General features: G+C 44.6%; 1 protein-coding gene across 3 annotated transcripts; it reads right to left on the reverse strand.

Moving 5' to 3' along the window:
• Nucleotides 1-615: 615 nt before the first annotated feature.
• Nucleotides 616-60,564, reverse strand: DYNC2I1 (dynein 2 intermediate chain 1). 3 transcript variants are annotated; one of them, XM_040984353.1, is made up of 23 exons: nucleotides 60,145-60,564; nucleotides 56,892-56,983; nucleotides 54,667-54,972; nucleotides 48,293-48,348; nucleotides 46,935-46,989; nucleotides 43,196-43,258; nucleotides 42,054-42,131; nucleotides 41,362-41,578; nucleotides 38,164-38,263; nucleotides 31,374-31,503; nucleotides 30,041-30,152; nucleotides 29,207-29,295; nucleotides 25,155-25,284; nucleotides 23,819-23,991; nucleotides 22,573-22,735; nucleotides 17,963-18,076; nucleotides 17,802-17,863; nucleotides 17,041-17,092; nucleotides 13,787-13,847; nucleotides 11,199-11,298; nucleotides 10,912-11,043; nucleotides 4,713-4,936; nucleotides 616-1,033 (listed from the first exon to the last, which is right to left on the reverse strand). In XM_040984353.1, exons 1-23 carry the CDS (start codon nucleotides 60,503-60,505, stop codon nucleotides 835-837), a joined length of 3,069 nt encoding a protein of 1,022 aa, XP_040840287.1. In that variant the 5' UTR covers nucleotides 60,506-60,564; the 3' UTR covers nucleotides 616-834. The 3 variants fall into 3 exon arrangements, with proteins under 3 accessions (XP_040840287.1, XP_040840289.1, XP_040840288.1); XM_040984355.1 differs by lacking the exons at nucleotides 43,196-43,258; nucleotides 46,935-46,989; nucleotides 48,293-48,348 and adding an exon at nucleotides 39,900-39,902 and having other exon boundaries at nucleotides 56,892-56,974; XM_040984354.1 differs by lacking the exons at nucleotides 43,196-43,258; nucleotides 46,935-46,989; nucleotides 48,293-48,348 and adding an exon at nucleotides 39,900-39,902.
• Nucleotides 60,565-72,089: the final 11,525 nt, after the last annotated feature.

A 72,089-nucleotide genomic window follows, 5' to 3' on the forward strand; every position in this document is an offset into this window, starting at 1 on the left:
CTCCTACCAACAGTCTTAATGTCCTAGTAGAAGCGGGAGGAGTGCTTTACTGCATTGCTGCCCTCCCAGCCTCTGCCTGGCAAACACAGCAACAACGCAGGCTCTCACGCTGATACAGAACTTGCCGGGCTCTGCACCCAGACGCCCAGCTTCTCCAGCTCTGAGAAGCATTTCTGCTCTTTGTACATTACCCAGCCCACGGCTCTTTGTCGTAAAAGCACCGTCTATTTCCATATTTAAGCTACAAGATTCAAGAGGCTTTACTTACTTGTATTGCTTCTTCAGGAACACAATTTTCAATACTAATGTATAATAGCAAATGTGTCTGACTCAACTCCTCGTGACAGTCGGACAATGCTCAAGATGCCCAGCAAGGGGGTTAAGAAAACACAGCTGGCAGAGGTCGCTTCAATGAAGTCACTCCTTTTAATTTAGACATATGCATATATATCATTCCACATATGAGTAAGAAAATAGTTCATTAAAATACGTTTTCATCACGGTGGGCTGGTCAAAATCCAATAATGAATGTGCCAGAATTGTCAATGTATTGTAACTTTTACCAGAGATATTATCAGAAAAGAACATATTGGACATGACTCAGTATTTCCTTTGAAGTTTAGTGTATACTATGATGTTCACTCATTTCTGTTCAAAAATAGTGATTTATTTACCAGGAATATCAAAGTAATATTCTTGTAAAGTAAATTATGTACAGAATATACATGTTCTATGTACAGAAACACAAGGTCACACAGATGTAAGATTATCCACCTTATAATTTCGTCTCTTCAGATTAAGGTCACTACATCAGCACGGCCTGTGGAACGCCTGTCACGTCCGTAACGTTCCCCGTTTCCACAGGGTTTCCTGCAGCAGCAGACGCAGCCTGGCCGGCTCGTCCTCCTCTGGGCTTGTCCACTGCCTCTTCAGGTACTGAATATCAATGGTGCCGGAGGCCCTGGCCAGCACCAGGGCCAAGAAGCTGCTGCTGCCCTTCTCTGGCTCCCCCATGATGGTCATGGCCACGAGCCTGTGGGCGAGAGGGGCAAGCAAAGCGCGTGATGTACTTGTACGAGGCTTCCCGTCACACCTCAATCTCCCCAAAACCTGTCTTGCAAGGGAAGGGTAAAATGGAAGAGAGATTACAAATGTCAACAGTCAAAATAAATCATCAGACCAGGAATAAATAAATATAAGAAAATCTACCCAAAAAGATGTACTTCTGCATCCCAGAGGTCTGCGGGACCAACCCCTTCACAGAGGCGATCAGTGAAGATATGCGACTCTGAGAGGCTGAGAACTCTGGCCCGTCACACAGTCAAGAGTGAACACTTCTCCCAACAAAGCTTTCACGTGAATCCAGACAGGCCCTCCCTGGAGCCTCCGGCAGCAGCGTCCCAGAAGGAGGTTTTTTGGTGCCCTGTCCTCATCCTCCTCTCTCCCCCAGAGCAGAAGGCCAACAGTTAAATGTCACTGCTCAGAAATATGCACAGACAGTCTACACTAACCCCCTGGCCTCTGGACACCTCCTTCAACAGTCTCCTCTGGGTAAAAGGTAACCCCATCCACCCAGCAAGTACCCAAGCGAGAAACACCACTGTTTCCCAGAGGCCATCCCCACAGGGAGATCGTCCCCTCCCCACGGCTGATAGACTCAAAACATACAGCCAGTATTTTTGTTACCCCCACCCCCACTTAAATCCTATCCTTCCAGTAGGAGAGTATCTAGACTTCCAGGTGACCTCAGTAAACCTCCTGTTGACCCTCACACCTCTCCAAACCCACATCTCGCCAGCACCACAGCCTTCTTCCCAGCTTCAGGCACCTGCAGCTCTGGGGTATGCTTTCTCTCCCTGTGCCTCACAAAGATTCCTCCCAGCCCGCTTGTTCTAAAGTACCTCTTCTGCCCACCTCCCCTAACTCCTCCCACTCAGCCAGTGTCCCTGTCCCGCTGGCAACTGCAGCCTGCCCACACCAGCACAGTCAACCCTGGAGCCGGCTTGCTTGCTGTCCTGCCTAGGCAGGCCCTGGTGTTCTCCGCTGACACTACGCCGACATCTTGGCCCCAGTGTCCCCTTCTCATCAGGACCATCCTTCCCAACACCCTACTGTCCACCCTCCCGGCTCCTCACTATTCTAATGCTTCTGAAACCTTCCATGCTGTCTTGTCCCTCACCCATCTTGCCCAACCAAGCAAAGAGCAATTTGACTAGCTCAGTGCTCACTGATTGAATAATGGAGAGGCAGACTTTCTGGACCAACAAATGAGAAATACATTCTGTGTTTATACGTATTCATGGGATGAGCTTTGGGAGTAGTTTAATAATTAGAAAAATGTCAATATGCCCACCACTTGAATAACATAAATGTAACTCTCAGCATAAGTATATTAACATTCTGTCAAACCATGATCTGGTGTTCTGTCTTCTTAAACTTTACACAAGGGATTTCAGTTACATTTGGGAGTTGTTCTGGCCAATGAGAACTTTTAGGAAGAAATGTAAAATCTCAAGAACAAAATACATGTGAATAAACACTTAGCTAGCGAGAACTCATAATGAAATTCTATATAAAATTTCTACTTTGAAATAAAAAAACAAAGATAGAGAATCATTAAAATAAAAAATAAAAGAGTGTAAGGAAAATCTTTCTCTCTGTCTTTCCTCTCTGCAATTCTGCCTTTCCAATAAAAATTTAAAATTCAAAAATAGGATTATTAAAACTAATGCACTCTGCAAATCTGCCTTTCCAATAAAAATTTAAAATAAAAATTATTAAAACTAATGCAATTTGCTCATCTTCTTGTTGCATTCCACGGTTATTTCTTGTTACTTCTTGTTTCTTGTTGCATTCCACGGTTATTTCTTGTTACTTCTTGTTTCTTGTTGCATTCCATGGTTATTTCTTGTTACTTCTTGTTTCTTGTTGCATTCCATGGTTATTTCTTGTTACTTCTTGTTTCTTTTTGCATTCCATGGTTATTTCATTTCAGCGCCTTTTTTTTTTTGCTGTGAATTTTATCATTTCTCCCCTCCTGATCATTTTTTTTTTAATAGGTCCTTATGATGCATCACTAGATCATTTACTGGACACATTCTGATTATTTGTAAGCACCTGATATTATAAATGTCCATCGCAATACTGTTTTTCTTACTTCTCATGGGTTTTGATATTTTTGTTTTTATTTTCATTTATTCAAAAAAGTTTTTGTTATTATTAATTTCTTCAGGGACACACAGGCCATACAGTAGTGTGTTATCTAACTTCCTGTTGCCATAAGTTTTCTCTTCCATTCTCTTTTCAACTTTGTGTTATGATTTTTTCACTTAAAGGGATGTATACAAACTGTGTAACTGAGACTATCCTATCGAGATGTAAAGATATAATGCAGTATGCATCTCTACTTCCAAATCAAAGATAGACTCACAATGAAACTGTTAACTATATCTTGACAACAGGACGCTGGACTCTGCGTTGTCCATACCCACAATGTCAGCATACACTTCAACGGTGGCATGGTGGACTTAGGATTGTTCATGAAGCACTACGCATTATAATAACAGAGGGGAAGTCAGTAGGGGGAGGAGACTTGAGGGGAAGGGAAAATCCCAGAGCCTATGGAACTGCACCATAAAAAAAGAAAAACCTAATGCAAGTGATAATCTTCATGTCTTATATTCCCATCAGTGAATTTCACTTGAATTCATGTGAAGGCCATGGCAAGGGCACTGAAATGACCTGACTGTGAGATGGTTCAACATTAGTGTGAACATGCATGAATTATTTATTGTCACACTATTCCTTCTGTATCTAGCACCTACCGGATGCATAAAACTGACAAGTGAGGAGAAGCAAGAAGCTTACCAACACTTTCCTTCTGTACCAACAGAATCATGACAATGGGGAAACAGCACACATTTTTACTTCGCTAGACTATCTTGGCCTAAATAGAAAACGACCACATTTTAGAGTGGTTTTTACAGTATGCCCTGGCACTTGGAGCAGGAGTGAATCCACAGCCTGCACTGGGGTACCCAGGTTTGAGCTCCAGCCCTGCTCCGATTCCACTGTCCTGCCTCTGTGCTCCCCAGGAGGCAGAGGGGACGAGGGGATGGCTGACATCCTGGGGTCACTGCTGCCTGTGCAGGAGACCTGTACTGCCCACCTCCTGGTCCAGCCCCGCCCAGGCCCAGCTGTCAGGTGCATCTGAAGTGTGAGCCAATGGAGGGCAGCTCTCTCTGTGTCTTCCTCTACTCAAGAGACAGAAACTGAAAAATTTTAAAACTATTTAAGAACATTACGCAAATGTACGATACCAGGAGTGAGCTCTAACGCAGGCTGGATTCTGGGTGATGACTACATCCTGATGTAAGCGCATCAACTGTATTTTCATAACACATATTTGACATTAACTTTCCTGAGAAAAATTCTACAGAGATTTAAAACTTTTCCTATACCCAAATAAACTGATCTTTTCAATTCCACTTTCCATGAACTCATTCGAGTTTACTCTATATTAAATACAGCCACATTTAAAAGTGCAATGACTTAATGCATTAGATAAGTACCCCATTAATATACACACATATCATGTGTCAACTGCATTTTTAAGTTAAAAAGATAACTGTAATCAAAGAAAAGGAAAACCCTTGGTGATGCCTCTGCCTGCCTGCTGTGGTGAGTGGGGCGTTGCAAGCTTGGCTACTTACCTGTCAGGGGAGATGGACTGCCTGGCCACGGGACCCAGATCACTCTCGAGGAGGTCCCAGATGTAAACCCTGGATGCTTCATCCTGGACCAGGAACACAGCCGGCCTGGTTGGGGACCAATGCAGGCTGGTGACAGCACGGCCGTCGGTGCTGCCGTCCCACTGTGCCAAGGGGTGCTCGGAGGTCAGCTGGTGGAGCCTGATGCTGCCATCGGAGCAGCCAGCCTGTGACCAGGGAGATGACACAGCAAAAACAAACCAAAACGTCAAGTCCAGCACGTGTTATCTGTATGTCACCCAGACACACAGTGAATTTCGACACTTGGAAACCGGCCCCAAGGGGTTCACAAAAACCTTTCTCATTTTATTTCAAATGATCACAATGGAGAGATGGTATGTCATCAACTCGTTACTCAACATACTACTTTGGGCTAAGGATAAAATAATCACATTTTAAGGTGGCTTTAAAAATATTTTGTGGAGATAGATTTGGTGAATATCTAAATAAGCATTTTTTAAGATTTATTTATTTTTATTGGAAAGGCAGATGTACAGAAAGGAGGAGAGACAGAGAGGAAGATCTTTCGTCCGATGGTTCACTCCCCAAGCGGCCGCCATGGTCAGAGCTGAGCTGATCCAAAAGCAGGAGCCAGAGGCTTCCTCTAGGTCTCCCATGCAGGTGCAGGGTCCCAATGCTTTGGGCAGTTCTTCATTGCTTTCCCAGGCCACAAGCAGGGAGCTGGATGGGAAGTGGGGCAGCCGGGATTAGAACCAACGCCCTTATGGGATCGATCCTGTCATGTGCAAGGTTAACCAGGCTACTGTGCCAGGCCCCATTTTATTTTAAGTTGAATTGTCACTGATTCAGGCGAGGCCATTAAGATTGGTTCTATGGAAGTAAATAACTCACCATTTGAAATTCACACCTGCATCTATGATATGGGTATATATGCCCCTGGGGCTAAAATCTGCAAAAAACAAAACTTAGCAGGTTTAGTAACAAAAACTATATTATAGCTGATAAAGGGGAGGACTACTCCCAGCTCTCCTGAGCCGCCCACCTAGCCTGGCAGGTGCTCTCTTTCCATTAAACCATGTAATTTTGCTTGGCACAGTCTGAATGGCTGGGCACTCCCATTCTGGGTGGAGAAGTGCCATCTGTTCTGACAGTTGCCTTTCTGCCTGGCTTACCCTTCTGCCTCTCTGCCTCATCTCTCAGTGCTTCCACGCACAGACCAGAACCTGGTCCACTCATCCCACCAATGCATTTGGCAGAGAACCAGTGAACAGCAGCTGTGCACACAGCCCTGAGACAGGGCTCCCAGCCTACGCCACCTGTGGACTTGGCAGGACAACCTTCTCCAAGGCCACTCTCAGATACCACAGCAGAGACAAGAGATGAATGCCCACAGTCACCCCTACAGCCACACGTCAGCTCTGAAGAAAACAGGCAAGACAGAGTAGGAAGGTTATGAGTAACTTCTCTCGAGGGGAAAACACTGCGTGCAGTTAGACGTCAGCCTGTGAGCACATGACGAGCCAGCGAAAACAGGTTTCTGCGTCAGGCAACAGAGTAGCCTTGGAAGCCACTACAAGGTCCTGCCCCACTGGTGCCACCCCTCCCTCGAGAAGGGCACCCCAGGGGCATCACCCTGGTAATGCCAGGTGCACTGGCTAGTAAACCTTGAGAGGAATTCTGCCTATTTCACACCCAGGAAACCCTTTGTCCATCAGAGGGATTGGGGGGAAAGGAGAAACAGCAGAAGACCTGGACCCCATGCCCAGGAGCCCGCGGAGGAGCACAGATTGTGTGTGCAGCTCTCTGCACTTTCCTGAGACACCCACCGGCCTGCTAGGTGCATTCTCCTCATTACATTATGTAACCTGGCTTATCCCGATCTGAGTGGCTAGACACTGTCCCCCAGCTTCTATCCGGAGTGGTACTCAGCCCTTCTGATGAATGCCCTACCCCGTTAAACCTTGTTACTTTGCTTACCAATGAAAAGGGGGGGGGGAGCGGGTTGTTTTCATTCAAGGTATTTATTTAATCCTTCACATTAAAAAATAGCAATAAAATCAACAAAAACAGGAGTAAAATTCTAAGATGAAATAAAAACATATAAATTGGAAAACCTTCATCCTAAATAAAAAAAAACTTGGGCCCAGCGCGGTGGCGCAAGTGGTTAAAGGTCCTCGCCTTGCACGCCCGGGATCCCATATGGGCGCCGGTTCTAATCCTGGCAGCCCCGCTTCCCTTCCAGCTCCCTGCTTGTGGCCTGGGAAAGCAGTCGAGGACGGCCCAAAGCTTTGGGAACCTGCACCCGCGTGGGAGACCCGGAAGAGGCTCCTGGCTTCAGATCAGCATAGTATCGGCCCGTTGCGCTCACTTGGGGAGTGAATCATCGGACGGAAGATCTTCCTCTCTGTCTCTCCTCTCTGTATATCCGCCTTTCCAATGAAAAAATAATAAAAATAAATCTTTAAAAAAAAATTAAAAAAATAAAAAAAAAAACTTAACCTCCAAGGGAGTGGCACAAGAGCTAAGGCAAATGATTTCTGAACAAAATGCAGAAACAGTGCACCTTCTGACGCCACAGAACAACGCGCCCAGCTTAGCAGGTTTGTCACAAAGGCATGGAGGGCTATGTGTATCCCAAGATAGACCAAACAGGCTTATCCTAAATACCACTGCTAAGGGTCAGAGGCAGCCTGTGTGTCAGCATGGAGTTAGCGATGGGAGGGCACTCTGCAACCCTCAGCTGCACGCCAAGGCAGGTACAATGTCCTGCCCCAGCACACGGACCACTCCTTACTGCCCAGATCCTGCCTTCAGGATACTTTTCTCCACTAAAAACAGCCAGAACTCCCTGCAGAAATGGCCAATTCTGTGGTTACTGTACCAGAGAACAACAAAGGGCTTGCAGAACTGTATCGTAAGAATGTAAGTGCCAGCTGAAAGGAAGCCACTGGCCCAACCTGTGCAATTTGAGCAGCAGAATAAACACGGAAAGTGGATCATTACAGTCCTTTGCACGCAACAAAAAGCAACATGCCCAAATTCCTCCAATAAATGCAAAGGGGAAAAGGAGAGTTCTTCCTCATTGCGCAAAGTCAATCAGGAGGTGGGGAATTGATGACGGGGATCAGAAAATCAGCACCTGCCACTCAGCCCAAGAACAGACTCAGGCAGGAAACAGCAGTGGACAACTGAATCACCAGGCGACCATCTGAGTTTCAGAATACTAAGCGTGTTCACTTCTATGCACACGTTCTTTAGAAAGGGATGCCAGGAACCCCGCAGCTGCGGAAGCCACCCCACATGGCAGAGTTCACGTCATGCATGCTTGCACAGGTCAGTATCATCAGTCCCTCCCAAGATGCGTGTCACTTCGGAGCCATTCCAGCGAAAGGAATACAAAACTTGCTTGTCATCAGGCAAGCCCAAACTGAGGCCCAGTCTACAAAATCAGTATCCAATGGCCTGCAACATGCCAACACCATCAGAGGCTGAGAAACCCAATCTTCAAAATCCAGATCCAAAAGGGCCGAAGGCGGGGTTGGGGCAGTGGTGTAGCACACTAATCCTCTCCCTGTGGTACTGGGTCCTGTCCTGGCTTCTCTACTTCTGATCCAGCTCCCTACTAATAGCCTGGGAAAGCAGCAGAGGACAGTCTAGGTGCTCGGGCCCCTGCAGCCACATGGGTGACCTAGAAGAAGATCCTGGGTTTGACTAGGCCTGTGGCTACTGGCAGATATTTGGGGAATGAACCAGTGGATGGAAGATCTCTGTCTCTCCTCTTTCTCTGTAATTCTGACTTTCAAGTAAAATAAATAAATCTTCAAAAGCAAAACATAAACAAACTGAAGGCACACGAAAACTGGGATGCTGGTTTGCTTATGAGGGATGCTGCCGGGATGACGTGAGAGAGCTCTGTGAGAGCCATGTGTTACACACGAAGATCTTTCCCACGCTAACTTCCTGCGACAAGGGCTTGGCAGCTCCGCCACAGCCTTTCTGGGACACCACGGTTCTCCCACGCACGTTCATCACATGGCAGGCCCTCCCGCGATTGTTCCAGAAAGCCTGATGGTGAGTGTGACCGCTGATGACAAAACTCAAAATAAGCAAATGAAAAGAGTTTTAAGATTTTTATTGAAAATATTTTTAAAGTTATTTTTATTCATTCGCAAGAGCTACAGAGAGCGGGAAGAGAGGAGGACAGCGAGAGAGACAGACAGGCAGACAGACAGACACGGGGGGAGAGAATCTTCCATCCGCTGCTTCAGTCCCCAAATGGCTACAACGGCCAGAGCTGGGCCAGTCTGAAGCCAGGAGCCCAGAGCTTCCTCAGGATCTCCTAGGTAGCTAGGGTCCAAGTGCTTAGGTTACCTTCTACTGTCTTCCAGGCACACCAGCAGAGAGCGGAGTGAAAAGTGGGGAAGCTAGGACCAGAGCTGGTGCCCACATGGGATGCCAGCACCACAGGCAGCACTTTTACCTGCCATGACACAGTGCCAGCCCCTGACAGATTTATTTAATCTAAGTATGTCTCAATGATATAATTTCAGCATATAATTAACAGAAGTTTGAATAAGATATGTCACATTCTTTTGCTCATATCAATTTTTCAGAGTTTGGCAAGCATTTTATAATAACTCTAATAGCCACTTTCCAAGTGCCTAATAGCCAGCCACATGTAGTCTAAGTGCCAAACAGTTTAAGCACAATCTTGTGAAATATAAAGATGAATAAAATACCAACTCTGCCTTTAATAACATTAAAGTTGGTACAGATGCTGACACATAGTCTATAATATGCTTTAATTGCTATAATGTCGGACAAAGAACAATCTTTACCCTCAATCTCAAGTATGGATAAGTTGTAAAGATGAAATAAAAAAAAAAGGATAAGTAGGATAAATTAATGCCTTCATCTTGGCAGAACACTTAATTATTACTGTGACATTCAATCATTTTAATCAGTTTTAAGATGATTTTGTCTTCCCACCTAACCCTTATACTGACTGACCTTCAAGTCAGTTAAATTGGGGGGAGATAGGCCCAGTGTGACAGCTCAGTGGCTAAATCCTTGCCTTGCATATGCCACAATCACATACGGGCACCAGTTCACATCTTGGCTGCTCTGCTTCCCTTCCGGCTCCCTGCCTGTGGCCTGGGAAAGCAGTCGAAGACTGCTAAAAGCCTTGGGACCCCACACTTGCATGGGAGACCCGGAAGAGGCTCCTGGCTCCTGGCTCTGGAGCAGCTCAGGGCAAGCTGTGGCAGCCACTTGGGGAGTGAACCAGCAGACAGAAGATCTTTCTCTCTCTGTCTCCCCTTTTCTCTGTAAATCTGCCTTTCCAATAAAAATAAATAAATCTTAAAAAAAAAATAGGATGAGTTGTGTTGACACCAGGCCTTGGAGAAGAGGGGGTTAAAGGCTGCATGCCGCCACACACATACCCTGCAGTATATGTGTGCAGGGTGTAGACTGGCATTCTGCTTCAAAGCTCCCTCTACAACTCCCCTGTGGGTCACACACACTAAACCTTGACTGGGACTGTGTGGTTAAATAATAAAAGAACATTAAAAATTCTTTACACTAAGAATTTCTTCAACATTTTTGGTTGCAATGTTTTGATATTTCATAATTTGCTAAATTCTAAATAGTTTGCGATTAAACAAAGTACTTCTTAAGCAAGTTAAATTTTTAGGCACACTACATTTTTTTTAAATTTCTATTATTAATGTTGTATTTCTTCTTTGTAGATCACCAAGGCCTAATAAATCAACAACTTTATATTTTACCAACTAAAGTGTCTGCTCAGTAGGAAATAGTACCACTAAATTGTTTGCTTTACAAAATTGACTTTTTTGGGCCGAGCACAATAGCCCAGTGACTACATCCCCTGGGATTCCATATGGGCACCACTTTGTATCCCTGCTGCTCCACTTCCCATCCAGCTCCCTGCTTGCAGCCTGGGAAAGCAGTCGAAGATGACCCAAAGCCTTGGGACCCTGCACCTGCATGGGAGACCCTGAAGAAGCTCCTGGCTCCCGGTTTTGGATTGGCTCAGTTCCTGCCATTGCAGCCACTTAGGGAGTGAACCAGTGGATGGAAGAGCTTTCCCTCTATGTCTCTTTCTCTCTTTCTTTCTACCTTTCCAATTAAAAAAAAAAATAAGCATAGACTTTCTTACCAGGAATATTGGTTCTCCAAATGGTGAGAAATCAATCACATTAACTTTTACTGGTCTTATTCCATTTTGCTGAGATTTGAACAACTTGGGGGATACTTTCAAATCTTGTCTTGTTCCATGGCTTACAAGACCCTAGTAATAAGAAGATGACCAAGGGTGAATAAAAACAAATATTAAACATAAAGTTGAATAAAGCTATTATTACTAAATCATTTAATTATGATTATTTATCAGATAATTCTAGAAAAAAGAATGAGTAATAGAATGAAATTTAAAGTGTCACTCACCAAGTCTGTGCCAACAATAAAGTGATTTGGATCAGAAGGCAAGAATTTAATATTCAAAGTTTGTGTGGTTCCCCAGAAGTCACTGCCTCTATGGGAAAGACTGAAATAAACAAAAGCAAAAGCACATTGTTTCATGACCTTGGGAATAATGATGATATTAATACTTACTTAATACTATGTACAACAGGCCAGGTCACACTTTCTTATGCAATTTTAACCACTCTTTGCTGTTCTAGTATTGCATCTTGTTCATTTTTTTTCAACTATTGTCCTATTCTCTAATTCTTTCTTCAGCTATATCTAATTTACTATTTAAACATTTATTAAATTTAAAATTTCAGAGATAGGGCCCGGCGGCATGTCCTAGCAGCTAAAGTCCTCGCCTTGAACGTCCCGGGATCCCATATGGGCGCCAGTTCTAATCCCAGCAGCTCCACTTCCCATCCAGCTCCCTGCTTGTGGCCTGGGAAAGCAGTGGAGGACGGCCTAAAGCTTTGGGACCCTGCACCCACATGGGAGACCCGGAAGAAGTTCCTGGATCCTGGCTTCGGATCGGCATAGCATCAGCCGTTGTACTCACTTGGGGAGTGAATCATCGGACGGAAGATCTTCCTCTCTGTCTCTCCTCTCTGTATATCCGACTTTCCAATAAATAAATAAATCTTTTAAAAAAAAATTTTTTTTTCATAGAATAGTTTCATTTTGGGGAATGTTGCGTTTCCTTGTCTACCTCCTTATCAGAGCTTGCTATCTGTCCCTTTGTGCTGCAAAGCCTGACAAGCAGAACATACTCAACGAGGCTGGATAAAGTATAATGATCATGCGTGAATCTCAAGGAGGCTTCTGGGGGAAAACATGACATCAGATGCACTAAAGATGTTCCTTAAAAGAGTATGCAGTTAAGTAGAGGAGAAATCTATAATAAAAATATATACCTACGACACACAGCGTAAAGTGAGAAAAGCTACCGGGCTCAGTGCTCAGTGCAGTAGCCTAGTGGCTAAAGGCCTTGCCTTGCACATGCTGGGATCCTACATGGGCACCTGTTCGCATCCCAGAGGCCCTGCTTCCCATCCAGCTCCTTGGGAAAACAGCTGAGGATGGCCCAAAGCCTTGGGACCCTGCACTCATGTGGGAGACCCGGAAGAGGTTCCCGGCTCAGCTCTGACTGTTGCAGCCACTTGGGGAGTGATTGGCAGAAGAATTTCGTCTCTGTATATCTGAGCTTGCAATAAAAATAAATAAATCTTAAAAAAAAAAGTGAGAAGTTACTAAGCAAAACAAATGTCTTAAAAGACATTCATTGAGGAAACCACACTCACTGAGAAATCATGAGTGTCTGGCCTTGTAATGGAAGAGGACCTCAGAAAGGTTACAGAAAGACAGAAGCGAAAGGGAAGTTTACTTTGATGCAAAGTATTTCTCATACTCATTGCATGTTTTGTGAACTTTCTGAAGACCTCTCATATATTATACTACTTTTTTAAATATACAGGTTCACTTTTATAATTATGTTTCAATTGACTTTCCTAGCTATGAATTCGCTGACATACCCCAGAGGCATTTTGTGTGATGGAGGAATCAGGCTCAAAAACTTCTCAAAAATTGTAGCCTGAGTGCAATGCATGACAAGAAAAGATAACCTCAGGAAATAAATTAACAAGGAACATACGAATGGCACAAATAATGTCGTGCATTTAGTAACACTAAATGTCATTAAGCAATACGCATAAAACTAAAAATCTAGATCTTCAAAGTTTTATTTATCTAACTTATTTGAAAGGTGAAAAAGACAGAGGGACAAACAGGAAACTCCCATTCACTAGTTCATTCCTCCAAATGATTGAAATCTAAATTTCTTGGGAGAAAAACTCTGTCAATTCAATTTTTTTACCTCCTGAAGATGTACCCAGCCAGCATTTAAAGTGAACTAAAAATTACCCAAAGATGGAAGTCAGTGCAATGGCTCAACAGGCTAATCCTCCACCTTGCAGTGCCAGCATCCCATATGGGTGCCAGTTCATGTCCCAGCTGCTCCACCTCCTATCCAGTTCTCCATTTACAGCCTGGGGAAGCAGCAGAGGATTGTCCAAGTCTTTGGGACCCTGCACCCACATGGGAGACCCAGAAGCAGCTCTGGCTCCCATCTGTGAATCAGCTCAGCCCTGGCCATTGCAGCCATTAAAGAGTGAACCAGGAGATAGAACATCCATTCTTTTCTTTTCTTTTCTTTTCTTTTCTTTTCTTTTCTTTTCTTTTTCTTTTCTTTTCTTTTCTTTTCTTTTTCTTTTCTTTTCTTTCTTTCTTTCCTTTCTCTCTCTCTCTCTTTTTCTTTCCTTTCTCTTTCTCTTTCTCTCTCTCCATAAATTCTGTCTTTAGAATAAATAAGCCTTTCTTTAAAATCACCCAAAGAGTATAAATTTTTAAGATGAGTAACACATTACCAAAGAAGAAATGTGAGTTCTGTATTTGGAAGTTCTGTTTACCACACTGACTCATGAATAATGAACTGACTGAGCTGCACAATCACCACACGTGAACAAGCCCTTGTCTGGCTCTCTGTGTCCAGTGTCACGTGTCAGTCTCACCTGGCGCCCAGCTGGATGGCGGCACTGTGCACCAGCTTTATCCTCCCTCCGGGGAGCAGACCTGAAAGCCAAGCAGAGAGACACTTCTTCACAAACATTACTTACAGCAGCCTGGAATCATGTCCTATTTCTCAATATCTGTGCTAGGAAACAGCATCAGAATACAAATCGATGAGCAGCATTTCTTCCTAATGCTGAGGAGCACTCACACACATCAGGGTAAGAACTTACTAGTGCCTCAAGATCTGAAAACTTTTCCATTTCTCATGTGGTAAAATAAGGGCAGTAAACCTAGATCTCTGTTGCTATACATCCATGTATATAGAAAGCTTAAGTACTTACGAGCACTCATACATATACGCACACATGAATGACTCACCCACGTGTGCTGTGAGCGTCCTCAGCCACACTCGGGTCCTCCCTCCTTGTCCTCTGAAAGTTGTAGGCTGTGCCACAGAACACACACAGGCGGCTCTGGCTCTGCCAGCTCCAGGGGCTCTGTGAGCCCCTCTAACTCAGCTTTTCTCAAACCACAAATGATACAATTCTAAGGCCTACCTTTATTTCTCCTTCCTTTTACTTAACTTCCTAAAACACTGCGGCCATCATGATAACTCTTCGGTCTCTGCCCATCTGTACCTCTTTCATCTATTTCCAGTATCAATTCCACTGCTTAAAAAGCATTGCAGAGGCAGGAACAAGAAATGCACAAACACTGGGACCCAAGTTTGGAGGCAAGTGGGGGCACAGACCCAAGCTCAGTTGTGGGCAGGCGCTGGGCGCAGCTTGTGCTGCCTGCCTCAGCCATCGAGTGCCTGGCTTTGAACTCTGGTTCTGCTCCAGATACCAGATCCTACTAATGAACACCCCCGGAAAGCAGCAGGTGCTGCCTTTGAGCTCAGGTCCCTGCCACCCACATGGGAGACCCAGACTGCAGACTGCATTCTAGGCTCCTGGTTTCAGCCTGCCCAGAGTTGGGGAGTGGCGCAACAGGTGGAAAATGTCTCTGCTTCTCTGCCTTTCAAATAAATAACAATACATAATTTTTTTAAGTATACATAAAGAGCAGCAGGCATTTAAACTAGAGGTTAAGGCACAAGTATGGACACCCTACTAGAACCCACATGAGATGCTGGCATCACAGGTGACACCTTAGCCTGCGACATATCAACAGCCCAAATCAGAGTACACGGGTTCAATTCCCAATTGCGCTACTGACTCCAACTTCCTGCTAGAGTAGACTCTGAGAGGCAGGACTGATGTCCTCACCATGTGGAAGAACAGGGCTGATTTCCTGGTTCACGGCTTTGGCCCCGGTTACAGGCCACAGTGGACATCTAGGGAACAAACTAGCTTATCGGAGCCCACTACCTTTCTCTGTCTTCCAAATAAATTTCACAAACAGCCAAATAACAAAGTACATAGAAATAAATTCAACTTGCAGTTGGAAAGAGTTGCTTTGATTATGCTGTATATTATCATCACAGGTTTAACTCCAAATGCAAGAATGTTCTGGCAGCTAGCTACTCATAAAATTTAAGTGGCCCCATCCCTTGCACAGCCAGCTTAGAATCTCAGCTCATGTCTACTTGCCTGACCTGGCCTCCCATGATCTAACAGCTACATCTCCTCGGCCAGCACCTTCTCTCCTGTATCTCCCGGGCACCTGGCACTGGATCTAGCTCATGCCCACAACACTTCCTAAATCAATGAAATCTACCACATACACCAGAGAGCCTGAAGACCCCTTCAAATGCTTGCTGGTGTGAATGTGGTCCCTGCTTGCCTAAAGACTGTGCTGGAACATGGCCAAAGTTTCTGTCAGTACACAATGTTGCTGGCTTTTAACTCTTTTGTTGTTTTTCATTTTATGTGATAGGCAGAGACAGAGAGAGAAAGAGAGAGAGAGAGAGAGAGCTGCCTCCCAGGGTGCACATGACTGGCAGGAAGGCAGAAGGGACAATGGAACTGGGGACTCATAAAGGAATTCTGACGGTGGATGTGCTCACACCAAGTGGTGGCTTACCCAACAAAGGTATGCTTACACAACACCTAACAATGAAATACATCCCTCCTCCACCAGATTCATCAACTCATTGTGGGCAGACTCTTTAACTCCTTAATAATTCCACAATTGCTTGGAAAATGCCTTGGTCATGCAACAAGTAATCAGCACGATCGGCCTTGAGATGAGATCTCACGATTATAAAAACTCTGGGCTTTCAGAGAACAAGCTGGGGTAAGAGGGCAGGGTCAGTCTCAGGTCCGCCCCCGTTGCTTAGCAGCATCAGTGGCCTCTGCACACACAGAGAGGGACCACGGAGACTCAAAGGCTTCTAGCTCTACGGATTTTACAAGCGATCTGTTAAGTCAACACAGGGCAGCATGCTTGCCAAACAAGTAGAAAGGATGCTATTTGGGGAAGACACTGAGACACACGGCTGCTCCACCTCAAATGTATTCACCAGTGAAATCAGCGCTTCATTCAGTGCTGTTTCTCTATAGTAAACTTTAGCACCGGCATTTTCAAATGAAGCACCCAGCACTTGCTTCACGGATCACAAAGTGTCCTTCCTTTCCCTTATTTCAAGAAATTGGAAGTTAAAATCAACATCGCTATCTGAGGACACATCTTTGATAAAAAATGAAGTGAAAGAGTGGGGGGAAAGAAGGGTTTTGTCGTTAGAGAATGAGTGTGCAGAGGGTTTTAAGGCTGTAAGAAAGCCTAATTTAAAACGTGGGCTTGGCTGGACTCTCAAATGTGACCAAACAGAACCATCCCCTGGATTCAGAGTCCTTTCTGGAACTGGTACTGAAAACCATACCACACAACATCAAAAACAGAAAACTCCGCAAGACCGCACCGTCCTTCCTCCAAGCTATGGTTGTCACACCTAGCCAAGGGCGGGCTTTGCCCCCAGTCCATCGCAGTGTCTCAGGAAGCTGGCCCACAGGTGTACTTAACCCCAAACAGGAAAACCCCAGATGAGGACGCAGCCGAGGACCTGGACATCTGATGGGCTGGAAAAGCCAATCTTACAAATCAAACAGAACTTGCTAACATAAAGCAGACTCGCCTTTAAATAATCATTAAAGTGATTGCTCAACAGTAGATAACATTGCATAATACACAAGTGTAGCATTTAGTTTTCAGGCAGTTAATTACAGGTTTTTCAAAGCAGTTTTATTGGTATCTTTAATCTCTATTAATTTTAGAAAACACAAACTAAAATCAATTCTTTCGTTTGGATTACCTAAGTCGCTTATTGAACCTGCGATGTCTGCCTTTGGTAACTCAACCACAACCTAAAAGCAAAATATTGAAAATGAACATTGATATATTTCGTAACTGTGAAACAATCTAAGCAAAGCATAGTTATAATTAAGACAATACACCGTATGAGGTCTTAAAAATATAATTGCTCCAGAAAAAAAAATATGGATCGTTTTCTTGTTTTTTTTTTTTTTAAGTTTTACTTCTTAGTATCTGGATAGCAGATAGACACAGATTGACAGAGGGAGAGACAGAGAGCTCCCACACACTGGGTCGCTGCCTCAGTGGTCCCCAAACGGGCTGCAGCAGGTGGAAACCAGGAGCCCGGGGCGGTAGGGGCCCTATATTACTTCAGTCATTACCTTTTGCTGCCACCATGTGTGTTAACAGAAGCCTAGAATCAAGAGGGAGGACGCGAACCCAGGCGCCCTGACACAGCAGGGAGTCCCAAATGCCTCTTAACTGCTGCACCCCTAAGCATGAACTTTAGGGGTGAAATTCTAAATGTTTCGTTTGCCATATTCCCTTTGCTCGGCAACTTCATTAACATTCAGGTTTTCATTCATGGTCTAGGATGAGTTTTAATGTCATTTCCTTGCCCTGGACATATTATCCCAATTTTCATTTCAAACATTTCTACTGAGCTCTCGTACTGGGCCCCAAACCTGCTTGGCCTCCCCCCTAAATTCACTCAGATCGCTTCATTGCTGCTTCAGCCGAGGGCCCTGGGCACATACTCACCCACACATTGAGCACCCCACTCTCATCCAAGGACGCGATGTGGAAGGACAAACCTAGCATTTCTAAGAGAAACAAAAAGAAGAAGAAAATGCTTTAGACAAGGAAACCACATTTCACAGACTCCTGGTTCAAGGGCACTGAGAAAGGAAGGGGTCAGCTACCTTCCTGAGTCGAGAAGGGCGAGAGCACGGAGCTCACTTTCTTGCAGGCAGACACGGAGATGGGCTCCACCGCTTGAACAGGACTCTGGTGACTGACTGACGTGAGGATTCCATCTAGAGTGTTCAAAACCCACAGGACGCACAGGTAAGCAGTATGTCAGAGAGATGCAATGGACAAAGAGGAGGTGCTTCTGGGTCTGCAAGATCCTCCCAGAAAACCAGAGAAGCAACCTGGACTAGTTAAAAAACGTGTCTGCCACTCTAGCACTCTGAGGAAGCACCCCGCGGACCTCAAAGAGCTTGGAGGAAGAGAAGCAAGTTCCGGTTCTAGCACAGTCACGACAGAATCTAACGTTGAGGCCAAACAGCTGTAGGGAAGGGACGATGACCTCAAGGCAGTCATGCAGCTCATGAAGAAAGAGGGGGTCCCCAGAAAGGGGAGGTGCTTCCTGGAGAGACACCCCCAGCCCACCCACCTTCACCATCAGGAGCAACACTCTCCACTAGAGACACCTCATCTAGAGGATGTTCCGGGGTAGGACTAGCAGGCTAACGATACAAAGCTACTAAGCAGAAAACACAAGTGAAGGTGTTTCAGCTGATGAAAAGTCTCATCTCCCCCCAAAAGATGAGCACAGAGCAGAATACTGGCAAACTCAACACTGCAAACTGAGTCCAATCTTCAGAAACAATTTGAGAGGAGAGGTGTTGTGGCACAAGGGGTTAAGCTCCTCTGGGGCTGCTGGCATCCCAGTCAGGTTGCCTGCCTCCACTTCCAATCCAGCTTCCTGCTAATGGGCCGGGGGGTGAGGGGAGAAGTTGTTGGTTTAAGTTCTTTGATTCCTGCCACACACAGGACAAAGTTCCTGGTTCCTGGCTTCAGCCTGGCTCAGGCCAGCTTTGGTAGGCACGTGGAGAATGAACCATGAGACGGACAGCAATCCCCCTCTGCCCTTTTCCCTACCACTCTACCTTCAACACACACACAAGCATCACTGGGAAACCAGGCACACCTGGGAGCAACAAAGTTGTCCCTTAACAGGTGAATGAATGAGCAAACACAGGCACATCAACCATGGGGTATTATTCAGTGAGCAAATTTTCAAAAGTTAAAGGTTACAAGATAATTTTTAAAATAAGATACCAAGCCATGAGAAGACATGGAGGAATCTTACATGCCTATTATTAAGCCAAAGAAGTAATGAAAATGCTGTATAATGTATGATTCACAACTAGATGGCACTCAGGGAAAAATAAAAAATAGAGCAACCGTTAAAAATAAGTGGGTGTGGACCCAGTGAACTAGCCTAGTCTTTGCCTTGCATGCACCAGGATTCCATATGGGCACTGGTTCATATCCCAGATGCTCCACTTCCCATCCAACTCCCTTCCTGTGTCCTGGGAAAGCAGTGGAGGACGGCCCAAAGCCTATGGATCCTGCACACACATGTGGGAATCCCAGAAGTTCCTGGTTCCTGGCTTCAGATCAGCGCAGCTCTAGCCATCACAGCCACTTAGGAAGTGAACCAGCGGATGGCAGATCTTTCTCTATCTCTCCTTCTCTCTGTAAACCTGCCTTTTCAATAAAAATAAATAAATTTTAAAAAAATAAGTGGGTGGGGCCCGGCGCGGTGGCGCAAGTGGTTAAAGGTCCTCGCCTTGCACGCCTGGGATCCCATATGGGCGCCGGTTCTAATCCCGGCAGCCCCGCTTCCCTTCCAGCTCCCTGCCTGTGGCCCGGGAAAGCAGTCGAGGACGGCCCAAGGCTTTGGGACCCTGCACCCGCGTGGGAGACCCAGAAGAGGTTCCTGGCTTCGGATCGGCATAGTATCGGCCCGTTGCGCTCACTTGGGGAGTGAATCATCGGACGGAAGATCTTCCTCTCTGTCTCTCCTGTCTGTATATCCGCCTTTCCAATGAAAAAATAATAAAAATAAATCTTTAAAAAAAAAAAAATAAGTGGGTGGAAGGAGTCAAGAGAGAGAAAAGGATGTAGAGGGGAAACCACACTAAGACATATCATGACCCAACTGGGAGGCCGGATGCACACAGCAGTAAGGGAAAAACCAACTTCTGAAGCCTGGGGAAAAACAGCTGACTGACATTCTACTTCTCAATAACAACAATGGAGATCGGATGAAGAAGAAGAGAAAATCAGAAGGGAAAATGAACAATAAAGCCATAACTGTATGTGTCCAGATTATCTTTCAAGAATGAAAGGTTCCTCTTCACACAGTAAGTATTAAATAACTGGATATCCATAAACAAAAAGAGTGAACCTCATGCAGCCAATCTGATTATGCATAAAGCAAACAGGAATGCTAAGAGCATAAAACTTGTAGGAGAAAAGCTCTACACTTCTCAATAAACAAAGCCTGCTTATTTGTCACACCAAGTGCATGGTCATAAAGGAAGAAAAATGATAAATTGAATTTTGTTGAAGTCAAAGTCCTCTATTTGTAAACAATAAGAGGAAAAAACCACAGAGTATTTATAAAACACATCAGATAAATGATATACAATTGCAATGCAGAGTGGACATTCAGAACATGCTCTGTAAATAACCCAATGTTGTAAAAATGGGTTAAAGAGGGCCTAACGGCGTGGCCTAGCAGCTAAAGTCCTCGCCTTGAACACGCCAGGATCCCATATGGGTGCCGGTTCTAATCCCAGCAGCTCCACTTCCCATCCAGCTCCCTGCTTGTGGCCTGGGAAAGCAGTGGAGGACGGCCCAAAGCCTTGGGACCCTGCACCCGCGTGGGAGACCCGGAAGAAGTTCCTGGGTCCTGGCTTCGGATCGGCATAGCATCAGCCGTTGCACTCACTTGGGGAGTGAATCATTGGACGGAAGATCTTCCTCTCTGTCTCTCCTCTCTGTATATCTGACTTTCCAATAAAAGTAAATAAATCTTTAAAAAAAAATGGGTTAAAGATTTTTAACACACATCACCAATGAAGACGAATGAATGGCAAAAAGCACACAAAAGTATGTTCAGCGCCATTACCAGGGAACAAGAATGAACAATCACCACGAGCTACTTCCCGCGCTCGTTAGGACAGCGAAAACATTCTCACCAACTGGGGCACTGCAAACGGCGCTGCGGCCTGGCGGGTGTCCCCCTGGACACGGACTGGAGTCCCACCGTCCCACTTCGGATCCACTTCCCTGCTAACGGCCTCAGAAAGCAGTGAAGACGATACATGAGAAGCTCCTGGCTCCTGGCTTCAGCCTGGCCCAGTCCCAGCTAGTGTTGCCATCTGAGAGTGAACTAGTGGATGAAAGATCTCTCTCTTACTTCCAAATAAATAAATAGATCTTAAAAAAAAAAAAACTGGAAATACCGAGTACTGGTGAGGATAAAAAGTAACTGGAACACCTCACTGAGCACACCAATTCAAACACTGACTTAACACAGGTACCAGACACAGGCACAGACCTGGAACTAACTAAACATCCACCAACTGGGGAACGCGGGAACAAACCTGGAACAGCACGACTTGGCAAAGAAGGAAGGGACTTCTGAACACACAAGTGCAGTGCCCTCCTGTAAGATTTCTTTTACTTCCTACCGTGGGGTAGAAAACAGATGAGCAGCCATGGGAAAGGAGAGAGGTGACAGCTAAGACTCCTGAGCAGGAACGCGATAAGGATGAGAGGGAGTGTGTGCATGTGGGCAGGGACTTCCACCTCCTGCACGAGTGCCAGAGCAGAGCGTTAGGTCCTGAAACTGGGTGTGTGTGTGCAGGCCGGCCTGCGGACTCGGCGTGACCCCGGACACACATCATCTCTCTCAGAAGCCGGAATACAGGAATACGATGAGAAACTGAAATGAGGCAACGTACACAACGAAGAGGAAATACTATCTGTTGTAGTGGCCAAACTGCTCGCTGTCGACTGTGGACCGCAAGAGGCCTCATCGCACCTCACTAACTGTGCTTGACCGCTTCGGGGCTAGTGAGCCCTGTCCTGGGAGCACACACAACTAACTGACTTGATGATAACTTCTTCTTACATAGAGAGAGAAATTTGTTTTTGCTTGAAAGAGTTACAGAGAAGAGAAGGACAGAGATCTTCCATCCTCAGGGTAACTCCCCACATGGCCCAGAGCTGAGCTGCTCTGAAATCAGGAGCCAGAAGCTTCCTCCAGTTCTCCCATGTGTATACAGGAGCCCAAGGTTTGGGCCATCTTCCACGGATTTCTCAGGCCATAAGCAGGGAGATGGGTAGGAAGTGGTGCAGCCAAGACTCAAACTGGTGTCCATATGGGATGCTGGCACCACTGGCAGCAGATTAGCCTGCACTGTGCCAGTTCCAACTCAAGTTATTTCACGGAGGAGTTTCAAGGCACTATGAATTTAATAAGGAAGAAAATTCCAATTATTCATTACTGGCCACCAGATAAGCCAGATTAGCATTACTTGAATGGATTTGTTTTCCTAGCAGTATCTTTTTTTTTTGGGGGGGGGGGGGGTAGGATATGTTTCTTTTGCTCATGAGGCATATCCCATTCCCAGAGATTACCTGAGTGAATAAATGCAAATAAATTCAAAATTTCACGTCTGCATCTCTTTTCTAGAAGACACATTACCAGCACACCGTTGCCACTGACCCGTGGAGAATGTTGGTGTCCTGAATGTCCAAAAGCAGTCACTCAGCTTCACGTAATGATGGATCCTACAGTCTTCTCTTAAATCCCATACCACAACGGAACCGTGCGCCGTGCCGGCAAAGAGCAAGAACGCCTTCACGGGGCTGAAGCAGCAGCACGTGACCTGAAACGGACACACGCAGAGAGACGATGATATCTGTATCTCTCCCTCCCTCTCTCTCTCTCTGTGCAACGATCCCTTCCATTCAACTCTGTTAGGCAAACCTCAAAATGGCAATTACACCCTCTGTAATTTTGTTTAAATAGTGCTGCAGAAAGCTCTGATTTTTTTTTTCAAGTCTCCCTATACTGCTACCAACAAAAGTATTATTTTCCACAACTTTGTTGGAAATCAATGGTTTAGAGGGCGAGAAATTTATAGACAGTCATTAACAGCCATGGATTCCACACATCCACAGTTCAGCCAATCATGGATGGACGATATCCCAAAGAATACCATACTAAACATGCACAGACACTTTTCTTATTAGTCCATAAATACTAAAGGATTATTGCTAACATGATATTTCTTTTGTATGAGTCATTATATCTAATGTAGAGATCATTTTAAAGTACACAGGAGCACCATGTAAGGTATTATAACATAGAAATGATTTTAAAGTACATAGGAGCATCAGGTAAGGTATTTGCAAATACTATACAATTTATCCAAGGGACTTGCGCATCCTGATGTTAGCATCCATGGGAGTTCTGGAGCCGGTGTCCCAAGGACATCCGAGCGATGCCTGAACATATTTCCCTTGTCAAAAAGAAAGTGATCAGCAACCAGGGGCCAAAAAAACAAACAAAACTCAGGAAGGGCTCACAACAGCAGAGCACTGCAAACTACACTGAGAAGCCTCAACACAATACGATGAAATCTCTAAACTGTCTGGGTCTCAAATAGTGCCAGGATCCCAGAGCCGTGTCCAGGCTGGCCAATGTTCACAATGAACCTAAAACTACACTCATAACCTAATTTTCAGTGGACCTTTGAGGATGACCTACAACAATTCTGGGCCTCTCAGGTTGAGTCCATCCCCACAACTAAGAATTCCAACATGTGACTTGTCACCCATGCAAAAGAGTTGGGGGTGACAGTGGGACAAGAGAACTGACCCTAAGTGTCCATTCTCCTGCACTGTCCCTCGCTTCCTTCTCTCCTTGGTGGGCTTTGCATCATCAAACATGAGACTCTCAGCTGTACCTTGGACTCACATATCAGAACCTTCTGGGGCCCTGAAGGTTGCCAAATATCCCACACGCAGAGGAGGTATCTTCCATCCAGTGGCTGCACGACTGCCTTGTCAGGTAAATCATGGACAGAGACTACGGTCTGCCTCTGAACTCGAGAGGCAAGCAGGCAGGATACTTTTCGATCTGGGGATAAGAAAAATATTGTTGTGTTTCAGTGATTTGTCAGAATCCATGATAAATTAACCCACTTCAGAACACCCAGGTAAGTTTTGATTTAATAAAAAAAACAAACATGGTCTTGGAAAACTGTACACTGCATGAGATGTGGATTTTGGTAAAAGGCCACAGCCTGTGATTAAAAACTCCGCCCAAGCTAATCTTCCACTAAAAAAGAAATCCATCAGATGTGGAATAGGAGAGACATGAGGAAGACAGACCAACACTGGGCTTTCCTGATTCTTATCACCTGGCCTTCAGTTACTTCACTGGCATTTTGTTCAAGGCAAAGAGGTCCACAGCTTAAAAAACTTAACTTTGGTCTTGCAAATGCAATTTGTTCACTTATTTAAATATCTATATGTAATTATATTTTAAGTCTGATACTACGTACTCCGTTTACTGAGCATTTTCTGTTCCATCACAAACATCAATGTAAAACTGGGCATCCCACGATGCGTTTAACCTATTGCAACTCTGACCTACAAACTCTTTTCATGCTGCTCCGATTCTGCCGTATTTCAAGTAGAGAAAAACAAATTAGGATTTAAACAAACCCAGCAGTTAAGACATCACTTGGGAAGGCTGCATCCCATCCCATGTGAGGGTCCCTGGGTTTGAGGCGTGGCTCCTCTCCTGATCACAGCATCCCTGCCCTGGGAGGCAGTGGCGGATGGATCGAGCGTCTGGATTCCTGCAGCCACAGGGGAGCCCCAGGCTGAACGCCTGGCTCTCAGTTTCAATCTGGTCCAACCCTGGCTGCTGGAAACATCTGGGTAGCTTATCAGTAGATGAGAAATTTCTTCCTATTTACCTCTGCCTCTCAGATAACAAATTAGTTTTAATTGGCATTAAAAATAGTACAGAAAATCTTACTTAACATTCAGATAAAGATTCCATTATTTAAAATATTGTGTCACTCCTCTAATTTTATGCAAGTTATTAACCACAAATTTAACATAAATAAGGGGGAAAAAAATCTAACCACTTTTGTATTCAACAGAAACTCAGCCCATTTTTTATATACTACCAACCCCAATGCATGAAAATAGAATGTCATATTAAAGATCATTATTGCAACATAAAGTTAATAGTTATGTTAAAAGCCACATTCAAGGATGGCCTCTTACACTGAAGGAATGACAGGTGAGTATTCAGCTGAGAGGAGCTGTCACTGAAATGCAGGGTGTGCTCCTGCGCCCTGAGATTCTGGCTAGGCGTAGCTGCCAGATGATCCTCTTCCAGCAAAATAGCAATCACCTTGGAAAGAAACACAAGTAATCTTTAATAAAAAAAATTATGTTTTACATTCTTTTGAAGTATCTTTTCACTGTATCTGTTTCCACAAATACTTGGTCCCACAATATCACAAAAAACCAAAAGATTTTATAGTCATTTCACATCAACAAAAGAAACTAACAGGAAAAGATCAAACTCCATAGGAGGGCCATTACTTGATCTTCCATATCATTTCACCAGATAGACAGACAGACAGACACACATATACTCACTATATGTATTCAATAAATGAACTGTTAAAAATCACAGAGAAAGGAAAAGGGCTAATGATTCAACACCCTGAAGTGTGCAACGAAGTATCAGGAAACACCACGCATGCCACCTCTCTCAGCGGGTTTTGGTCATGACCAATAAGAAGTCACACTTTTGCACCACAAGGCTAGCCTTAGACTGCAGCAATGACAAGACTGAGTTTGGAGAAGGCAAAGATGAGCTCATCATAACTGACAGGATGCAGGTCAAGAAGTCAGAGGCTGTGTGGTGACAATGTAGGGATAAAAGAGAGGAAGTTAAGAAATACTGAGCAAAAATAGGTTAGGACCGCCACTTGCAACACTGGCACCCCATCTGGGTGCTGGCTTGCGTCTCAACTGTTCCACTTCCAATCCAGCTCACTGCCAATGGCCTGGGAAAGCAATGCTTGGGTCACTAATCCCGTGTAGGAGACCCAAAAGAAGCTCCCAGCCTCAGCCTGGTTCAGTGCCAGCTGAACTAGACGGAAAAACTGTGTGTAACCCTGCCTTTCAAATAAATCAATAACTCTTACAAAAAAAGGCTATGTGTGAAGAAATCAGAAATTGTCCAGTAAGAATTGGACATGATGGGTGTGAGGAAGGTAAGGGATTTTTCATGATAATGAGGAGATAAATCAAAGGCGGGGAACATTTGGTGAGAACTGCTAGTGTCACGTTTAAGAAACATGGGGTGGCCCGTCCAGCTGCAGGCACCAGCAGAGTGCCAAGTCCTGGGGTAGATAGTGTAGGGGCTATGTAGGCCTAACCCAGGCTACAGCACCCACTGGCAAATGCTGAGGTGAGGTGCGTCATGCCAGAATGGGTTGCAGAACTCAACCAGCTCATGTGAGACTGGGGAGTTAGGAACGAGCACAGCAGTGGGGGCTCATGGGATTCCCTTGCTGGACCACTACCCCCACTGATGAGCATGAGAGCTGGGACTGGGGGCAGAGCAGGCCGGGCAGGGCTACAACACCTGCTGGCCTCATGTGAGCTGGATCAAGGGAAAGTCAAACTGGGTTGCCTCTTCCTACCGGTGCATGCATAAGCAGAGTGGGTGTGGATTAGTTGGGCTTTGCCGCAGCACCAGCTACACAAGCTGGCACGGGGAGCTAATTCTACCAAGTTAAACTCCAGAACCACCTGGAGAGTGCAAGATGCAGGAGTGGAAGTGGGCTAGGAAGAGAAACAGTGAGCACCTCCCTCTTGGCTTGCTACTCTGACTAGTGAGCATGAGAACCAGGACTGGGCAGGCATGGCTAAACAGAGAGTGGCACCGGCCAGCAGGTGTATGGGCTGGACAGTAGAGCTGGTTAGGATGAACTATGCTTCAATGCCCACTGACATGTATGGGAGCTGAATGGGATGTGGGACAGACTGGACCAATCTGCTGTACATAGTAGCAAACATGGGAATCAGGGCAGGGGGTGGGCCTGGTGGGGTTACTGAGAGTCACCCCAACTAGGCTTCAGCTCACACTGTTTTATGTGGCTAAGTGTATGGTGGGCAGGATCGGGCTGGGCCGCAACTCCCATTACTTTGCGTACAGGACAGGGCTGGAGACAGAACTGACCCAGCAACTGCAACCGTTAGTGTGCATGTAATGTGATTGGGGCAACAGACTGTGCCGGACCCTGTATTGGCAAGCACACACAAGAATCAGGTCTGGGATTGCCTGAGATGAGATTTCTTTGGGGATTGATCTCCCAACTGAACCACTGGACTCAGAACTTCAATGATGGAGAAAATTGCAGGGTCCATGGTCTGACTGTGGCATGCTTGCATCAGAGCTGGGCCTCCTCAGTGGCTCAGACGAAACAGTGGAGAGCATGGCCAGTTGTGCATGGAGGACATGCAGTACACTGGAGTATGCACAGGACACCTGGTACCAGAAGAGACAACGAGGACAGAACAAATCGATCAACTACCCCAGCCACATGCTGGCAGTGAAAATCTAGGCAATTGGAGACTCTAAGGCGGACTATGTCAGCCAGTGGATTCAGTGGATTCTGGAGAGATTTCGCCCTGCTTGGAGTGGTGAGCGAGATCGGCAGCAATTCAGAACTGTTGAACTATCAAAACTACTTAAGTACAGCCCTTGGAGCATGTCCCAAATCAGGGACCCTGAGATGGGTGGGAGCCTGGGTGTGGCTTCTCCTTTTATCTTTCCCCTCCCCCAGATACAAGTAGGAAAAAAGAGAATGTGATAACAATGGTCTCACCCACTTTCCTGTAGCCCTTGACCCTTTGTGCCCTAATCAAATATGTAAAGATCATCCACAAAATAAAAATAAAGAGAAAAAAGGAAAGATAATGAAGATTTAAAAAAAAAAGAAAGAAAAAATATGGTGTGGAAGGTCAAGGAGGGTTGACAGATAAGGGATGACTTCAGATTTGCTGATAATTAGAAATGACCCCTAAAAAATCTTTTGATAATCTTTAAGTTATGAGGACTAACACTTATTTCAACCAAATAGAAGGTATAGGTGATGGGGTATTGGGGGACAGTGTCAGATGAGATGATATTGCTATGAAGAAACATCTACGGAAAATTCATAGGCTTCCCAATACCCTCGCCTTATCTTGGAATGGATATTGGAAAACTTCCATAATCAGTTTAAGAAATGATGAGTTGGAGCCAGGGTTGTGGTGTAGTGGGTTAAGCCATTACTGGCATCCACTATGAGTGTTAATTCAAATACCAGCTGTGTTACTTCCGATGCAGCTCCTTGCTAATGGACTTGGGAAAGCAGTGACAGGCAGCCAAGCACCCATGTGGGAGATAGAGCGTTCTAGACTCTTGGCTTCAGGTTGGCCTACCCATATCCTCTGCAACCATTTGGGGAATGAACCACAAGATGGAAGACTGATCTCTCTATATCTCCCTGTGTACGTGTGCGTGTATGTGTGCGCGTGCGTGTATACGTAACTCGGTCTTTCAAATAAAGTTAATTAATTAAAATAAAAATCTAGGGGCTAGGGTTCAGGACAGTGGCACAGCTACTAAAGCAGCTGGATGCAGCGCCAGCATCCCACAGAGTCACTAATTTGTGTTCCAGCTACTCTGACTCCACGTCCAATGCAGCTCCCTGCTAACAACAGCCTGGGAAAGCAGCTGGCCCAGGCATCGATACCTCTGCCACCCAGGTGGGAGCCCTAGATGAAGTTCATGGCGTCGGCCTTGCTTGCACCTGGCTATTGCAGCTACTTGGAGAGTCAATCAACGAATATGTGATCTCTCTCGTTTGCTCACTCACTCGCTCTGTCTTTTAATTCTGACTTTGAAATAGATAAATAAATCTTTAAAACTAAAATCCGAAAAGAAATCATGCATTTGCTATTCAAGTACCCAATATTTATGTTTGTCTTATCAACTGATGCATCTGGATTTTATTCTATAGTTACTTAAAAATACAAGAAACAAATACTAACGTATAAAATGCATACTTGGTATTTTAGTGATAAACAACTCCGTGTCATTTGCACTTAAAGAAAATACCACTGTCACTTCTGGGGGAAAATAATACCTTAAACGAATAACTGATCTTAAACCTACGAAGGCTCCAAGATTTCAGCAGCTCCTACGTTCCTAGGTACAATAAGACCTTCGGCACTTACACACGGACTGGCGCACTCGGTGTGGACTCTACCTGGCACGCTGAGCGGAGGAAGTGGGAGAGCCTCGGAGTGTCGATCTTTGGTATGACTGTAGCATCAGCAGCACCTCTTTTTTCACTACCTAACCAACAACAACAAGATAAAATTACATTCAATCTACCACACTGATTCTACAATAATCACGCAGCACACGCCTTAGCATTCAGAGCGGCTGCAGATGAGTGTCCCCAGCCCTGGAAGGAAAAGTCAAGAGACTGGGCATCTGATCTTCTGCTCTACTAGCGGGGTTTTTTCCCAAAACAACTACATTTTGTTTTATAGAAGGCCTGTGAACACACTCTATGTAAACATATGAAGAGAAACAGTGAAAACATCCGATTCCATGATTGTATATTAAGTGTAGGTATGCTGATTTCTTAAAGTGAGGCTTATCTTAGGAAAGGGAGTAACATAATTTCCTAAGGAATGAAGTGCCTCATTTAAAAAAAAAAAAACTCAGCCAGTGAGATGTTTCCCATGCAAACAGCTACAGTGTAGCTACAGGAAACCATGTGCCCTAGGAACCGCTGGTCTGTTTTTAGGATATTCTTGCAAACTAAACATGGAACACGAACATTTTACATTGATGAGAACAGACTGTTGTCAACCTAAGAGCAGAAGGTTTCCTAAAAATTCAATTGCAAAGTGGTTGTTTGGAATGTGAAATCTTTCACTCTGCATTTAGGAATAAAAATTACAAATTTTGGAACAGATTTAATCCATGATGTAGTTCAATTGCTCTCATGTATGTTGCTGGTCTCTTCAACAAAAGGATACAAGGTACTAACAGTGATATTCAACTCTCAAGAGCCAAACAATGGTATTACCTCCAGACACAACAGCGCTCTCTCCTGGATGCTGGGTCCATACATCCTTGGTCTCTATTTCTTCAGTTTGAATATCTCTGTCAATATTATCTTCATTATACTGAACATACGCCTTAAAAATAAAGGCATGCAGGAATTAATACCGAGACTCACTTTCAGAACTAAAAATGAATACAATCTGATTTTTTGAAAGTTAACGATGACTGTCCTTGCTAATGTCCAAAACAGGTGTAATGGTATAAAGAACAACCATGCAAAAACTGTTTGTCTTACACGTTTGAAATATACAGGCCTGATTTTTCAAAGAGCCACATCAAACAATTCAACCTTAGTTTCACAACAACAACATTTAGCCTACTCACATCCTAGCCTGTTCAATGTACTGGCTTTGCAAATCCAAATGCAATTGCTTTTGATTTCAAAAAGGTACATGCTTCAGAAAAGGTAATTTTGCTACCAGTGGCTGTGCAATGAAGAGAACAAGCACCAAGAAATTGAGTAATTTACACAGTCAGAATGAATTTACTGCAAAATGAGGATTAAAGTTTCGTGCCGTGACCTGCCTTCCATTAAAAGTGTATTATTTATTCAGTGCACCAAACGCATATTGTTAACTTTTAGATGGCACCACAAACAGAGGCGTAAGACAAAATGTAAGATATGTTGCCTGGTTTCAAAAATGTTATAACCCTGCTGTGAAGTGAAACTATCACATAATCAAGACAAATATTAGAACACTAGGGAGAAATATAAAACGATGTGGGATGTGCTGCAGTGACTACGAAGGAAGAGGGAGGATTTAGTGGAAGTCATCAGGGAAAGATCCAGAGAGAAAGGGCCTCGGATGTTGAGAAATAACACAGAGCTCTTCCTCCTGGAAGAGGAAGAAGGAGGCACAGCAGACAGAGTACACAGATAAGCTCGCGGATGAAAGGGCCCAGGTTAGGGAGAATTCAGAAGCATCTGGAGATCATCAAACTGTAAGGATTTTATATTTGAAAGAATGACCGTCACATTCTCACCTGAATCCCAAGGAAACAAGTCCAAATTTGATACTCTGCATGGCTTTAAATAAAACATTTGTTCCAGCTAAGTTGTATTAAAAGGTTCAAACCAGCGCCTGCAACCTATTACGCATGGATCACTCATTCACGCTCCTTCAGCTTCGGACCTTCCCTTTAGAACCTGCATACGCACAGTCTCTCCAGTTAATGAGCACCTAGATCCTCCATGACCATTCCTACATTCTAACATCCCAGAAAAAGAAACAGAAAAGCATACACTTACATCATGACTTGCATTCAGTCATTTAGTGAATACATCTCATACTAACCTGCTTGGTATTTTTTTTCCCAAAGTTTCTGATATACATGTCATATTCATTTACTGGTGGTAGATCCAAGAGAGAGAAAGTGAAGGAAAAATCTAAGTCAATAAGCCGAAGCAGCTTTGTACTCCGTGTTCTTTAAAACAAAATGGAAATAATAAAAAAATGAAATTGAGTAATACACATAGCAATAAAGGTCAAAGTGTTATGGTTAGATGTTGGCTTCTGGCAAGAACTCATTTTTTGTCCTAATGTGAGTTTAAAATAGGGGTGGGTGCTGTGGTGCAGTGGGGTTATGTCACACTCAGGTAAATGGCATCCCATACTGGAGTGCCAGTTGGAGTACCAGCTCTTCCACTTCTGATTCAGCCTCATGCTAATGGATGCGTGGAGGTTACAGTCAAGGGCTTGGGAACCCGGGAAGTGCATGGGAGATCTGAATACGGCTCCACAACCCTGGCTTTGACCTGGACCAGCCCTGGCTGTTGATGGACATTTGGGGAGAGAACCAATCAATGAAGGTTGACTGATCTATCTCACCACCTCTTCCTCCCTCTCTCCTTTTTGATGAAAAGAAACACTTTTTTAAAATAACTGTTAAAATGACCATGTGGGACCAAGTATGCCCCCAGCTTTTCTTCCCCTGGAAGTTTCTGAGTAACAAGTCACTTCACAAGCTACTCTGTCTGGGCTAGAAGGATTATCTTTACGTGACACTCGTGAAGCTGTGAGCAGACGACCCAGCCAGTCTGACATCCTCATTCTTGGCCTCACAACAGATCTCTAAGTGTTTCCCATAAAACCCTGAAATACAGCAGCATCGACAGGATTCATCACTTGGCACCTCTCAGGTCTTCTGAAATACCACATGCTTCCATGCTCAGCTTCCTGTCACCGCACTGACGGCTCTTGTCCATTGCCTGATGCTGCTCCTCCTCCAAACACCCTTACTTGTGCATGCTGGGGCTGGCCCCTCCTGGGCAGTTAGTACCTCTCACTCCACAGCAGAACAAGCTGCACGTGGAGAGATTTTTTTTTTTCATTTCCTCTAATTCCCCACTACCGCCACTCCATAAATACACAGAGAACAAGTGGAACCATCCTACCAATATCTCACTGACCAGCTGGGCTCCGTCCTCACTTCCCTCTTTCCCACATTGCTTTGTATTGTCATATTTCCGTCATCTTATTCTCCTGCCACCATCTCTTCCTTCCAATGTGTTGCCCCCAGTCTGTCCTCTCCAAGACCCCTTCAGGCACTTAGCACCGCCAACAGAAGAAGCCTGCTACTTTCCACGATCTCTCATCGCCTCTCTGCAGAGTGCAGCCCGTGGCTCGTGCCCCTTTGTTTCCACACATACATCTAATGGTTCCAGAGTCACTCACGGAAAAGGATACGCTTTCCCCATCTACACTGCACTGACAATGCACAAGTCAGGAGGTGTCATACGTACATCTGCTGCTCAACTCCCCACGCTCCACACTGCTCTGCTTTCTGTTCTTGTGCCAGTAGCAGAGTTGAACTACTGTGACTTTAGATCGTGATTGCTGAGTTCAAGTCTCTAACTTCTTCAGTTCTATCTTCACTAGTCTTCATCCTTTGTATTCCCAAGTGAATTTCAGAAGCTTCATTCTGAAATGTCTGAACTGCTGAGATTTTGATTGGATTGATTTCAATCCACATTTACTCTCGAAGAAACTAACATCTTTACTATATTTTGTAAAAGACTTTCAACTCATGAACATGATATTCTCCCCCTTATTTTAGATTGCCTGAATTTCAGTAATATCTGCTAAATCTTCTATATTGAGGTCTTGCACACATTCTACTATGGATATTTTAATCCGTTTTTAAATGGTGACAATCTAGTATTTTTTGTCAATGCAAAGAAAAATAACTGAATGTTGCATATTACCCTCTTATTCAGCATCCTTGCTGAATTCATTTATTCACATTAACTCATAAATTCTAGTAATTCATAACTCTAGATTTAAATTTTTTACAGAAATAATTCCACTTCAGGTGAGTGACAGTGTTCATTTCTGATCTTTAACTTACATTTCTTGCTTAGTTAGAATCTTGTCCAATGTTAAACAGAAGGAATGACATATCATCCCCTCATTCCATTTCCTATCATTCCAGATATGAAAGAAAATTGTATAAATCTTTTCAAAGCATCAACTTTGAGTTGGCTGGATTTATTATACCTGCTTTCAATTTTACAGAGTTCTGCTTTTGTTAACTAACCCTTTACTGCTTATTTTGGTCAGTTTCTGGAGATAAAGGCTTGCATTGCTCACACACAACCTCTTCTGTCTCTGCGTCTCTTGGTGTTGCCTTGCTGTATCCCACACACAGTAATGAACGTCATTATTTGCATTATTGTTAAAAATAGTTTGTAATTCTCCTTCTGTTTTCTTTTTTGACACACGGTTTGTTATAACCAGAAGGGCCAGGCCTGGAATGATAGTGTAGCAGCTAAAGTCCTCTTTGAATGTGTTAGGGTCCCATATGGGCACCGATTGGTATCCCGGCTGTTCCACTTCCCATCCAGCTCCCTGCTTGTGACCTAGGAAAGCAGTTGAGGATGGCCCAACACCTTGGGACCCTGTACCCACGTGAGAGACCCAGAAGAAACTTCAGGCTCCTAGCTTTGGATCAGCTCAGTTCAAGAGCACTGAGGTCACTTGGGGAGTGAAGTAGCAAATGGAAGATCTTCCCTGTCTCTCCTTCTCTCTGTAAATCTGACTCCCAATACTAAATAAATAAATAAGTTTATTTATTTATTTTTATTAAAAACTAGAAAACTTAACTTTCAAACTTTGGGGAATTTTTAATTATTTACTATTTTTCAGCACAATTCTACTATTGTCAGCAAACATTTCATGCTAGACTGAAAAGAATACGGGCGGGGCCAGCTTTGTGGTAAAGCCGCTGCTAGGCTGCAGGATAAGCTGCTGCTTGCAACCCCAGCATTCTGTATTAGTGTGCCAGTTCAAGACTTGGCTATTTCGCTTTCAATTCCATTTCCTGTTACTGAGCCCGGGAACACAGCAGACAACCCAAAGCCTCGGGCCACTAGCACCCACGTGAAAGGCCAGGATGGAACAGTAAGCTCCTGCCCTCAGCCTGGCCCAGCTCTGGCTGTGATGGCTAGCTGGGAAGTATCAGGAGTGGAGGAAGAATCTCCTTCTCTCTCTCATCCTCTCTCCCTGTCTTTCTTTGACAAGAAACTTATACAATATTGTTTTCTATATATTTTTAAATCCTTTTTAAAGATTTATCTATTGATTCGAAAGCCAAGAGAGACGGATCTTCCATCCAATTGTACTCACTCCCCAAATGGCTGAAACAGACAGGGCTGGAAAAGGACAAACAAAGGAGGCAGGCTCTCCTTTGTGTGAGTGCAGGGGTCCAAGCACCTGGGACAGTCTTCTGCTGCTTTCACAGGAGCATAAGCAGGAAGTTAAATTCAAAGTAGCTGGGACTCAAACCTGGGATGCTGCCAGTGCAGGCAGTGGCTTAACGTGCTATGCCGTAATGCTAACTTCAGGGTTCATCTGCAGTGTATGTTAAGCATAATTTGTTAGCCAGGTAGTTTCAATCTCTCCACTAACTTTCCCATTTCTACCAAATTTCTATCACTACCAAGAGAAACGTATTCAACTCCCCAGCTGTGACTGTGCCAGGTTCACCTGGCTCTATCCAGTTTCGCTCTACACGTTTTTTGTAATACTACTATTGAGCACACACAGGAGTGTTACACTGAGTTACTGAGTTGACACTTTTCTCATTATGAAGTTCTTCTCTGTATGTCTAGTAACTTCCTTGCTTTCAAATTCCCTGCTCTGATATTAGTGATAATTATTACTCTGATTAATGTTTGATTGACAGCTATATTTCAATTCATTTACTTTCAACTTTCTGTGTCCTGACGTGTAAGGTTTATTCCTTGAAAGGAATATCCACGGCACATATTTTCTCAATTGACGCGATCTTTGTCTTATATTTTAGTTTTTAATCCTTTAACATATGTTATAATGACTGAAATTTTTTGGTTTAATCTCTTATCTTCCTGGGTTTTTTTTTCCTAATTTTCTAGACATTCTGTACTTTTTCTGCCTGTCTTTCTTGTATAACTTTGGATTAATCATGTATGTTTAATTATGGACTTTATCCTTCTATGGTCTGGTTGCTTTTTAATGAGTAAGCTAAATATATCAGCATGTATTCTTGCACTACCAAAATCTACCTTAAGAGCCTAACACAATAGCCTAGTGGCTAAAGTCCTTGCCTTACATGCACTGGAATCCCATATGGGTGCTGGTTCATGTCCCGGCTGCTCCAGTTCCCATCCAGCTCCCTGCCTGCAGCCTGTGGAAAGCAGTCAAGGACGGCCCAAAGCCTTGGGACCCTGCACCTATGTGGGAGACCTGGAAGAAGTTCTTGGATCCTGGCTTCAGATCGGAGTAGCATCAGCCATTGCAGTCACTTGGGGAGTGAATCTTCGGACGGAAGATCTTCCTCTCTGTCTCTCTTCCTCTCTGTATATCTGACTTTGCAATAAAAATTAATCTTTCAAATATATTTTGGTTGAATATAGCAGATGGTTGTCTTAAGAATATATCTTTTCTAAATGTTGAGGTTCACGGTTATTAGAAATTTGATTTTCACTTTTAGCAGTCCAAGGATAAAAACAGTTATAGAGGCCCCTCTGGCTCCCTGCCTGTGGCCTGGGAAAGCAGTCGAGGACGGCCCAAAGCCTTGGGACCCTGCACCTGCGTGGGAGATCCAGAAGAGGCTCCTGGCTCCTGGCTTCAGCTCAGCTCAGCTCCAGCCATTCCGACCAACTGGGGATTGAACCAGCAAATGGAAGATCTTCCTGCATCTTCTCTCTGTAGATCTGGCTTTCCAATGAAATAATTTAAAAAAAAAAAAATCTTAAAAAAAAAAACCACAGGTCTATAGGCCAGGGTTTCAGCATAGAAAGTAAAGCTACCAACCTGAACCGCTGGCATCCCACACGGACGCCAGTTTATGCCCCAGTTGCTCCACTACCAAACTGACTCCCTGCCCACAGCCCGAGGAGAGAAGTGCAAGATGGCTCAAGTGCTTGGATTCATAAGAAACTCCTGGCTCCCGACTTTGAGGTCATTTGAGGAGTGGACCAGCCAACCAAAGACTACTGTCTCTCTCTGCCTTTCAAATAAATAAATAAATCTTAAAAAAAAAAAAAAAAAAAACCTTACCCCATCAGTCACTAGATTTTTATCTTTAAAAACATAGTCCTTGTCTCTTACCTATGAAATAGGGCTTCCAAGAATGGTGAGGTGATACATGTTGAATATAGGATCAAGTGGCACACACTACTGCATACAAGCACTCATCACATGCATCACCTAATATTAGCTTTTTAAAAAAGATTCATTTATGTTTTTATTGGAAAGTCAGATTTACACAGAGGAAGAGAGACAGAGAGGAAGATCATCTATCCGCTGGTCCACTCCCCAAGGGACCGCAATGGCAGGAGCTGAGTTGATCCAAAGCCAGGAGCTTCTTTTGGGTCTCCCACGCAGGTGCAGGGTCCCAAGGCTTTGGGCCTTCCTCGACTGCTTTCCCAGGCCACAAGTTGGGAGCTGGAAGCAAAGTGGAGCAGCTAGGATACGAACTGGCACCCATATGGGAACCCAGCATGAGGAAGGCGAGGACTCTGGCCCCTAGGCAACTGTGCCAGATCCATATTTTCTTTTTTTTTTTTTTAATTTTATTTTATTAATTGCATTGCATTATGTGACACAGTGTTATGGGCACTGGGATTCCCCCCACCTCTCCCCAAACCCTCTCCCCATGGTGGATTTCTCCACCTTGCTGCGTTACCACAGTTCAAATTCATTTGAGGTTCTTTCATTGGAAGTATTTACCAAGCATAGAGTCCAGTGTCTTATTATCCTAATAGGTTCAACGATTTCTTGGTGAGACCATCTCTGGTCTGAAGGTACAGCCAGCAAAGCATCATCCCAATCAATTAAAGGCCCGGACATAACATCAACAGCCATTTACAACCTTATGGCATTAATTGACATGGTATTGATTAATAGTATGTTGATAGGAAGATGCGGTTTCTTAACTACATCCTGTGAATTCTTCATAGACATTTCAATTTTGGTTTGTATTCAACCTGATTCCATACAGTTATCAGTTTAGGTAGAATACATTTTTTTTTAGGATGGGTGTGCAGAGAAATCCCCAATACCCCAGTGAGGCGTGACTAATCTTTGTGTCCCACGTAGTGAGGCCTGTGTGCAGACCCATAGTTTCTTAATCATTACTAATTTCCTTAGCTTCCTCAACTGAAAAATAAATGAAGTGATGCCCAACTCACAAGGCTGCTCTGGGACTATGCGATCTTCAAGGCCAGCAATGCCACACCTCCGGCCGTGTTACGGGAGCCATGCTTGCGCTCCTCGTGGACGTTTGTGGCCCCTACGCTTACTGAATGTGTGGTTGTGATTCAGCTTCAGCCAGAACAAGCCTTGGACTCCCAGAGTAATGCCCCAGGAGTTTTAACAAATTTAACAATACGCATTACACGTCAAACATCAAGACAGCACTACACACACTTGCACTATCGACACAACATCTGGACACAAAGAAAAATGTAGGGCAAATTAAAGCATATACTTGAACAATCAGTAATGAAACAAAAAGAAAAAGCTTTTTTTTTTTTGTTACAAGCATTGAAGAAAACTACCCTGGAATTCCACAATCCTTTGACAAACTCCCCAGTGTACCTACTTTTGCTTCAGGGCCTGAGTCCTACTTTTCTGACGGTGTGAGGCTGTCGCAAAATCCACAAAAATTCCACAAACAGGGGCTTTGGAAGGAGAAGTATTCCCTGGAAGGAGAATTGTGCCAAGGGACAAAAGCTAATCAGTTGGTATGGAAATACTTATTTCAAAGAAAAAAAAAGACAAAAATAAAGCAAAATACATAACAAATACATTTGATAAGCTCTTAAAACTAATGACAATGAAACTAAACATTTTCCAAGCACATTTAAGGTCTGCCCCTGCGTATTTCTTCTATAACTCTCAGGCAACAAAGCAAATTGTACTGCTCATCTGCTCTATGTATACAAACACTGTAAGTTTAAAAACAGTTAAGAAGACATATACAACTCAGCGTAATGTCCCTCCACTGTTCCCCAAAATAAAAGATGATACGGTAGGCCCCCATGAAAACAAGCAATTCATTAGGTTTTATTTTTTTAGGGTTTTTTTTGTTGTTGTTGTTGCTGTTATTGTTAACCTATCTTAAAGGAAGAGTTATAGAAGAAAGAGGGAAAGCCAGAAAGGTCTTCAGTCTGTTGGTTCACTCCCCTAATGGCCTCACCAGCCAGAACTGAGCCAGGCCAAAGGCAGGAGTCTCTGTGTCTCCCACGTGGGTGCAGAGGCCAAGCACCTGGGCCACAGTCTGCTGCCTTCCCAGGTGCATCAGCAGGGAGCTGGGACAGGAGTGGAGCAGCTGGGACTTGTGCTAGCATCCATGTGGGAAGCCAGAACGGCAGGTGACAGCTTAACACACTAGACCAAAACACTGGCCGCACTGTATTAGTTCACATGCTGGGCTGCCCTGAGTGATAAGCACCATACACAGGCATCACATTTGTGGGTGGGCAACACGAACAGCATATGGCAGAGACAAGTGAGTCTATACGAAAACTTCAGCACAGACTGAAAAAGAGAAATTACTGCAGAGATTGTCATCAGCCAATCACGAAGCTGCTCTAACAGACTGAAAAGGTTGATTCAGGAGAAAGCATGACATCCAGAGTCAGTCTTCAACCATCACGGCCAAAGACACCCCACTCCATGGAGCCTACATTCACAAAAGTACAGGAGAGGCGCCAGTGTAGTGGCTTAGTTGGCTAATCCTCTGCCTCCAGGCTACCAGCATCCAAATGGGTGCTGGTTCATGCCACTGCTATCCCTCTTTCAATCCATATCTTTGCTTATGGCCTGGGAAAGCAGCAGAGGACGGTTCAAAGCCCTAGGACCTTGCACCCACATAGGAGATCCGAAAGAAGCTCCTGGCTCCCAGATTCAAATCAGCTCAACTCTGGCCATTGCAGCCATTTGGGGAGAAAACCAGTGGATGGAAGATATTTATCTCTGTCTCTTCTTCTCTCTGTAAATCTGTCTTTCCAATAAAAATAAATAAATCTTTATTAAAAAAGAAGAAGAACTAGCAATTTGGGTATTACTGAAATCCGCCAAAGTGTTTAAAATTGCCAAGTCATTTAAAAGAAAAAATTATGAATTACAATCCAGTTAAGAAACACACTAGTAAAGTCACTCATATGATTACTATATCTTCAGCAACACTTTGATTAATTAAAAAGATCTGCTAGGAAAACTGAGAACTTTTAAAAAATTTTGCTTCTTAGAAACTTGAGAAAAACAAGACTTAAGTATGGAAGAATTTGAAAGGATATGGAGAGGGGCAGAAAGAAAGAGAGATCTTCCACCCACTGTCTCACTCCCCAAATGTTTGCAATAGCCAAGGCTGGGGCTAGCCACAAGCAGAAGCTAGGAACTACATCTGAGTCTGCCCAGGGTCGCAAGGACTCAGGCACTTGGGTCATCTTCCACTGCTTTCCCTAGTGCATCTGCAGCTGCTGGATACAAAATGGAATGTCTGGGCCTCAAACTGGCACTCCAACATGGGATGCCAGCATTGCAGGTGGCAGCTTAACTTGCTATCCTGTCCTCTCAGCAACTTTTGAATCCTGGGAAGTTCTGAATGTGGTCATGAAATCCTGCTGCTCGGCACATAAAACTTCTCTGTGCACACTGCTACTCCGTGACAAAATCCAGGAACCTTTGCCACACAACCAACCCAGGAACCTTTGCCACACAACACAGCCAAACTGAGGGCAATCCTTAGCTCCGACAGGACAGCTACCACTGGCTTCCCAGAAGGCTTCTAGCTACACATTCACAGAACACTCCAGACCAGCATTTGCCAGCAGAGTTCCGCCAGCTCTGCAGCAGACACAAAATCGAGTAATGATCGCACTGTTGAAGCTCCCTTTGCATATCATATTATGCTAAATATCAACAGTATCTCATTATATTCATCACTGCTTTACTACATAAATTAAGATATCCTATAATAGGACCATTTTACGTTTAATGATCATTTCTCCTTTAAATCATTTTAAGATAGTCTCACCACCACACTGCCCAGTGACAAAGACTTTAAAGCTACCTTTTTAGACAATCTCATCTTTGAGCAAACAGCACAGCATGCGGGACAGCCATAACTACAACATGATACAATTACAGTACACTGTCATGTATGCAATCTGTCACTGGCCAAGATGTTGCTACATATGACATGATTGTCCTATTCTTGTAAATATCATATCCAGATGCCAAGAACTGGAGCGAACTTGCTGAAGGAACTCCTCAGGGGGCAGAGGGGAAGGCTCGCTCATAAATGCTCTTTGCGACTGGCCGTCATGTTGCTTAGCCTAGGAGCCACGGGAATCTCTCAGTCGGCTGCCTGTCTCACCATGACTCTCATTTGCTGAGATTTTTAAGTTTCCTACTTATATAATCATGACTCTTCCCTTAGCAGAAAGTCAACGCAATCAGGAAAAACAAGCCCGTGTGCTCACACACTGAGCAAGAAGCTGACGGCACTGGAAAAATGAGTGCCACTGCCCACTGAGCACAGGTGCGTGACACACGCTCACGGCCACTCTCAGGCCGCAGGTGTCACGCAGAAGGTGGCCTGCGAAATGGTCCACGGGACAATCCTTACATCCACGCGGTCCACGTCTCTTACTTGTCAGTAAGTGTCAGACGTAAAAGGCACAGCATCATGCTGACAGGCAAAATGCTTACTTCTCTGCCCGCTGGAGTACTGGGAGTCTGCCTTCAACAGGTGTGTACACACGTACACATAAGCATGGACACCGTCAATTACCTGCCCGGGACTCCCTGTTAGAATCCATCTGCCCTTGCTTCTGAGACAGCTTCAAAGATAATTCTCCAATCCTTTCATTTTCTGCATGGATGGCTTTTTGAATCTCTTGGATTTCCTTTTTCTGGGCTGGAGGAAGTTCTTCCATATTGTCTTTTGGTTCTGCCTCATTGTTACTGTCATCATCTCCATCACAAACTTCAAAGTCATCTTCGTAATCCTACAATAACAATGTTTGGGGAACACTTTACGTCTAACTTAAAGTAGCCCTCATTCTGAACAGAGCATCACAATTTCTAATTCAAGACAGAAAAAGTCCTTAAAAGATTTTTGTAGTTCGATGATTTTAATATTATTGAATTATACAGCTGTGTAAACTGTGTTTCTCTAAAAACAAACCACACAGTATAGAAACAACATGCCAACATTCACACTGAGAATCTAAAAGTGTGTATTTGTGTACAGTTACACATGAGAAGTGATCATAAAATCACTCCCATCACATTAGTAAGCAGATAGGAGTACAATCAGCTTGTAAAAGTTACAGTCAAAACTATAAACTGGCTAGCAAATCCAATCATACACCAGGTATGAAAAATAACGAAAAAGAGAGTGCAAGAGAAAAGCTATTAAAATACTGGCTTTTAAGAATCAACTATTTCTAAACTGAGAAAATTTTTAACGTTTATACATACTTCAAAATCACCTTCAAAACTGGGTGTATACTCCTCAGCTTCAGGATGTTCTAAATCAATGTCTTCCTTTTCAACTTCCTAGAGGTAAAAAATAAAGCATGAAACAAAAAATCAATCCCATATCCATATTTTGTGATATACTATAATTTAGTATGTGTAGTGGATAAATTCAAATAGTTAGCATTTCTGCTTCCTTGAACATGTGTCATTTCTTGTGCTGGGGACGTTCAAAATCTAATCTTTATGAACCATGTAATAAACTGCTGGGAACTACAGTCACCTTCCATATCTTAGCTACCACACGAATCCTAAAGCAAAACTTGGTAGGTATCACCCTTTGTATTCATGTTCAAACATAGGATGACCCAGTGACCCTTTAGCACATCCTGTGTCTAGTCAACATTTTCAACGTCCAATTGATCCACTCAAAAAACACACACAGCATATCCTGCATGTGCCAGGCACTCGGCCAGGGGAGAGGACGAGAGGGTAGGGGGCAGAGACAGAGCACACGGGGGACACATGGTGAGGACCCCATCATCTGGGGTCCCGCTGCCCCATAGCCACTGTTCCCAGCACTGCTCAGGACAAGAGGCCCAGGGTCACCAGCCAGCACTTCTCCCTCACATACAAGGACACTGGCAATTCCTGCATCTTCCTGATTTCACATGTTTCTGAAAACCAGGTTGCCCTACTTCTCCTCAACAATGAGGTTAAGCTATTTCTCACCAACAATGGTCTGAATCATGTTTTTTTGTGGCTTCTCTTTCTTCAGATCTTCCTGATTTTCAGTTTAAAGGCAGAACAACCATGAGAAGACTGGCTATTTGTGCAATTGAATTTGCTTCCCTGCAAAGCTCCCTGCAACAAGCTTTCCCAAAGAGCAAGGCTCTGGTGCCTGAAGCTGCACGCAGCGGTCCGCACACCTGCTGCCCCAGGACCAGGACTGCCTTCAACAGGCCCAAGAATTCTCAAACAAGGGCAAACACAAGTTTCCCATTAAAGCCTCCAGCATGGTGATGTACACTGTCTGAGAGGAGTAACAGCTGCACCAATAACATGTGAACACTACAGTGACGGAGCAAGCGCAAAGTGCATGTGTCCGGACAGAACTGCCAAAACATACAAAGATAACTTCTTACCAGAGCTGCTGCACTTTCTCGCCTGTGCGACAGCTTCCACGCAGAGGCTTCCTCGTGGCTATGCTTGAGGAGAGAGGACAGCCACAATCAGGACATAACAGGACACGTCCCAGCTCCTCCACACACACGCCACCCCGTGCTTTAAGATAAACAAAGGACAAAACTAACACTCTGCCATCTGGGTCTTGGCTTTGTGGTTCCTGAAGCGAGTGACTTGGTCGTCTGAGAACTCAAGTAACGCGGTGAAAGGGCCGGGCAGGATGCTGCATGCAAAGTATGATCCTTGTGCTTGACACAGCCAAGCCCTGGGAACGTTACCTGTTGCTGACACTGGTACGAGGAAGGTGAGACACTCGGGAGACACTCACCGAAACTGCTCACCAGAGAAAACTAGTGACGGTATGCTTTTATTTTTCATGAAGAAAATAAAAAGAATTTACTTTTTGAACCCCCCCCCCAAAAAAAATCTTTCTGGCATATAGTAGATTAGCCACATACTGAAAAACTGGTTCAAGATAAACTCAATGTGATGCTCTAAAATAGACGGCCCGATGTCTCCAGAGTCCCTGCCAGAGTCTCACGTGGGAGACCCGGCCTTAGCCCCAAGCCCCTGGCTTCAGGCGGGCCGCGCTGCCCACCATGGACATCCATGGAATGAACCAGCAGATGGGCATCCGTGCTCTCACTCACTCTGTCTAGTTAATCAATTAATTTAATTTGTATAGGAAAGCAGTCATAAGCTACAACTGGATGTTTTTCAAGACCACTTCTGAAATGTTTCTGGGAGAAACAAAATCATACTTCATTCTTGTGGCACAATAAAAAAAGCGCAAAATACCTCACTGGTGATTTTTTTATTACTAATGTTGAACAGATACCACTTTAGACGTGTCAGTTTATATGTCAAAGCTTTTTTTTTTTACTTTCCTAATGTGACTACAAGAAAACTTAAAATTAAGAGATGTGCCTCAAGTAACAACTCTAGTAAACAATGGTAATCTGACTTTTAGAGAAAAAAAAAAAAACATCAGGAGACATTAGAAAAACACCAAAGTAATATATACATTTTAATCTAACAATTCTACAATTCCAGTTCAAGAAAACTACCCACAGGGAGAATACGGGGTGGCCGCCAGGCACACTGCCGCAGTCACTGGGACACACACTGAGTGCTGCCTGGAGCTCTGGCCGCGGTGCCTCTGACGCAGGTCCCTGCTAACGTGTGCCCTGGAAGGCAGCAGGGGACAGCTTTGGGACCCGAGTCAGCACCACCTGCATGGGAGACCTGGACGCAATTCTGGGCTCCTTGACGTTGCACAAGAGTGAGCCAGCAGACAGAAGGTCTCTGCTGTTTGCCTTTCAAATCAAAATCAAAAGAAAAAAGAGAAAAAGAGGGTAGGCTAACAGATTTCCACAATCAACTGGGAAAAAGAGTGAACTTCACAGCATTTGTGCTTCTGTGGAGTCTGTGTGCATATATGTAAAAAAATCCAAAATACACATGTTGGGGTCAGGGGTGTGGTGCAGCAATTGAAGCTGCCACTTGCTGGAGCCCCGCACTGCTTTCCGGTTCAGATCTGGCTTCCTGCTAAGCTGTCTGTGAAAGCAGTACAGGATGACCCAAGTGTGTGGGCCCCTGTCCCTCACGGGGGAGAACTGCGTGAAGCTCCTGACTGCCGGCTTGCGCCTGGCCCCTTCTCTGGTTACTGCATGCATTTGGGAGATGCTGCAAGGGGGTTCTTTCTCTGTTTATGCCTTTCGGTTGCTCTGACTTTCAAATGAATAAATTAATGTATATATATTATATATATTATATTAATGTATATATATTAATATATATAAATATATACATTATATATACACAATTATATGTGTGTGTATATATACATTATATAGACACAATTTAACATATGATTATGAAAGATAACATGTGAAATAATTGTAAGGCTAATTTTTTTCTATGATCAAGGGTATAGACATAACTGGATGGTAAGTGACCAATCAGCACCCCCAAAATTCAACAACCATAACCACATCAAAGCAGCAGATGACATAAGAACTAATTTATATAACAGTATGCGTTTATATATATATATGGAAAAGAGATGCATAAAAAACATGGCATTTAATTGTTAAATACTAAGATAGGTCACGGATTTCTTTCTACAAAGAAACAAAAAACTATCCTTCAAAAATAATTCAATAGAAGCCAACATGTACTGGCCACATTATCTTGAGTGACCAAAAAAGAAACTAAAATTATGGACTGATGACAGCTCCACAAAGTAATATCTTACAGTTACTAAATAATCACTGTGAAGTCTATTCATGTGACAACTCACAAAAATAGCAGCACACATTACAACTTTCACCATGCATAAATACATATAGGCAAGGGAATTAAAAAACATAAACCCATGTGAGGAGAATGAGTGGATCTCAGTATCAACAAGCAGTATTTGGGGAGCTATCATTTAGTCGAACCGTGAAGACACTGCATGCCATCCTGGAGTGCCTGGGTAGACAGCCGGCCCTCGTTACAGATTTCAGCTTCCTTCTAGTGCAAACCCTGGGAGCCCTGGCGATGGTTCAGGTCACAGAGCTGCCCTCCCGGGACACCAGGAATGAGTTCGTGGTCCCCGGCTTTGGCCTGGGCCAAGCTCCAGCTCCTACCACTGCAGGTGTTTGGGGAATGAACCAGTAGATGAGAGCTCTTGCTCTGTATATCTGCCCATCTCTCACCCTGCCTCTCAAATAAGTTTTTAAAAATATTTTTTAATTTTTAAAAATACTAAGTACTGATAGAATCTGACAGGAAGTCATTTGAGCCTGTTAATTCTGAAGACAGGACTTCACTTACTATAAGGTCTATTTAGACTGCTTGTTCTGGAAGCGGGTTTGGCAAGTTATGCTTATGGGAATTTCTCCCATTTAGCTTGTCTAGAATGTTAGCATAACATGTTGTTACAGTCTCTCTTGTAACTGTCTGCTTCTCCTTTCAATTTCAACAGCTTTTAATGCTTGTATTATACCTGGGGGCTCTCACTAAGGGACATTTTCACTTGCAATTGTCACATCTTCCTACTGAACTAATTATCCGATCATAATGCAAGGTCTTTCTCTAGTAAAACTTCCTGTCTCAAAATCGACTTTGGCAGCATAGGTACTTCAACTCTGACACCTGCTGCTCAATGGCTTACTCCTGTCCATCTTTTTACTTTCAGTCTGATTCTTCTAACCTAAAGTGAGTCGACAGTAAGCATTCTGGCATAATCATTCAAATAACATGCAAATAAATTCTGCCTTGTTTCTACTATCCTTTTTGTTTTAAGATCCATTCATTTTTATTAGAAACTCATATTTACAGAGAGAAGGAGAGACAGAGAAAAAGATCTTCCATCCACTGGTTCACTCCTCAATTGGTCGCAATGGCCAGAACTGAGCCAATCTGAAGCCAAGCAGAGGCCAGCAGCCTTCTCCGGCTCCCCCACGCAGGTGCAGGATCCCAAGACCCTGGGCCATCCTCGACTACCTTCCCAGGCCACAAGCAGGGAGCCAGACAGGAACTGGAGCAGCTGGGACATGAACTGGCACCCACATGGGATCCAGGTGCACACAAGGCAAGGACTCCAGCCACTAGGCTACCACGCTGGGCCCCTTGGTTCTACTTTTAAGAGAAATTTCAAATTAAGACACATGACGAAGTCTACTATATATAAAGTGAGATAGACTGTCTTACCTTCTTTCTTGATTCTTTATCTTTTCCATTATTCCTGACTACATTCTCTGCATGGCTAGAAAGTAAACATGACCAGTGTTAAAATTTACTTTTAAATTATGACTTAAAAAAAATAATAAAATATGCTTAATCTCAGTGAAGGATCTTATCAATATTTTGCTCTGATTAAGAACTGCTATAGGTTGGCAAAGCACGTTTTATTAGAATTATGAGTGTTGAAGTCTTTCCAAGAGTTTCTGCATTGTGGCATTAATTCAACACTGAAGACATCCCCAGTAAAAAGAGAAATTTACAAAATCTTTTTTATGCATATGTATGAATATATATCCTTTAAGGATTCTAGAAATTGTCTATAATCATATTAACCCCAAATACTATTTTATGCATCATATAAAATTCATACTTCTAAAATAAAATTAAACTTGAAGTATATCTTTCAGTCATATTCTATATTATTTGAGACCTAAGATAAGGTTTTCAAAATTTCGACTTGATTCCCAATTTTCAGTCATACTAAATCACTATAAAATGGGATTTAATATACAACCTGAGTAAAATCCTCCTTTACATTCCAACAAGTTTATAATACAAAATCTAGGAATTTGACACTCTCATTCCCAGGTTTAGTGATATTTTTGCTCAAATGTGTAAAACTACAGGCAATGAAATCCCAGGGCCTATGGAAATATATCATAAAATGATAATAATAATATTAAAAATTTAAAAAGAGAAAAATGCAATGCATCTAACCTGAGTTTTCCTGATCTATACAAAAGAATTACAAAATACAGTCATCCTAAAAAAAAAACTAAAGCTAAGATTTGTATTTAAAATGAGATTACATATAAACTCTAGCCTATACTGATCTGTAAAAGGTATAAACCGCCATAATTTTACTGAAAGGCATAAAAGTCCAACTCAGGCTGGACTAGCAGCTGCTCTCACAGCGGGCCGGCGCGGCCTCGGGGCTAGAATTCTTGGTCCTCACCATACAGAGGAACCGTGATGCCAGCAGTGGCTGGAATGCGGCACGCACGCACGAACATAACCCACGATGGTTCGCTCCAGTGTCTGTGGGGGAGGCGAACCATCACCTGCGGACGCTTCTTCAGCCAGAGGAAAGACCACCTGTCACACACCAAGGAACTCCTAAATGAATCATTTTCCTCAGTGAGAACTCATTCTCCACACGTGCGTGAGCAGAAAGACCTCTGTAACAGTCTCCTCTCCATACAACTTGGAGGGTCCAGAGCTGAAGAAGACCAAGTTATTTCAATAATTTACTCCTGTTAAGGAAAGTTCACTTTTAAAGCACACGATGAGAACTATACAATCAACAAATCATGCAGATTCCTTACTGGCTGCCAGTTCCATCTCTCCTCGAACTTGTACCTCGATTCTTGTGTTCGCCATTCTAGAAAAGAGAAAAAAAATTCATCACCATTAAGTATTAAATCACAATGAATTAAGGACAAGAAGTAAACTCTATAAAATGAGCATGGATATGAACTTCAGCAACAGCATCTATAAACATTTATTAAAATAAGGATTTACGAGTCCTTTTTCATAAATTAGATAATGCAAGGAAAACACAAATATATTATAAGGGTAGCTAGGTATTATCTCAGAAATAAATCAATGTACTCCACCATCTCACATAACAAACATAATATTTATGGATAAATATGACTGGTTACTACTAAACTGCTCAAACTCAAAAGTTTCATGCATTTAGCCTACAGAAAAAAAAAAAAACTTCAAGGAATCTTCTCAAGAATTGACTGAACCTATACAGCTAAAAATCAAACTAGTAGATGATGACTCAGTAAACAGACTGTTGGGAAACGGCACTGGGCTAGGTGAGGCGGGAGCAGCAACGAAGGGAGGCAGACCCAGGCCCTTCCTTAACAGACAGACAGACAAAAGGAAAGCAGTGGAGAAACCACAGACATGGAACAGCCCCTAAGAAGCACGGCTCAAGGTCCAGGCGTGAGCCCAGCGGCTAAATCCTCGCCTTGAACATGCCAGGATCCCGTACGGGAGCTGGTTCATGTCCCAGCTGCTCCACTTCCCATCCAGCTCCCTGCTTGCAGTCTGAAAAGGTGGCAGAGGACGGCCCAAAGCCTTAGGACCTGCACCTGCACGGGAGACCTGGAGGAAGCTCCTGGCTCAACTCAGCTCCTGCCGATGCAGCCACTTGGGAAGTGAACCAGCTGGCAGAAGATCTCTCTCCATGTCTCTCCTTCTCTATATAAAAAGCTGCGCTTTTTTTAAAAAAAAAAAAAAAAAAAGATTTATTTTTATTATTTTTTTATTGGAAAGGCGGATATACAGAGAGGAGAGACAGAGAGGAAGATCTTCCATCCGATGATTCACTCCCCAAGTGAGCGCAACGGCCGATGCTATGCCGGTCCGAGGCCAGGAGCCTCTTCCGGGTCTCCCACGTGGGTGCAGGGTCCCAAAGCTTTGGGCCGTCCTCGACTGCTTTCCCAGGCCACAGGCAGGGAGCTGGAAGGGAAGCGGGGGCCGCCGGGAAAGAACCGGCGCCCATATGGGATCCTGGGCATGCAAGGTGAGGACCTTAACCACTGTGCCAGCGCGCTGGGCCCAAATAAATCTTTTTAAAAAAATAAAAAAGAAGCAGCAGCAGCATATCACAGAACAAGAGGACTGAGTCATCCACTAAGAAGGCTGTCAACCAGCCTAGAGTGTTTTGGCAGAGCGGTGAGGATTCCCGAGTCCCACATCCTGGTTTCAGTTTCAAGCTCCAACACTGGCCCAACACCGACGCCTTCAGCAAGGGAACCAGCAGATGGGAGCAGGTTGAGGCACACGTGCTCTTCCACCCATGCTCCCTCTAGCTCACTTTCTCTCACTGCTTCTCAAACAAGGTCCAAAAACAAAAATCAGCAGAGGACAACACACCATTAGTACTACAAGCCTTAAAAAGAGTTAAAAACATTCAAACGCTTCCTTTGACCTGTAAGATCTACTTCTAAGAAATAATAATGCCCAGTGTGGTGGCCTAGTGGCTAAAGTCCTTGTTTTGAACGCACCGGGATCCCATATGAGCACCGGTTCAAATCCCAGCAGCCCCACTCCCCATCCTGCTCCCTGCTTCTGGCCTGGGAAAACAGCAGAGGAAAGCCCAGAGCCTTGGGACCCTGCACCCGCGTGGGAGACCCAGAAGATGCTTCTGACTTCTGCCCTCGGATCGGCTCCGCTCTGGATATTTGGGAGAGTGAACAAGTGGATGAAAGATCTTTCTTTCTATGCCTCCTTCTTTCTGTAGATCCACATTTCTAATAAAAATGAATAAATCTTAAAAAAAAAGAATACTAAGGAATACTAAAAATGTTAATAACCTGACAGGAAGTTATGGTCTTGGGACACCACACCATGCTCGGCTAGGCATCCATCCACCTGTGGCACCAGCACCCGTACAGGCCGGTTTGTGTCCTGGCTGTTCCACTTCTGATCCAGCTCCCTACTCAGAGCCTAGTAAAGCAGCAGAGGGTGGCCCAGAGCCCGCATCCATGTGGAACACCTGAAGAGGCTCCTGGCTTCAGATCAGCTCAGCTCTGACCATTTTTGGCCATGTGCGGAATGAAGCACTAAATGGAAGATCTCTCCCTCTTTCTCTGTAACCCTGACCTTCAAGTTAAAATAAATAAATCCTTTCTTAAAATTAAAAAGAGAAGCATTCCCCAGAATAATTAGCAAAGACCACCATGATTCCAGGAGTACTTTTTTACAAAGTTCATTTACCAAGAAGAAAAGGCACTGCACGTATATATACATACAATGTAAAATAAATTTTCTGATATCATGCATAATTTATAATTTAATACTTCCCTATATTAAAAGCTATAAAATCTTTAACAAAATAAGTATAATTACATGTTCAACATGAGACTGGAATGGAAAAGGAACAGAATGAAAAGTGCAAGATAGGAAAAAGCTCAAATTTAATAACTAGATATAAATAAGGAAAAACAGAGAAGTACCACGTTAACCTAAGAATTAAAGCTGGGTGATGAAGGACCAGCAAACAGCCCTGGAGGACCCTGTGGTCTTCCCGGAGCTATGGGATGCCTGGGCCACGCTGGTGTTGGCCAGGGGTTACCCAGCGCTCTCAGCACTGTCACCCCTGTTCCTCCGGCTCTCAGGAAGACAAGCAGTACAGCTGACCCCTCGCAGCCTTGTAAGCAAGTCTAGAACAAAAGCACAGGGCTCTGTTGGCACATTTTATGTTCTCGCCTCAGGATGAATGCTCTGGGTAGCAGTGTTTTTGGAAGATAATTACAAGAGATACTTGACGTCACTAAATTCAGCAGTTAAAAAAAGGTCATGATCTGACATTCAAAAGTATTACAGGCTACAAACGTCACTGATTCTTCTCCTGAAGAAGTGACCAGGCCCAGTGCGATAGCCTAGCAGCTGAAGTCTTCACCTTGAACGTGCCAGGATCCCATATGGGTGCCGGTTCTAATCCTAGCAGCTCCACTTACCATCCAGCTCCCTGCTTGTGGCCTGGGAAAGCAGTCAAGGATAGCCTAAAGCCTTGGGACCCTGCATCCATGTGGGAGAGCCGGAAGAAGCTCCTGGCTCCTGACTTCAGATTGGCTTAGGATCCAGCCATTGCAGCCACTTGGGGAGTGAATCAGCGGATGGAAGATCTTCTTCTCTGTCTCTCTTCCTCTCTGTAAATCTGCCTTTCCAATAAAAATAAATAAATCGTTTTTTAAGTGACTGCCCCAAAGCCACAGTTAATGGCGTTAAGAGGGTAGAGCCTTAATTTGGCGCACGGTGTTTAGGAAGTGGAAGTGGTGGTTGGCCCTCATTCCTCGGTAGCATGTTCTCCGAAGGCAGCTCTCAAAAGGGGACTGTTTCAAAGAGTCTGAGGAGAGGCCTGGCCATTCTGTCACTAACCTCCCAAGAACTCTTCATGGCCTATCTACGTCTCACTGATAGCCAGAGGAGACTGATCCGTAATCATTCTTACAATAATAACTTACAAATCATAAGATGAGAAATAATCAAGGAAACCTCACATTCCTGGGAAAATTCTCAGTTTACAGCTATTGTCCCGGCACAATTATTAATGAGGCTATGGCTGTGGCACAGTGAGCTAAGCTCCTCCTTGCAACATCAGTATGGAGTTCCAGGCTCCTGGACTTGACCTGGCCCAGCCCAGACCATTGTAGCCACTTGGGGAGTAAGCCAGTAGATGAAACACATCTCTCCTGCAACTCACTCACACATTCTCTCCTTCCACCCCTCTCTGTGTTGCTCTGCAAATAAAGGGTGGTAGGAAGGGAAGAGGAGGGAAGAGGAACCATCGAATTTATAGTCACCTTAGAATAACGACATCCAACACTGGGTCAACACGGAAACTAAGCCAAAAGGTACCTTGCAATTACCTGGCAGACTTCCTACAGAAAAACCTCAATTATGTAATGGTCAATAACCATTCTTGCTGCTAACGGCACACTGCTTCTTTCTTTATCACACGGCTTCTCAAAGAGCAAACAGGCGCTATGAGAACAGAGACTCCGGTTTATTCACAGCCACTCCAGTGTGAACAAACGTCTGCAACAGGAAGTCCATGAGTCATCACAAGAAATCTTTTTTCTGGGACTAATTTTGAAGACCATGATTTTTATATAGATGCAGAATAATGTTCCTCATGAATCGTGGATCATACAACCATAATAAAAGTCAAACATATGCATTAAGACATACCCGGAAAGATGTTTTCAGTGACAAGGACAAAACAGATGCAAGCTAAATGTGACATCTGTGATACTTGAAGTTGACCTGGACAATGGACAAAAGCAAGTTCCATATAACGTTGGGGAAGAATCCAATTGGTGGGCACAGAGGTGCGCACTGTGAACTCCGTCACCTTTGCTTTACGCTCCAAATTTTTCAAATTAAAATGTTTGAGAAAATAAAAAGTTGTTATCTAGGGAAAGAGATTAAAAAAAACACACACCAAAAAAAGCGTGTGCCCGTCTTTGAGGATCCCTATCTATCATCATGCAACTGAGTTTTCCTCACGCAGTGAGGAATGTACACATTGCACATGACCAAGCAGGCAGCCAGTCCAGGGCCTTTAAATAGCACACTGAGATGACAACAGTGATACTGCTTAAACTGTGAAAAAACATGAGCAACATTTAGCTTCAAAAAGGAGGGCAGAGAGCTACGCTGGGCCACAGCGTGGGCTTGGGCAGAGCTGCAAGTCAAGGCAGCAGGGGAAGATAATGGGAGACAAAGGACTCTGATTCACCCACATGACAGCAAAGGTGAGGTGGCCAAGAGGCCAGGCAGCAATCTATCCTCGCATATAATTATTTTTTTCTTACAATTATTTCAAAGGCAGAGCGAGAGAGAGACCTCATCCTCTGTTCTCTCGCCGGTATTCAGAACAGCCAAGGCTTAGCCAGGCTGAAGCCAGGAGCCCACAACAGCTGACTCTGCCATGTGTGTGGGAGAAACCCAACAGCCTGAGCTGGACAGCAAGGAGAACGGGGACTCGAATGAACACTCCACGTGGAACACGCACCCTGAGCAACGGCTTGTCTCGCTGCACCCCAAAACCCGCTCCAGTGACCTATTTACAGTTCAGCTGTTTCTCAGCTTAAGCGATCTCTTTGCTCTTACAACGAACACAGGAACATCCAGCAGCCGCCAGCTGCAGATCCATGAGCTATGAACCCCAGCATCAGCAGCTGCCAGTCCCAGGCTTTGGCGGCAACCCGGAGCCCTGCCTTGGAAAGTGCAATCTCCATCAGCCTCAGCTGCCACGTGATCACTCCCAAGAAAACTGGCTTTTTCCATTCTAACCGAAATCCCATCAAGAAATAGGGAATGAAATCACATTAGCAACAGATTCCACAAAGAGGAGAGCAGAAAGTACACACGTCAGAACAAGGCACTTAAATAAATCCAAGAATATATTAAGCACATAACAGTAATTACACTAATTTATGTGGAAAGATTAGATCCTTTGCAACCCATAGCTTTATATTTTTGTCCTGTGTGGTTTGGTTTGTTACAAACTTACCCTAACAATGCTGGTTGAACATTAATTACACTGTTACTCAGTTAATTTCTACCTCAAGAATACCAGGGGCAGGCATCTAGTCTTTGTGAAGACACCCACGTCCCATTGTAAAGTGCCTCAGTTTAAGATCTGGCCCCAGCTGCTGACTAACTTCCAGCTAGCGCAGACCCTGGGAGCTCCCGAGATAGCTCAAGTTCCTGAGCTGTCAAGTTCAGTGCCATGTGGATGGCTCGGACTGAGCTGCCAGCGGCAGCACGGACCTCAGCCCAGCCCCGTCACTGCAGGCACTTCGGAAATGAACTAGTCAGCTTTTTCCCCCTCCCTCTGTGTGTACATGTCTGTGTACATCCTTAAAAACGATTTTCAAATAATATCAGCTTCCTGTTTAATGCGAAATTTCAAAATTTGATGACAGATTATCAAATATGCATCAAAAGCACATTCACAACATAATCAACACTTAACTTCATAATCCTTAGAAGATCGGTAACATGTCTCTCTCCAAAAAGGTCAGAGGAGAGGCGAACTATGCTATTACCAAGACCGCAGGCATTAAGCCACCAGCGCTGGCAGCAGCTGGCCACATGCACCTGTCACTTTCCTCCCACAGTGCTGATCTGCGGACAAGGGGGAAGGCACTAAAACACGAAAAGCCACTACCTTGGGGTCCCTCCTCCTGTGCTCGTCCTTCAAGGACCTCTCTTTCTTCTCTGCGTGACCCCGGTGCCTCTCGTCCTCCACATGAGAGCTGTCTTTGTGTCTTCTTTCTTTGTGTCTTTCTTCCTCCTTCTCGGGGTAGGAGTTACTCTTTTCCTTTGAATGTCTGTCCCTTTTGTCCCTCGTGCTGCTCTTCTCCCGATGTTTCTTTTCTCTGTCCGGATCTCTCGACTTCTTGTGTCTTCTTTCACCTTCTTCTTTGTAGAGCCAGTACTGCAGAGGGTTGTCTTTGCTGTCACCATACTGCAACTGCGCAATGCAAAACGTTGAAAAGTGAATGAACAAATAACACGCGAGTCATCTACCTTTTCAATATCTTTTGACAAATACAGGGAGAATTGCACAACATTGCCCTTTTCACTCTCTCCTGTCATTAGGGATGGTCCTAACAACCTCATCTGTTGACCTTCTGGGAAGGAAAAAAAAAAGAGCTATGCGTATCACTGCTCTACTGCTAGATGATTCAGATAACTCAACTGTACAAAGCATGAGATACCACAGCCCAACTGACCTCTCTCTTGCATGGAAAACAATGTCCAAATTCTTCAGCAAGGCAAACAGTCCAGCCCCTTTTACCTCGTCGGGCTCACTCTTGTCACCCTCACCTTCAGTGGCACCGGCCCCAAAAGAGCCTCCCTGGGAGACCTTGTGACTTCTCTAGAAAGACAGTGTGTTCACTGAGCACCCACAGGATGCTGCTGCCATGTTTTCCTTAAAGATGGATCACACCACTGCTTCCCACTCCCAGCCAGATGGAGATTCCTGAACACAGGACCACCACTGAGAAAGTCCCTTTTGTATCCCCCTAAATCACCGCAGATATTCCTTAAACAACCGGTGACGGCCACCAGGAATTCCATACACACCACCATGTCATTTTCTTGGCTCAGATCGTCAGCGCACTCAACAGACCCCAAAATGTAGCTGACCTTCTCCTTTCACGGAGGGTCTCCTCAGCCCATCCTCAACTAAGAGCGACCAGACCCTCAGCCCACAATTCCCTCCAAAATTCAGTGCTCTGCGGTTCCTTCGCTCCTCCTTCCATTTGCTGGTTAGCCCTCACCTCCCATCCCCAAACACTCACACACTCAATCTTCCACGAAAGCCTGGCCAGCCTTTTCTCTGTGTGTTGTGTGTGTCACTCTGCCTTCCAAATAAGTTAGTCCTTTTAAAAAAAGGAGACAGAGAGAGAGAGAACTGATGTGGGGAAAGGGATCCTCGAGTGTTTCATCAACAACAACGTAACTGCTTCAACATTTTAAACACTCATGAAACTAAAGGTCCCCACAAGTGGAACTTGGAACAAAGCAGCACCGTAAGTGACTGGCTGGGAGTCAGAACACATGTACACAGGTACACCCTTGTAATATGCAAAATGCCACAGTCGCCTTCAGCCAGCAATGACTGAAAATGACAACAAGGCCCAGTAGCTGTTGGGGCACGGAGCACTGCCTTTGCCCCTTCTGAACCACACACCGAAGAGGGGTTTGCAAAAACATTTTGGTGGTGAGGGAAACTATTCATACACTTCAAAATTGCTCCACACCAAAATAAATTCATCCTTTAAGTCCTATTTTTTATAAACTTTTCAAAGTCCTTTCACACACACACACACATATATACACATTTTCAAATGTATGGAGACACATATGTGGATGTGTGTGTGTGTCTATAAAAAAATTTCCCTAAGATATATTATCAATAATTAATTCTCCCTATTGGAGACTAGACAATCTGTCTTCTTGTTATTCATTTGTATCTTACAAATTTTCTAAAATAATGAGGTAGCGCACTGTATCAGAAGGAGCAAAGGCATCGACCTGGTGCTTAAGAGGTCTCCCGGACCCTGAATCCCAATTTATGCAATTTTCCAAAAATGCTCCTGGTCCCAGTTCCTTGTCCACCCTGTGCCCGGCCGCACCTGAGAGCCCTTCTCCGACCCTGGCCCCCGTGCCTTCCGTGCCTTCCGTACCTTCCGTACCTTCCGTGCCTTCCGTGCCTTACGTACCTTACGTACCTACGTGCCTTCCGTGCCTTACGTGCCTTCCGTGCCTTCCGTGCCTTCCGTGCCTTACGTACCTTCCGTGCCTTACGTACCTACGTGCCTTCCGTACCTTACGTGCCTTCCGTACCTTACGTGCCTTCCGTACCTTCCGTGCCTTACGTACCTTTCTTTCTCGGTATCTTCGTTCTCTATCGTCATCTCCTCTTTCATAGTCTTCCTCTCGCCTCTCTTTCTCTTCAATTCTTGCTTTACTCACTATAAAAATAAAACATGTTCTTAACACCCTCAAATGTTAGCCCACAAAACAGATTGCCCCACACCTTGATGCAGGCTTTCTCATCTATATTACACTGAATACCATGTAATTTCTACATAGTCTTGAATTGGGGTGTTTCCTCTCTTGCAGCCTCCTCCTATTGCTGCAGCAGGAGACTTATGACTTTATAAAAGCTTGTTTCACTTAGAAATATATATATACTTGAATTAAAACACTCTATACTTACAATGAAACAAAGAGGGAGATCATATGGCAATCCAAGGTGCTGGAATAAATCTTCCCTTGTATCCATTTGCTACTGAGGTACCAGGCAAAAGTCTGAAATTCAGAAGGAGCCCCAGTACCGACACAAACTGACCTCTGGGTTTCTGTGCAACAATGCAAGAGGAAAGCTAACACCAGTTTGAGGCAAGACCTTGGTCCAGGTTGCAAAACATGTCAGTCAACCTCAAAGCCCCAAGGAAATGCTTGCCCTCATGGATGTGCTAAGAAAGTAGCCTAGCACCCACAGCTTTTTGGTTCCCTGAAAGCTTGGAGGACAAAAGGGTCAAGAGATCCCCGGATTAAAAGGAAGTTAGGCCAAGCCCACACACATTAGCATCAAGTACCAATACCCAGCAGAACCCAGCAGAGAGGCCGGGGAAGGAAGGAGTGAGCCAAGTAGTCACACAGCTACTGATAGCACTTGACCCAAGCACCTTCCAACAGGGAGCCTGAATCTTCAATGCCCAAGCTGCAGGAAAAAAAGAAAAGAAAAAAAAAGTATTCTGAAAGGTACTTATTTGAGAGATAAGGACAGGAGGCTGTCATTGCAGTACAACATTCAATGCTGCTGCCTGTGACACCAACATCCCCAAGGAGCCCAGTTGGATGCCAGGATGCTCCACTTCACATTTAGCTCCTACGAACGCACCTACAACAGCAGGGGAAGATGGCCAAGGTGCTTAGATCCCCGCCACACAATGGGATACCTGAGTGGAGATGTAAGTTTCTGACTTTAGCATGGTGAGTGTGGGACACTGTCTATTTGGGGAATGAACCAGCAGATGGGAAGGTCTTGTGTGTGTGTGTGTGTGTGTGTGTGTGTGTGTGTGTGTGTGTGTGTATCCCTCTAACTCTGCCTTCCAAATAATTAAAATAAATATTTTTTAAAAGACAGATAAAGAGGGCCAGTGCCATAGTTCAACAGGCTAATCCTCCACCTTCAAGTGCCAGGATCCAACATTTGTGTCCTGGCGGCTCCACTTCCCATCCAGCTCCCTTCCTGTGGCCTAGGAAAGCAACAGGACAGCCCAAAGCCTTGGGATCCTGTACCTGTATGGCAGACCCAGAAGAAGCTCCTGGCTTCGAATTGGCTCATTTCTGGCTGTTGTGACCACTTTGGGAGTGAACCATTGGATCAAAGAGGTTTCTCTCTGTCTTTCCTTTCTGTAAATCTGCCTTTCCAATAAAAATAAACAAACCTTTAAAAAAAAAAAAACCTACAGAGATGACTGAGACAGTCAATACTTGCAAGATGTCTTCATGATCCACCATTCTAGCAGCCTGGGACACAAGGAGGAGGCAGCTTAAGGGAGCACCCACATCTTCTCCAAGGAGACTGGAAAAGCACTTGGGAAGTCGGGATGCTTCCCGGGTTTCCTGACCTCAGGAACAGAAAGATCAATTACGTTCACGGGAACAGGAAAGGCAGCAGGGAAGCTGCTTCTGAGGCAGGGGGGATGTTAAGCTCACAGCATCTATTCAGCAGCAAAGTTCAGGTACAGCCACAGGCAGGGGGCTCAGGGCTGAAACCCAACTGCACAGCAACTTTGGAGATCAGGGCCAGGTAGATGGTGTTGAATCTCTAAGACTGGACCCAGCCAGTGAGGGAGAGAGCTAGCTGGGGGAGCGGGCCAAGGACCAAGGCCTGGAACAAGGTCGCATTTCACAGATGGGGAGAGGCCTGAGAAAAATTATCTGAAAGAGACGTGTGATGACAGCAAGAACTTCAAAAAGCCTCAAAGCGTGGCCAGCCTTGTAGCACTATTCACATCAATACTGTATTAAAAACAATAATACGGGCAGGAGCAGCAAAAAGAGAGAACAATCTGAGAACAAAATGTTATCATAAATAAATAGCAAGAATATCAAAATAACAATTTTAAGAGGCATCAGAAAAATAATTCCATAGTCAGGTCTTATACCCTTTATGCTGACACTAAGAGTCACCCCATACACTCTTCTGATCTATTTTCACATAAGTTGGTTAGTTGTGTTTTGATTTTTTTTAAACAAAGAAAGCATACTCTCTGTATAACTAATAGTCAAGAAACTTCCACTTTGAGTGGGGAAAAATACATACCTTTACCTCAGAATTCCTAGGAATTCAGATCCAGAGTATCTAAATATCATTTGAAAGAAAATTCATATTTGACTTTGGGGGGCAATACTTTCTACCAAAGAACAGGACTTTTTGTTATTTGCAATGAAAATTAAGATTTATTAATACAAACCTAAAATATCTTCCAAGAGTGAAACTCCAGCAAATGAGAAATTTGTACTCTCCTTAATGACTGAATTTTAAAAAGATCAAAAAGAAAATAACAATGAAAACTACACACCCTCAGAAACATACCCATACTAAGGACCCAAAGCTTCAAATCGATGCTAAGCTATTCATAAAAGCTATCAGAGAAGAAAAATGACAATGAAGGGACCAGCATCATGACATAGTGCATTAAGCTCTCACTGCCAATGCCAGCATCCCACAAACGTGCTGGTTTGAGTCCCAGCTACTCCACTTCCAATCCAGCTCTCTGCCTGTGTGCCTGGGAAAGCAGTGCAGGACGGCCCAAGGGCTTGGATTCGTGCACCCACATGGGAGATCCGGACAGAGCTCCTGGCTCCTGGCTTCCAGCTGCTCCAGCCCTGGCCACCGTGGCCACTCCAAGGGTGAAACAAGGAAGCGAAAAACCTATCCATTTTCTAACTCTGCCTTTCAGATAAGTTAATTAACTAACCTTCAAACAAGAAAAGGAAGTACAGCTAACAGAAGGCTGTACCAACTGGGCACGCCACAAGCACGTCCGGAGGAAACAGGGGACACTCCTAACCAGTGTAGGCAAGCAAGTCCCAGCCCACGAGGACCATGGCGCACCTGAGCGGACCTTCCTCTCGGCTCTCTCCAGGAGCGGGCGCTCGCGCGCCTCCCGGCCCAGGAGGCTGTGGTGTGCAGCTGTCTGCCGCAGCTCCTCCTTCCTCGCCCTCCTGTCCTTCTCTTTCTCTCTGTCCTTGGCTCGGCTGTGAGACTTCTCTGCCTCCTGTTCTCGGTACTTCTCCTTGGACCTCTCTTTGTCCCGCTCTCTGGTGTCTCTCTTCTCCCTCAGTCTCTCCCTGTCCCTGTCCCCGCGAGGATTCTCCTTAGAGGCGTGAGTGTCGCTCTCTGCCATCCTTTCTCGGTACTTGGCGTCTCGCTCAGGGTCCCTGTACTTCGGCTCCTTGTGCTCAGGGAGGTCCATTTCCGGCTCTCGGTGCGGCTTCTTTTCCTTGTGTTTCTTTTCTTCCTTGGAACTACCTGACTGTATTGCCTAAAACAACAGGAAAAAAAAAAGGAGGGGGGAGGGTCATCCTTCTCCAGAAAGGCATATTTCCTTTACACATTGGACATCTGAATCTCACTCATTTTAAGGACCTTCAAAATTACTGCATTCAACTGCTTTCCAATCCCAGTAAGATGGATGGGGCCCAGGTGAGTATTTTTAGAATATTAAAATGACTAAAATCATGAAGTAGCATTTCTATAACTGCCTACAGGACATCAAAGACATGCACATTTACTGGCAAATCAAATGTAAAATACAACACTGGTTAGAAACAACAACAACAACAAAACATACAGAGTGTCTTTAGGATTGCTAAGATAGGAACAACCTAGATCCTATCTAAAGAACAGAGACCCTCATTACAAAACTCCAAAGTTAAGGAACTGACCTTGATCTCCAATGAGGTAGATCCCTTCCGCCTCGTCACCACCCCCAGGAATGAGGAAGCACCCCTACACGCATGCCCGGTGACAGAGAGACACACAGGGCTGGTGGGATGTCAGGCTGAAGTGACAAAGAGGAAACACGCTGCACGTGGCCCTGGCCCTGGCCCTCTCCCGCTCACAGGTACTAGCCACAGGCACCATCCCTGAGTCAACGGCGCATCTCAGGTGAGCCACAAGGACAGAGAGGTGCGTGCTGTGAGTCAGGAAACTCTCCAAACGGACAACCCAAGTTAAATCTATGAAGTATTACCCAAAGTTGTCTTCTGAGGTCATCTGCTTTCCAAGTATCATCTTTGGTTCTTCTCTAAAAAGAAAAGTATATGGCAAAAACTTTTAAGAGTTTAAAACAGATAAATCTGTATGCTCTGGTAAGTTGCTTTCCTAATACCCTATTTAAACCAATGATAATTACTTCTTAATATGTGAGAAAATATCTGTCTACCCACTGGAATAAAATTGTCCATACCTACAATGTCAGGATACACTTGAAGGGCAGAATAATGGACTTGGGACTGTTTTTGAAGGACAATACTGGTGTGATATGCTATTGTACATTAACAGGGGAAATCAGTGTGGGGAGGAACTTGGGGAGAGAGGACTCTCAGATGCTGTGGAACTGCATCATAAAAGCAGCTAATTAATTAATTTTAAAAACTCGACTGAAACTCAAGAAAGTGGGGAGGAAATATTAAGTGATTTGACTACAAAATGCAGATAAAAGAAGTACAGATTGGAGAAATGAAAATGCAGTGTATATACATGATAGAACAATATTCAACCACAAAAAAGAATGAAAACATGTCTTTTGAAACAAATTCGATGCTCCCATAGAACACAGTGTTTAATGAAATAAACTACACCCAAAACAACAACAACAACAAAACTTAATGGTAAACTTTTTTAAATTACTGTGTAAAATCACTGTAGGGCCCGGCACGATGGTGCAGTGGTTAAGATCCTCGCCTTGCACGCCCGGGATCCCATATGGGCGCCGGTTCTAATCCTAGCAGCCCCGCTTCCCTTCCAGCTCCCTGCCTGTGGCCTGGGAAAGCAGTCGAGGACGGCCCAAAGCTTTGGGACCCTGCACCCGCGTGGGAGACCCGGAAGAGGCTCCTGGCTTCGGATCGGCATAGCATCGGCTGTTACACTCATTTGGGGAGTGAATCATTGGACGGAAGATCTTCCTCTCTGTCTCTCCTCTCTGTATATCTGCCTTTCCAATAAAAATAAAAAATTAAAAAATCACTGTAATTATTCATAGGATGCATCCCTGTGGCTACTTTAAGAACTACTAAATAATACAAAATCAGAAAGAAAACAAGCTGTAACAGCAGCTAAACAAAAGATGATTCTGAAGTGTAAGATCATCTTTCAAGGGCAGGTGTATGGCCTGGCGGTTGATGCTGGTTCAGACAGCCCACATCGAGCCTCTGGCTCTGGCCCCTGATTTCAGCCTCCTGCCCACACGGATCCCAGGAGGCAAATGGGGACGGCTCAAGTAGCTGGGTCCTTATCACTCACACAGGAGACCTGGAATGGTTCCTGGCTCCCAGCCTACCCCTAGCCCAACCCCAGCTGCTGAGCATAGGAATATCCTTCTGTGTCTCTCTGATACGTAGGTAAGGTCAGCAGGTAAGGTGAAGAGAGGGATGAAGTATTAGACCGTACTTTATAAAAGTATCACAATGATTTCTCTCATCTCAAGTGCTGCTACCAAAGGCGGGGGGTGGGGCAGAGTGCCCATGACCCTTTTGCTACTGTGGGCTCATCCAGGCACAGAGGCACACTGCAATGTGGCTTCCACATGGTCCTTGGCCTGCCAGCTCTAGGAGTGCTGTCAAAAGGAACAGTCCGTAACAGGGAGAGCAAGTTACATGTATAAATGTACCACCAAGTCAGCATCAGTGGCTACACATGTGAAAGACATGGTTTCAAATAACTGCATCTCTGCCTGATGAGCTACACTTCCCCAAACATGCAGCCTTCCCAGCTGAGGGCTCAGATGGCAGGAAACAGTACTAAGCCAGCCCTGCTGTGAGTTCTGAGTCCTGACCCACAGGATGTATGAGTAAAAGAGAAAGGCTGGAGCCAGCGCCAAGGCTCAATTGGCCAATCCGCTGCCTGCAGCCTCACATCCCATATGCACTCTGGCTTCTCCACTTCTGATCCAGCTCCCTGCCTCTGATGTGGAAAAGCAGTAGAGGATAGCTCAAGTCCTTGGGCTGGAGGAGGCTCCTTGCTCCTGGCTTCAGATCAGCTCAGCTCCAGCCACAGTGGCCAATTTGGGGAGTGAACCAATTTGGATGGAAGAGCTCTTTCTCTCCCTCTCTTTTAAATCTGCATTTCAAATAAAATTAAGTAAATCTTTCAGAAAATAAAAAGGCTGCTTTATACAATTGAATTTAGGGTAGTGTTTTATGCAGAAATAGTAACTGGAAAGTAAAGACGGACAGGAATATGTTTAGCATCTAAATGTGTGCCACATGTTATGTTAATTTCAAACACATTCTTCAAATCCCAGAGCCTTAACAAGTTCATTGATTTCATTTCACAAAGGAGGAGACTGCAGTCACATCTTTGCAGCTATCCTTCTGGCGTGATCACATCTCCCCATCTATGTTTCCACATCTCCCCAAGTAACCCTCATCCTCAGGGATAAGAAATCTATTTGAATCCTTGCTCTCAGCCATCTAACATCACTTGGTACAGAGAGGCACTTCACACTTCTCAGCCAGGAACAAAGCACAAACAAGGGCTCTCTGGGAAAACAGAGCATCCAGGTAGAAATACATCAGTTACTCAGTGTTCTAAGGGTTTTTAAATAAGGAGATTCAGTGGCCTTAAAGTACTTTCACTAATTCTTGAAGCATCCTGGCTTTCCAAGTCAAGCCTAATTCCCCTTTCCATGAATGTGGGATGGATTCAGTGCAGTGGACAGAGTGGAAGCCACACCCTGTGACTTTCCACATGGGCCTAGGGTTCACACTTAGCCCATGCTCTGGGAAAAGCCAAGTGCCATGTCACAAGGACACTCACACACACCTGCAGAAAGCAGCACCAGCCTGGAAGCCATGGGCGCAGGCCTCCCCGGATGACATCAGGACTGCCAACCTCAGCTGCATCCACGCCACTCCCAAAGCCCTCATCCACAGAAAGCATGAGGACAATAACTTTTTCTCGTGGCTTTCGGCCACAAGAGAAGGCCTCCCTTCTCCATCCTCACCCCTCACCTCTGTCTCACTGTGACTACTGCCTGACACACTGTGCCACCTGTCTCCAGGAACAACTGCACACCTCCCAATCATGTTTGTTACTGGGTTTGTTAGGGTTGGTCTCCCTATTGGGGAATAAGTCCACCAGAGTTGGACTCGTAGCTTAGTCTGAGGCACTCCTGCTCAAGTGTTACACTCCACCCCTACACTGGCAATACAGTCACTAACCACATATTACAGAAAAAAACAGTACTTCCCTACCACACCTCCACACAGAGTGACTCCCCACTAGTAAGATAGGGCTTAACAATAAAAGCAACCTCAGCCAAGCAAAATCAATCAAGGAGGGCTTCCTGTAGAGAACAGACACTATCCAGTTCATGTTCCCTTTGAAAAAACACAACCTTGAAACTACAAAGGGACTGGTATGGTCTGGCACATCAAGGCCCAGCTTGCAACACTGGCATTTCATTCGAGTTTCAGCCACCCTGGTTCTGATCCAGCTCCTTGTCAAAGTGCCAGAGAGTGGAGGATGACCCAGGTGCTTGTGGGAGATCAGGATGGAATTCTTGGCTCCTGGCTCTAGCCTGGCCCAGCCCTGGTTCTTAACATTCATTTGGGGAGTAAACCACAGTATTGCAAGACATCTTTCTCTCCCCCTCTGATGTTCTGCCTTTCAAATTAATAAATCTTTCTTCTAAAGTACAAATAAAGAGTTTGGCTGATTTCTCTGCTCTCCCGACCCATTTCAAGAAGCAGAGAGCAGAGGAATCTTCCACCTTCTTAGAGTGTGTCTAGATGTTAAGTATAATCTATCAAGAATGTAACAGGTAACTTACAGACAGCAGACTCAAATCTGCATTAGACATTAGCAAAAACTATAAAGACATACAGTGGGATCCAAGAGCGACCCTGACAGCCTCTTAACAGAAAGTCATATGCACAGAGCAGGAAGGGACCCCAGAGTGGAGCAGGAGGACAGGAGGAGGCTTATATCCTAACTCCAGAGACTCCCAGTACCTCACCAAGAAATATCAGTATAGGCACCAAAGACTACATCCCAACTGCCAATAAGATCACAGGGAATTGGAGTGCCCTCATAGGCCAAGAACTCTGAGGTCATCCATTCCCCTATCGGATCTCCCACATGGGATAGAAGAAGCTCAGATCCTTCCTCACAGGATCTAATGTCATCAGAATAACAGCCAGGAGCCCTGAGCGGTCCTCAGAAACAGAAGAACAATAAACTTCGTTCGGGACTCAGGAGACAAGCCTTCTCTGGTCCTTGCTTAGTTCCAACTTTGGCTCCCCACCCTCTCTTGCAATGACCTTCAGAATCATTCTGGAGCCCCCAAAATTAGATCAGATAGACAAACAGAGACCAATAAGGAAAATTTAGAACAGACAGGAAAAAGTCAGCTTGGACTACTGACTTCTAGGTAGGACACAAAGATCAGTTACTCCTCACTAAGGTACTGAAGATTTCTCCGCACACCCCTCCTAAAATTGTTCTGCTCCTCAATCATTAACATATGGCTTGTTAGAGTAATACGCCTATATGGACTATCCTAAAATTTGCCAAGTTCATTAAAAACTCACACTTGAATACTACAAGCTGCTAAATATAAAAATGAAAGTAGACACAAGACAGCTGAATAGTACCCTATAACCATTTTAAAGTTTATAGCAGCCAGTTGTGTATATACTAAAATTGAGATGTCAATCAAGTAGTTATAGGATATGGTTAAGAACTTGCATTTTTTAACATACTGGTCACTCAATACCATGTAAATTAACTTCATGATGTTGTAAATTGTTGTTGAAGTTGTGTAGTGGCATCTCATTGGAGGGGATGATATTCTGCCAGCTCTACTTTCAGACCAAGGATGATCTCCCAATGAACTGTTGAATTTATCTGGAAAATAAGATGCTGGACTCTCCGCATGGTCCATGCCCACAATGAAGGAATCATGACTGGCTATGATCTGTACTATTATAACAATATGAAGGAATTCAATATGGGGGGAGGGCTTGGGGAGAGGTTGGGGAAATCCCAGAGCCTATGAAACTGTGTCATAAAATGAAATAATAATAATAAAAGAGTTTGGTTAAGTATGTCCCAAACAAAAAGTAGATATAGTACAAAAAAAATCAACCTGGTTATTGAAAATTAGGGTGAAAAGAAAAAAACTAATAGCACAAAAATATGCCAAATACAAAGAAATAAAAAGCAATGTACAAGAACCTAGTCAAAATATATGATAGCCACAAAATTTATAGTAATCTATCACTAAAACATGTATTTTTTTTTAACCAATTGGTCCATTTGTCAAAAGGAGTCCACAGCGACATAAGATGTAAGAGCTGCTGGGAGCAGGGCAGCTCTAACTCAGCACGGAATCTGAACGCTCTGTCTTGCTGGTGAACCACTTGGCTAGGTAGTAGATGATCTGCCCTAGCCAGTCAGCCGACTGAAACAGGGAAACCACTCACGGCCACAGAGGCGACGGGCAGACGGGGGACACAAGGCCGGGCACATGACCACCCCTCATCACGGGAAAAGTAAAAGTGCTAGAAAACTCTTGACAACAGGTCTTAATAGTTACAATAGTGATGATGGTGAGCAAGTTAAAAAAAAAAAAAAACCTGATGGCAAGAGACTACCCATAAAGACCACTGGGCTTTCCTTTGGTCTCTTCATTATTCACCAACAAAACTATCAGCTTTTTATGCACTGAACAAAACACCTTCTAGCTTTGCAGTATTTAAAATTCAGGCAAACAGTTTATTTTAGACTTGGAGGCTTTCTTTCTCAATTTTTTAAGCTATAAAATGATAGAAGGTTCCCCTTTTATCCTAGTAGCTCTCATTCCCCATTTGTCATACACATATGAGCTTCAAAAAGTTCCAAAAAAAATTGAAAGTGTGAGCTTATTTTTTTTAATCGATGCATGGTCACTTTTAGTAATCATTTTCCAGGTACCATGAAAAAAAAAACTTTTGCACCAAAACAGACTCATGCTTTATTTTGAAACTTTAAATTTTTCATCTCTATTTTATTTCAAGGGAAGGAGGGGAGAAAACAAGAGAAACAGAGAGAACATGTATCCACTCCCCAAATTCCTGCAACAGGCAGCACTGGAAGAACCCAACGCCAGGAGCCAAGAGTTCTCTGTGCCTCCCACACGGGCGGCACAGAATCAAGTGGTGAAGCCATTACTCGCTGCCTCCTGGGGCATTCCAGTCCGCTGGACCGGACTCCAACCCCACACTCGGACACGGGATGCCGATGGCCAGATCAGCAAGTACAGCCCTAGATTTCTGTCCCCAAACTCACACTCTTATATGTCCTTGTCTCGGGAACTTTCTGAAGGACCCACACCCCACCCCAGAAAAACTGGCCGACGCAAGCTGCTTTCATAAATCAACTAAATTATCTAGAACTGTTTTATAACAAAATTCCTCATACAACTGTACAGTAAGAACTTTAAACAATTTTTAAATCCTTCCATCTGTCACCAGACTAAAATGGATTAAACGACTTAAGTCTTCTCCTCACCCAGGCAGGGCTTAGTTTCAGCCCACAAACCAAGCAGAAGTCAATCCGGGTTGGAACCTCCTAGAAAGAGGTAAGTCTTAAGGACCAAGGAGGCTGAAACCCAAACGGCTCCAGGAGGCCACTTCAGAAGACCACAGACTGAATGAGACTCGGGCTGCGTCTAATACGGTTCATTTCGGCCAGTGTGTTTGGCAAAGGGCACAGTGTCCACGGGATGGAGGGCAGCAGCAGGAGCCTCTGGGCCTCTCCCCGACGTGGCCTCAATGCCCAGGGAGGCAGGGCCTGCAGAGCAGCAGGAAACATGGAGGCCTGACTTCTTCCTAAACCAGTTCTTTCATCTCAAGGCTAACATCGTTATAGAGAAGAATGTAGACAATGTACATCAGTTGCTTTCTGGTTTTCTGTGTATGTGGTTTTTTTTTTTTTTTTAAGATTTATTTATGTGAAAGACTTACAGAGAGAAAGGGAGAGATCGAGATCTTTGATGTGCTGGCTCACCCCAGAGATGGCCCCATCTGCCCGGGATGGACCAGATCAAAACCAGGAGTGCCAGGCATGCCAGGAGCATCATCTAGGTCTCCCACGTGGGTAACGGGGATCCAAGTGATTGCATTCCCAGGCCCATCAGCAGGGAGCTGGATGAGCAGTGGAGCTGCCAGGACAGGAGCCTGTGCCCACGTGGGATGCTAGCATCCCAGGCAGCAGCTTTACCTGCCATACTACAATGCTGGCCCCAGTCACACTCTGTACTGCCATGATAGCATAAAACATTTTCTGTTCTATGTCCATGATGCCTGGCTCATAAGTCCCACAACCTTTGTTATTTCCTACATGACTAAGACAACAAGCACATCTTTTGTTAAATTATTTGACCTCAGAAGAGGTTCCAAGCAACAGGTGTCAGAGTCCTGTTAGAATGCAGAGGCATGAGGCTGCTGTAGTATCATAGCACACCAATCCTTGGCCTTCAGCATCAGCACCCCATCCATATGCATACAGGTTCATGTTCTAGCTACTCCACTTCCCATCCAGCTCCCAGTTTAGGGCCTAGGAAAGCAGCAGAGGATGGGCCAAGTCCTTGGGCACCTGTACTCATGCTGGAGACCTAGAGAAAGCTCCTGATTCCTGGCTTTCCCTTGGCCCAGCTCTGGTCAATGCAGCCATTTAGAAAAATCAATCAGCAGACAGAAGATCTCTCACTCATCTCTCTCCCCACCCCTACCCCCTGCCCCCCCCCCCCAGGCTGCAATTTTCTCTATAAATCTGCCTTTCAAATCAAAAAAGTAAAAACACAAAGAATGCTGAGGCATTACACTCCAGCAGCAGTAACACTTCCCTCCCTCCCTGCCCCCATGACTCCCCTCTTTCACCTGCTCCTTTGCCTCCCCAAAGCAGGACAGGAATGCCAGAACTTCACTCCCCAAGACAGTCTATAGAGATGAAAAGCATATCCTCATCTCCCCTGCCTCTCTGTCTCGGGGCTGGCCATATAGACCTTCTCCAGTAGGCCCTCAGACACCTCATCCCTTGCAGGAACAAATGTTGCCATGCAGATAGGCCGTGCTGGGCGCCCACTCTCCGTCCATCAGCTGTGCACCATTCCCTTTCGGCCCAGCTACATTCTGCACAGCTATGCCAATCTCCCAGCACGTGACAGCAGCCTCTGTTTCTCTGACTTCCAAAAAAAAAGTGCTTCTTAAAAGAAGAACTGCTTAAAAATTTACATAGGGGCCCAGCACGATAGCCTAACGGCTAAAGTACTACACTTGATCTTAGCCAAAAGGCCAAGAAACAATGCCTAAAGGCTAAAGTACTCGCCTTGCACGCACTGGAATCCCATATGGGTGTTGGTTCTAATCCCAGTGGCCCTACTTCCCATCCAGCTCCCTGCTTGTGGCCTGGGAAAGCAGTCGAGGACGGCCCAAAGCCACAGGACCCTGAACCCACATGGGAGACGTGGAAGAGCTCCTGGCTCCTGGCTTTAGATCAGCACAGTTCTAGCCATTGTGACCGCTAGGGGAGTGAACAAGCAGATGGAGGATCTTTCTCTCTGTATCTCCTTCTCTCTGCATTGGCTACCAGGAAACAAGTAAGCCTGAAGTCCGTTGCTATCAATACTTTAAAAGTGTTTATTTATCAAATGCTGAATTCACCAGAAACAAAACTCCAAGGAGCAATCACATGTCATATCAAACAATGAATCAGAAAGACCCCCCGCAGACCAACGGCCATACAGGACAGCCAAGATGCAGGCCCTGAGACCACAACAGGCCGTGGGTCTGCTGGTTGACACTGCTCAGAACACCTGCATGCCAAACCTGAGGGCCTGGGTTCTAGTGCCAACTCCGCTCCCAGCCAGTGGGCACACCCCGGGAGGCACCTGGTGTTGCCTCAAGTACCTAGGTTTCTAGGTTCTGGCTTCAGCCCCAGTGGGCCCATTTGGGTCATCTGGGGAATAAAGCCACAGATGGGAGATCCTCTGTCTCTCTGCTTTGCAAATTAAATATATGGCATGTGTGTGTATACAAATATACACATGTGTATGTAGATACGCACATGTATATATGCATGTATTATGTGTGTGTATGGTAAAGGGATGGTGTTGGGGCACAGCACGTGAAGCCACAGCCTACAGTGCCAGAACACCACGAGAGCCAGTTCAAGACCCAGCAGCTCCCCTTCCAATTAACATCCCTGGGGAAGCGGCAGAAGGCGGCCCACATTCTTGGCCCTGTACCCACGTGGGGGACCTGGAGGAAGCTCCAGGCTCTTGTCTTTGGCCTGGCTCTGCCCACTGCAGCTATGTAGGGAGTAAACCTGTGGAAACAAAGTCTCTCTCTCTCTAACTCTGCCTTTCAAATAAGTAAATAAATAAAATCTTCAAAAGAGAGAGAGACACAGGCAGATAGACAAAAGGATATATCCTGGCAGGAGTGGGAAGATTTAAACAAACAAACAAACAAAAAAACCTATACACAGTATGCCTAGGCCAGAAATACAATGGGAACAAATTTCCAGATTATGGCTCTGCTCAGATCTACAAACCAAATAGTTCTGAGAGGAACTGAAAGCAAGCTCTGGGAAGACGGGCTGATTAACAAACTAGATGACAGAATAAGGCTTAACAGGAGAGAGAGGATATATTGGTTTTTGTCCAAAGAAAAATAGAAACAGATAGAAAATCCAAGAGTCCTTGAGAAAGACACAGAGAAGTAAACTACACAGCAGCACGCGAACTGAATGTAGAAGCAGATGATCTGTTCGATCCCGCTACCGGGAATGTTGTGCTTTGGCAAGACTGAGTTCAGGAATTCCTACCAGTACAATCACACTGGTTCTGCACGATAAACTACTTACATGATACTCATGGCTCCTCCTACAAACAAGTCACACACAGCTGATGTTACAGAATCAATCTCTAAAAGCATAAAGCGAGTGAGACAGAAGACGAAGGGAGGGCCCAGTGAGATGGCCTAGCAGCTGAAGTCCTTGCCTTGCACGTGCTAGGATCCCATATGGGCGCTGGTTCTAATCCCGGCAGCCCCACTTCCCATCCAGCTCTCTGCTTGTGGTCGGGGAAAGCAATCGAGGACGGCCCAAGGACTTGGGACCCTGCAATTGTGTGGGAGACCCAGAAGAAGTTCCTGGCTCCTGACTTTGGATCGGCACAGCACCAGCCGTTGCAGCCACTTAGGGAGTGAATCATCGGATGGAAGATCTTTCTGTCTGTCTCTCCTCCTCTCTGTATACCTGACTTTCCAACAAAAATAAAATAAATCTTTTATAAAAAAAAAAAAAAGATGATGAGAGAAATCAGGAAAGTGATGGGGATTAAAGAGAAGACAGAGAGGAGGGTTAACATCAGTAATTTTTGAATTTCACCTCTGAGGAAGTCAATAAAAGATACTATGGTTGATACAACACAAAATGAGTGCAGAAGAGAGTATTGCTTAACATCATCCAAATATAAACTACATGCTATAAAGATACACAACCACAGAGTTAATGGAGAGGAGGAAGGGTGTGCATGAAAAGCCATCTCTTAGCAGGGACTCCACAGTGAAGCCGGGATCCACAGCCCAGCGATCGCACTGCCATGTCAGCCTCCGGCGCTGCGACTGGCACTGCCATGTCAGCCTCCGGCGCTGCGACTCCAACTAGGGAAAGCTGAACACAATGTGTAACGTGTCAGGTCAGTCACAACCAGCTGCATCTCTAACGCACAACTTCTTGTGGCCAGTCCATCCCGTACTGGACAAAGCAAATACAGAACCTTTGTCCAA

The sequence above is a fragment of the Ochotona curzoniae genome, unplaced genomic scaffold (genome assembly GCF_017591425.1).
Source record: "Ochotona curzoniae isolate NIBS_2020 unplaced genomic scaffold, NIBS_Ocur_1.0 contig_4105, whole genome shotgun sequence".
Classification (NCBI taxonomy): Eukaryota; Metazoa; Chordata; class Mammalia; order Lagomorpha; family Ochotonidae; genus Ochotona; species Ochotona curzoniae.

What these genes read in the sequence shown, in the direction of transcription:
- DYNC2I1 (XM_040984353.1), bottom strand. Translation starts at nt 60,505, where the DNA reads ATGGACCTCCCTGAGCACAAGGAGCCGAAGTACAGGGACCCTGAGCGA. An exon ending in AGAGATGGAACTGGCAGCCA is followed by an intron (nt 46,990 to 48,292) that starts GTAAGGAATCTG and finishes TTTACTTTCTAG; the next exon opens with CCATGCAGAGAATGTAGTCA. An exon ending in GAGCGCTGTTGTGTCTGGAG is followed by an intron (nt 29,296 to 30,040) that starts GTAATACCATTG and finishes GTTGTTGGTTAG; the next exon opens with GTAGTGAAAAAAGAGGTGCT.